General features: G+C 49.8%; 2 protein-coding genes across 3 annotated transcripts; one reads left to right on the plus strand and one right to left on the minus strand.

Moving 5' to 3' along the window:
* Positions 1-2,214: 2,214 nt before the first annotated feature.
* SHISA4 (shisa family member 4) lies at positions 2,215-21,920 on the minus strand. 2 transcript variants are annotated; one of them, XM_074977239.1, is made up of 6 exons: positions 21,729-21,867; positions 15,520-15,925; positions 12,715-12,886; positions 11,376-11,509; positions 6,721-6,900; positions 2,215-3,709 (listed from the first exon to the last, which is right to left on the minus strand). In XM_074977239.1, the coding sequence occupies exons 2-6, from the start codon at positions 15,596-15,598 to the stop codon at positions 3,663-3,665; spliced, it is 612 nt and encodes a 203-aa protein (XP_074833340.1). In that variant the 5' UTR covers positions 15,599-15,925; positions 21,729-21,867; the 3' UTR covers positions 2,215-3,662. The 2 variants fall into 2 exon arrangements, with proteins under 2 accessions (XP_074833340.1, XP_074833341.1); XM_074977240.1 differs by lacking the exon at positions 15,520-15,925 and having other exon boundaries at positions 2,219-3,709; positions 21,729-21,920.
* A 7,056-nt stretch (positions 21,921-28,976) lies between these two features.
* On the plus strand, positions 28,977-53,959 carry KLHL12 (kelch like family member 12). The gene is made up of 11 exons (XM_074977449.1): positions 28,977-29,386; positions 30,316-30,469; positions 31,129-31,346; positions 34,827-34,976; positions 35,551-35,665; positions 41,143-41,249; positions 46,820-47,015; positions 47,756-47,914; positions 48,917-49,015; positions 51,643-51,829; positions 52,421-53,959. Exons 1-11 carry the CDS (start codon positions 29,204-29,206, stop codon positions 52,545-52,547), a joined length of 1,695 nt encoding a protein of 564 aa, XP_074833550.1. The 5' UTR covers positions 28,977-29,203; the 3' UTR covers positions 52,548-53,959.
* Positions 53,960-54,471: the final 512 nt, after the last annotated feature.

Raw genomic sequence — 54,471 nt, forward strand, 5'->3', positions numbered from 1 at the left:
TAATGCTTATTAGCAAGAGTAGCTCCAAAACTGAGTCAGCGACCTGGGCTTGTGTTTTGATTCTAGAGCTGCCATATGTGGTGCCAGAGTAGCAGCAGCCCTGCACAAAGGGAGAGACTCCTGTCCCCTACCAGTAGCTGCTCTGGGCTGGCAGCCAGGAAGCTGAGAGTTGGGATGTCCCTTTCTGCTGGGTGCTGCTATTCCTGTCACCATCACAACCCATTTTAGGGACTAAGTGCTCCTCTTGGTGCTCTAGGAGCAGGTAGCTCCCCCTGCTACGGCAGCATGCACAGAATAGTGTGTAATGAAGCAGCAACGGGCTCAGCTCTGCCAGGTCAGTCACTCAGCCACACACCTGTGACACAGCTAGTGCTGGGTATGGCTGTGCTGCAGTGCTGAACGGGCTGGAGTCACGGGAATGGACTGTAGCCTGGATCCACAAAGGTATCTCATCTCCTGCAACTGTCATCAGTGGAGGTTAGGAGCCTAATTACCTGTGAGATGTCAAGGTGGATGGCCATCTGGTTAAGGTATGGGACCGAACTCAGCTGCATTTGCCTGGGGCATTTCTTGCCGCTGTAGCCAGCACTTGGCAACTCCCAATCCTCTGATACAGAGATGATTTTATCAGAGGCATCCCTTCTACTAAGTACCTAGTGGCAGCCCTAGTCTAACTCTGACCATGTGGGGAGCTGCTGGGGAACACAGACCCTCCTCCAATCTCAGGGCAGTAAGACTCAGGCTCTCCTTCCCCCAGGCTTGTGTCTACCTGGCAGCTGTGCCCTTTTCAGCCCCTCCAGAGGCCCCAGGCAGCTGGGAGGAAGGAGGCTCCCTTGCTAGTTCTGCTATGAGCAGGGCTGCTGTCGCTTGCAGAAACCAGAAACAGCAACCAGTGAAGGCATGGCTGGGCCCAGGCAGCTGAGCTAGGCCTGTGCAGTGCAGTGGTGATGAAGGAGCTGGGCCTCCTGTGTGGTAGCAGGGCTGCCTGTAGCTGCACCACACAGCCCCTGGCTGGGCCTGTTGCCCTCTGCTCTTGCAACACAGGGTGCTGGTAACTTGGGCAGGGCAGTGATGGGCAAACTCTGTGAGCAGCCCTGTGTGTGTGGCCTGCCCGTGCTGGAAGGGGAACCAGCTGCTGCCTCTGAGGGGGCCAGGTGCTGAGCGTGCCTGTGGCTGTGTTGGCAGCTGGGGAATCAGCTGAACTCTAATCCCTGCATTTGCAGTGTTGGAGCTGTGGGAGTGAAACCCCTGTGGAGGGTGGCCAGGGAGTGCACAGAGCTCATGTGCTGGGGGCAGCACAGCTCTGCATGACAGCAGCCATGGACCAGTCCCCTCCCCTGTCCACAGGGCAGCCTGCCCCAAGAGTGCTTACTGACCATTCCCCTCTGCTACAGCAAGCGCTTGTCAGGGGAGCCGATTGTGTCTTGATCCTGGGGTGTGAGCAAGACTCCCTCGCTCTGCCTCCTCCTGGGCTCCAACCCTCACCCCATGTTCAGCTGCTGGGAGCAAAGAACCCCAAGCACCACTGGCCCTCTCAGGACACAGCCTCACTAGCGGGAGCCATCCTCCCCTCTTCCTAGCCTTTGGTACAGGAGCAGGGAGACTAAAGTGTGCCTCGGCTGCCCTCTAGTGGACGTATAGGGCAGCAAGCAGTGCAGGGAGTACCAAACCCTGGGACGCAGAGGCTGCTTCGCTATCCTGTGCTGTCCTGGGTGCAAGGGAAAGCCAAGGCCCAGTCTTGCCTGGGAGACTGAAAGTCTGGGCTGCCCACACAGTGGGCAGGGCAGGGTTGTCACATACATAAAGGGGCTTCTTGTGAAGTCATGGGCAGGCCCTGGGCATGCTAGAGCTCTGGCTGCCTGTGGTCACCAGGCGGGTTCCCTGGAAGCTGTTGCCTGGACCCTGCTTTCATGGAAGACACTGCAGGCTCCCCAGATGGATGAGGCAAGCACAGACCTTCCTGACACAATCCCTGTAACAAGCCAGTGCCTGGTGTTACTCTTCCCCCTGCTCTCTCCTTCCCCTTTGCCTGCTGGAATCGTGGCACTAGGGAATCTGCTGTGAAGCCCTGAGCATCCCAGCAGCCACCCCTGCTAAAACAGTGACCTACGTCCTAGATTCCAAGGCCAGAAGGGACCTCTGTAATCCCTCAGTCTGACTTCCACACAGCATAGCCCGGCAAACTTGAGAGACTCCAGGAGCTCGAGTTACTCAGTTTAACAAGGAAGGGCTTTATAGGGCAACTCACATACAGGGATGAAAGTAAGTTGAAAACGTCACACACGGGGCTGCCCCAGGTACGGGGGCCTGACTGGGGTGGGGCCTCAGGCACAAGGCATGGGGGTGGGACCAGCTTCCCCCAGCCAGCCCTTCAATACTGCATGAAACATGCCACACACCACGCCCACGCCCCCTCCCCCGGGCTCCAGCCACTGCCGCAGTAGCACTCTAACGTCAGCTGAGCCTAGTGGGCAGCCTGGTGCTAGGGAGAGCCCCTTGGCCAATGAACAGAGGGTGCGTTAGTATGGGAGCTGCAGCTCCCCTAGCAGAGCACTGATCCATCTTGGCTTGGGGGGCTGAGCTGCATGATGCTGTCCAGAGGCCAGATGAAAACAGGAGCCTCCTGCCCCTTCAAGGACCACAAGAGGAGCCTCGTAGGCCTGGCAAGTGACCCTGGACACCCAAGTGCATCTGCTGTTAGCGAGCAGTCCTGGGCAGGCTGCCATGGCAGCTCCTGATGTGGGGCTTCTCCTTGGGGAGAGGGCCACTCAGAGCAACGAGCTGCGCCAGGCCCCACTGAGCATAGGACAGCCAGTGCTGGCAAGTGGTGCCTGTGCTGCTCTATGCCTCAGACCTGACGTGCTGCAGCGGGACTGGGCCCTCAGGCAAGGCTTGGGGACATGACACGGAGGCACAGGAGCCCCCAGAGCTTGCCTCCATGGCAATGGTTCACAGGCTCGCCTGCCCCTTGGGAAGGGCTGGCCTCTGCCGGGAGCACAAGGGGCAACAGAGCACAGCTACCCTCACAACTGGCCTATTGAGCTCCCAGTAACAGAGCGCTGAGCTCAGGGTAGGCAGCTGCAGCGGAGGGAACTGGCCTGACAAAGGAGCCAGTGTCTGGCTGCACAAGAGCCCACATTGTCTGTTTTGGTCCCTCAGAGCTCAGCCTCCCTCACTAAGGCCAGACAGAGCTGTGACCCCCTTGGAAAAGACACAGAGGCTGCAGGGGGGTGGGCACTTGACATATCCTGGAGACCACAGGGGGATACAATTGGCATGCACTGGGAACTATGAGGGTCCCCATTCAGCATGCCCTGGGGACTGGTGTGGACCACTTGTCATGCCATGGTGACTATAGATATACTGCATTCAGCATGCCCAAGAGAGACCTGTTTGTCGTGCCCAGGGGACTGCAGGAGGGAGGACTCCTCCATCTGGCATGGCCTGGGCAGACACTCGTCAGGCTAACTGGCGTGCTCCCTCCATGCAGCAGGCAGGAGAAGGCAGGGGCCTGCTGCACTGCTCTGCAGAGGAAGGAGGCAGCAGTGGCTAGTCCGGCCAGGCCTGGGGTGGCTGAGCTTCACTGGAATCCCAATGCAGCAGGAGGTCAGAAGCTCACAGTCCAGGCCCAAGGTGCCGACTCCAGTCTGTCGAAGGGCTCCTCAGGCTCCAGGGTAGGTGGGCTGTGGTGGGAGATAGGGTGGGGGTACTGTGGAGGACAGAGATGGAGACAGTCATTCAGCAGAACAAAATGCAGCGAGTGCTGGGGGTGAGCAGGCTCCCATGTGCCCTGGGCTATGGCAAGTGGCTGAGACTGAGCACACCTAGGTGACAGACTCAGAGACCTATCTGCTGTTATGGCCAGCGAAGGGCTGGATCTGGCACTCTGTGGCTTAAGCCAGGGGACCAACAGAATTGCCAGGCCCTGGGCAAGGTGGGGGGACCTGCTCCAGGCTCTGGAAGGGGCAGGGTCTTGAGCAGAATGGGTGGGGCTGGGGGGCCACCAGCCCTTAGTGCCCCGGACCACATCACCCAGGGCTCCGGCAGTGATTTAAAGGACCTGGCGCTCTGGCTACTGCTACTGCCACAACAGCCCTGCTGGTGGTGTCCAGGAACCCTGGGCTCTTTTGAATCACCTGACCCCAGGGCAACTGCCCTCTTTCCCCCTGTCGGCAGCCTGGGCTTAGGGCAGGGCTTCCAGCCCTGCTGCCCTTGGTACACAAGGCCATTAATTCTGGATCTGCTGCAGAGCTTCATTAGTGATTGGCATCCCATGCTCACTGAATACGGATTCTCTGTGCTACAACCAGCCCCACAGCACTGAGCAAGGAACCTGCCTCCTAAGGAGTTCAGGGTCAGGGGACTATTCTCCTGCACCAAACCCAGAATCCCACCTCTTCCCAGCTGCAGGACTGTTTTACAAGCTTCACACCCTCATGTCTGTGTCAGCCTAGACTGTACTGAGGATAGAAGTGCCCACGTCAGCAGTTAACTAGCCAGGGAAGACAGGCCAGGGCCTTGCCTTCGCTAGGGACTGACCTGGTACCACAGTACCCACAGACAAGCCTCCTGGAGCTGCTGCTGCCTCACAAGGGCAAGCAGAGGCGCTCTGAAGATCAGGACTCCAGCACAGCCCTGGGCAAGTGCAGCTCACAGACTGAGGGGCGAATTCAGGCCCCAGGGAGCCAGAGTGGGGACGAGTTTGCACATGACAGCACCGCCAGAAGCCCCCGTGCTCTAGAGCTTTGGGGAATGGCACACAGGCCCCTTCCCTGACTTCGTCCTGGGAACAATGGAGACCCCCTCGCCGCTCTGATGTGATAGCCCGGCCTCCACGTTCACCCTGACCGGAAGCTCGGCTGTAAAAGACGTGAAGTTTCAAACTGTCCCAAGAACCAGGAACACACACGCTCCTGTGAAACGGTGCAGAGGTGGGACCGAAGACCGAATTAAAAGGACTCCCAATGGAAAAGGCCGGCATTCAGAACAAGCCTGGGAAACGAGATGTGAGGGTGCATCAGAAACCAGCCCAATTCATAAACAAAGCACTGAGGGGCTGGACTTGTCCATCACCTCCCTTTTGGGGAAGCTGCCTCCTGCAAGACTGGGGGACTGAAAAACAAGAGATGGGAAAGAGTGAACTCTGCCACCTTGGCTGCCACCCCCACAGTCTCCAGGGCCATGGCACAGCCGGGGTGGGCGTGAGTGGGCCACAGTCCATGCACCCTGTCTCAGCTCTGCTTCATCCAACTTGCCCTACTCTGCTCAGCAGGTTTGGAGCTCTTGCCAGGGAGCAGGGCTGAGGCGCAGGTGCTTACCCAGCTCCACCTGCCCAGAGCTCTGATAAGCCCCTGACCCCACTCCCTGGCAGGAGCACCAGGAGGGCACAGCAGGATAAGGGTCCCGCTCCAGGGACCAGCCTCTATGCAGCAGCCCAGGCGGGCACAGTGGGATAAGCATCCAGACCCTGCACTCCCCAGCAGCAGCACCGGGCTGGTGCAGCAGGGCAGGCTTCCGGCCCCTGCTCTACAGACCCAGTCTCCTGACAGGAGCGCCTGGCCAAGCTAGGTAAGCCCCATACCCCATCCCACTCTACAGGTAAGTTCCTCAGTGTCCACTGACTAGCATGTCCAGTCACGTTGGAGTGAGGCAGCCCAATCTCTTCTGCCCCCTCCCCCACCTCCTATCACTGCCCATCCACTTGACGCTGGGGCCCATCCAGTTGTCCCCTCTGGCTACGCCTCTGCTCCAGGGACTCCAGACCCAGAGAGATGTTCTGACCAGACTGGGCCAGAGAGGGGAGCCCAGATGGCCCCAGTACTGGCTCAGGCTCAAGGGGGTGTAATTGCAGTACAGACAGTTGGGCTCAGGCAGGAACTGGGGTCCTGGGACTTTGCCATGTGGGAGGGTCCCAGAGCTCAGGCTGAGTATACACCACAATTAAACAGCCCTTTAGCCCAAGCCCAAGCCCTGTGAGCCGGGTCAGCTGGCACAGGCCAGCCATGGATGTGTTAATGTGGATGTAGGCAGAGGGGCTGATCAGACCATGCACTGGGCCTGCGTTTGCATCACTGTTGTTGCAAGTGAGAGTCAACCCCAGAGACAGAAGCTGCATTTCTTCTCTTGGCTGTTCTATTGTTTTCCTGCGTCTCTGTGTTTGCTGGGGGGATGACAGGAAGAACGGAATGGGGTGTGCTCTGGAGAGGGAGCAGGAAGAGGTGGGACAGGTGTGGGAGCTTAAGGGAAGGGATGGAATGAGAGTGAGAGCAGGGGTGGAGCACCCCCAGGGAAATGTGAAAACCAATGCCTGCATGTGAGACAAGGGCTTTTCCCATTAAATACTCCACCTAAGGGACCGTTGCCAGGCAAGATTACTTCACTTTTCAGAGACTAGAGCTGGCCTCCCTCCTGCTCTCTACGAAAGGGTTACAAAATGTGTAGGTGGATTCGCTGTGGGCCAGAGCAGGCTGAGGATGGTGACAGGGTCGTGGCAACACCTTTGACACTTTGGGCTCCTGTATTCCATCTCAGGGACTACAGCCCTGCCCTCCCCACCCAGAGAGCCCCCATGGCTCCTGGAACCAGCTGGGGGCTGAGAGTACTGGATCTCAGGGCAGAGGCTAGCAGTTGTCTCAAGCGATCGGTGTGGGGGAGAGCCCAGGCAAACACCACTCGGTAAAGAAGAGCTTTGAGCAGTTTTGTGGATCCTGCTGCTCTTACCTGTGGGGTTGTAAAGTGGGGGGCCTGCTGGGTACATCGGATACTGTGCAGCTGGGGCAGTGGACGGATACATGGCCATGGGGGTGAAGCCTGGCTGCGGGGCTGCAGGTCCTGCTTTGGGATCCACAGTGTAGGTGCATGGCGGCTGAGCTGGGTAGCTGGGCAATGGGATCTCCTGGCCTGTGTGACAAAGACAAGGTTTTCTCCTCAAGCCCGCAAGTGTGCAGCCAGCGCTGCTCTCCGGCTGCGCAGTAGGGGCACTCTGCAGCGAACACCCACCCTCCTCCCTGGGGATGCCTCCTGCAGGCTTTCCCCAAGCCAATCCCAAAGCACCCCATGCTCTGCGGCAAACATCCCAGAGGCCCCATTGCAAGAGACTGCCCCCAAACAGCTCCCTGAAATAACCAAGCTCCTCCGGACCATTCTATGCCTGCAGCTACTGAGCACACTACAATGGCAGAGCGTGCTGGGGCTGGGAATTGTCACTGGCCCCACCCAGGCCCCAGAGCCCCTGTTCCCTCCATTAGACTCCAGCTTCACCAGCAGAATGGCCAGTGAAGTGTTCCAGGGAGCTGCAGAGGCCAAGCCTCCAGTGCAGGAGGAGACTGCTCCAAACCTCCCATGGGACTCTCCCAGGAGCAACGGAGCCCTCTTCATGACATCTCAAGCTCTGCTGGGCTGGACACCCACCAAATGAGCGAAGCCATCTACTGAGAGCCACAGAACCAGCTGCTGGTGCTACATGGATCATCTACACCCCCAAAGCTCCACCACTGTACAGGGACTACAATGCAGGGCATAGTGCTGGGCTGGCAGCCCTGGAGAGAGTGTCACAAAACAAGTACAGGCACAGGACCGCCGGTGCCCCTAGCCCTGATGAATGTCCCCAAGCATAAGGAAGGGACGCTCATTGTCTAGAGCCCATATTCAGCCCTTGGTCTCTGCTGAGATGTAGTCAAATATGGAATAGGGCTGAGAACAGCTGCAGATCTGATGATATTCTCACCCAGCAAGGCCTCAGCCAGGCCTAGAGCTGTTTCCATTGCTCTACATGGACTCAAAGGGCTCAATTCAGAGAGAGAGCCCTACAGTCTGATTTCATAGAATAGCAAACCAGATGGCAGCTCATGCCAAGGCCCTTAGCACTGACGAACGACCCAGCTGGGAACCAGCCTGGCTCCACATCTGTCAGGATTTATAAACTAGGAATCAGGCGTCTGAAAATGAATTTGGGGCTTGAAAAGTGCTGCCTGCATTAATCTTGTTTATAATACCGGTGTCCCATTGTTTAAGGTTAAGATTCTGCAATGGGTATTGTCAGAAAAAGTCAGGGACAGGTCGCAGGCAGTGAAAATTCACGGAAGACGTGATCTGTTCCCAACTTTTATTAGAAGTCCCCTTGGCAGGAGACACATGGTGCTCTTGGATTCTGCAGCTGCTCCTGCGGGAGGGGCTGACCACGGCTGCTCCATCCCCAAGGAGGCTGACCCGACTTCAGCCACCACTCCGGCAAGCTGGGGACTGCTGAGCCAGCAACCTGTTATGTTCTTGCAGCCCCAGAACAAGCCACTGGCCAGCACTTCCTGCAATCCTGGGACTGACTGTGGTCATATTTCACCAGCAGCTGCTCCAAGCCCGCGCTGGTCAGCTGTTCCAGCAGCTGTTGTGGCAGCCCTGGGGCTGTCCACCAGTCAGTGGTTTGGCAGCCTACACAGCCACTGTCCTGGTGGCCCAGGACTGGCTGTGGTGGTCACTGCTTTGGCTGCCCCAAGGCTGACTGCCAGTCAGCTGTTCCAGTGCCGTGCCCCACCACCACTGTTCCGGAGGCCACTACACCACTCTGCCCCAGAAGTCACAGAATAGGTGACCTCTGTGACAAAATCATCTACGTATCCATCTACAAGCTAAGACTTCTGTGCTTGCTCTGAACCTGGAAAGGCACCAGAGAGGAGAGAAGCATTACCCAGGGTGTAGTGCCAGTTTACCACAGGCAGACTCATCGTCTGCCCAGCAAAAGAACGCTCATAGATGCAGATGAATCATTGTGGAGCATCAGAAGATAACAAACTTTGTTGATTCCTCCCTCCATACCAGTACAGAGGTGCCACGCACGAGGACTCATCCCATTAGCTTGAGCTCTCCAGGAAAGGATAAAAATCCCTGGCAGGAAGAAACTGGATCTCTTTGCCGCTTGGTGTTTGGGAGGGCAAGATTTCTAAGCACAAGCAAGGGATCCTCAGCTGCTTAGCTCGGGTTAGGACATACAGAGTTTGCATATTACAGAAGCCCTGTTACCATTGAGACCCTAAGAGTGTAACTCATTTGTGTATGTGAATGGTTACCTTGTAAATAACTCATCTCTTTCTTAATTATTAACTCTTTAGTGAATGTATTTAAGGGCTGGCAACACGTGTTGTCTTTGGTGTGAGATCTAAGGGGCAAGTGACCTGCAGTAAGTCCTCTGGGACTGGGCATAACCTGATTATTGTGATTTTGGGTGTAAGGGACCCTCAGCTGCAACAGTGAGCTTCTCTGGGGGCACGATCTTAGATCACAGGGATAAGAAAGGACCACAAGGGGACTGTCTGGGGCTCCCTGGTGAGGGTTTTGTGGTATCTGAGGAGTTCACACTTGATTGGTTAGTGAAACACAAATACTGAACTCACAACCAATTTGTGGAGTGGCCAGTTTCCTGGAAGTCTGCCCTAAGATTGGAACTCATGGTCTTGAACCACTGTGGACAGCCTGACAGGGACCAGGAGCAGGAGGTGGGGAAGAGACAGGATGGGTTAGGGCTGGGTTGGAAAAGACAGGGCGGAAGGGGGGGAAAAGGGAGTGGGGTGGGAAAGGTAGAAGTATCTGTGACTAGAGAAAACTTCCTGCAGATCCTGGTACAGAACCTGAGTCTCACCTCTCCTCCATTGTCAGCAAATAACTGTGAAACCCATTAGCACAGCCGTGGGCAATAATTTTTGATGGAGCCATGCCAAGATTTTGGTAAGTGGTCAAGGGCCACACTTTCCACAGAGGGACTGCAGGGTCTGGGAAGGAGGTCGGGTGCAGCAGGCAGGTCGGGGTAGGGAGCTGGGGTACAGGAGAGGGTGTGGGGTCTGAGATGGAGTTTGGAGGAAGGAAAGAAGTTGTGACCTGGGGCAAGGTCCAGGAGGGGGAATGGGTACAGGAGATTGTTCTGGCCTGGGGGAAGGATGCAGGAGTGGATGCAGGGTCTGAGAGGGAGTTACTACCTTGGGCCAGGAGTTGCGGGAGGAGGATGCAGAGGGTTTAGGTGGTGATCTGGGGCAGGGCATTGGGGTGCAGAAGAGGATTCTGGCCTGGGGGAGGGGTGCAGGAGCAGGGTCTGAGAGGGAGTTGTGACCTTGGACTGGGTGGGGGGCGGGAGCATGAGGTGCCAGAGGCAGGCTGTGGTTGGGAGGTGCTTATATATGGAGCTCCTGGCCAGCAGCACTCTCCCACAGGGCTCCCTGCCTGCCAGCAGCCCCAGCCATTCCATGTGCCTCTTTGCACTGTGGAGCGGGGAGGGCTTCCTGCACTGCTCCCACCCCCAGCAAAATCTCTCAGATCCTATTGGCTGAAAACCAGAAACTGATTTTGCTGGGGGTGGGGGCAGCACACAAAGCTCTGCCTGCTCTGCAGCCGTAGGGGTGGACCGCAGGCCTATTAAAAGAACTGGCAGGCTGGATCTGGCCTATGGGCCATATCTTGCCCACCACTGCACTAGCAAGTGTTCAGTGCTGCTCCTCATGGAGCATGAATGCGGAACCTATGGCCCCCGGCTTCCCCTGATCCAGCCCACAAGGCTCGGGGCTCCCCCACAGCAGGGAGTGGTCACTAACCCCCTGCATTACCAGCTCTGCCTGGTGTGGGGAGGAAGCAACTCTGTGTTCCGCCATTCCTCCTTCCCAGCTGGTATAAGGGCAGCAGAGGAAAGGTAGCATAGCGGTCTGCAGGCTTTTCTCATGCTGCTTTCATCGGCTGAGAATTGTAGCCAATGGGTGCAGTGGGCGGCAGTGTCTGCCAGTGGAGGGCTGTGGGGAGTCTTCTATGCCCCTCCCCATTCCTGCTGGTCACTGCGCCACAATCCCCTGTCCCCTCCCAGGCCCTGCACAAATGATAACGATTTCGGCAGTGGATTCAAAGGTTCTAGCCCTGTGGTGCCCATATGTGGCACGTAAGGTCCTTTCTAATTTTTTTCAGTTTGTTATTTTGAAAATCTAGAAAATTACACACAAGAAAACGACAGTGAAAGAACTACGGTAGAGTATAACGTCAAAACCACAGGTGTTAGGTAATGCCAGCCATGAGACTGCCTAGGCAAGCTTAATTCAGCCCCTTTCTGCAAACGCACGGGGATGCATGAGCATGTCCTCTTTTTCCCATGAGTCCCATGCTGTATTCAGTGCACAGGAGGGACAGAGCTCAATTAATGAGCAGTTTGTTAGTATTTTCCTCCCTCCTGGACACACACCTACAGGCACCCTAGTCACATCCCTCTCCTCTCTCCCCAGCCTACCGGCAAAGAGAACTAAACCAATCAACGTTTACCAAGTACTTCAGGAGCCCTGCTCCCTTCCCACCGGGCCCACCCCGCACTGCCCGGGCCGTGGCAGCAAGGGGAACTGTACTGCAGCCCCTACCTTGGAAGGGTGTCCGTGTGTGCTGCCGTCTCTGGTACAGGTAGCAGCAGGAGCACATGAAACAGCAAATGATGGTGGCAACGATGGCCAGAAAGAGGACCACAGCTGAGGCGATGCCAGCGATGGTCTTCGGGCTGTGGGACACAAGCAGAGAGGATTACAGGGCAGTCTCAGTACTGGCCTGAGCACCCAACACAGCCCTTCCCTGGAGCAAGTGGATCCTTCACCCCCGGCTACGTGCTGCACACAGAAACGCATGCAGTTCACAGGCAGCCCGTAATCCCTGCACATTGCATGGCTCCATCTCCTGCACGGGAGACCCAGAGGGACCACCCCCCCCCGCCCACCCTCTAGGCTGAGGAGATGAAAGGGTTAACTGGCGGGCTTGGGCTTTGGGCCTGGTTGAGGCTGGGACCCTTCCTCCACCCAGGGCACGCCCTACCTGACCCCATGGGCAGCTGCCTGTGCCATCGTCACCGGAGCCCTGAATCACAGAACAGCCAAAACCCTTCCAAGAGACTGCAGCGGAGAAGAGGAAGGCAGACGGTGCTGGGCTCCACCAAGGGCTCTGCCCCACACCTCAGCCACAGCTCCCTTCCGCTGCCGAGCTGAGACACCCGCTGCCCCTGGAGCTGGGACCTACATGGGAACAGGCATGCACCATCTGTGCCTGGCCATGCACCACTGCCCCTCACACATACATAGCCATGCACTGCAGGTGGCCCCAGTGCAGAGTCTTCACCCAGTGCTGCTTTCCCCTTCAAGGCCACATGTTGCTGCTACTCACCAAGATGCCTCCCCACCCCACGGCTTAGGGCTGCAGACACATGTAGCCTTCCTCCCCGCCAACAGCAGCCACGCCCCCAGAGCCAACAAGCAGCAGGGATTCATTAGTGCTGGGGACAAAACTACCACAGCAGCCCCAGCCAGCCCATGCAGCTCCCTCTCAGAATGACACATCCAATGCTGCCTGCACCAAGGGGAGCTGCTCGTACACACAACACCCGGCCGGGCACCTGCTCCCGCCTGGAGGGAATGAAGAGGAGGAGACGCTGCTGCTATTAGCTATTTTTAACCTGTGGGTGTGAGGCGTCCAGGCCCTGGGCTGCGAGCCAGCAGCCAATGACAGGGAGAGAGGAGAGATGTCAGAAGTCTTGATGGATGAGTTCTAGAGGGGGCAGGCAAGTGTTTTCAACTCCTAGAAGTGGAGGCAGGAGTACGAGCCTCCAGTTGCCTGCCCATAACCCTCCTGACACACCCGCTCTGTGCCAGGACTCAGCCGTTCCCAGGGGAAGCTGGGTCCCAGGCCAACTCTGGCCAAGCTCCTGGCCTCTCCCACCTGAATGCAAGGCAGTGCTTCTGCTGCCGCTCCGTGATAAGCTTCAGGGGGTCGATGCAGCAATAACGCTGGTAACAATCGCCGCAGCAAAAGGTAAAGAAATTGCAGTCAAAGCCAGGGTGCCAGGAGCCATTCTTGTCCAGGTACCAAAGGCAGTCTTCATCTGCCAAACCTGTGGAGAAAAGCAGCAGGCTGTCAGACCTCCCTAGGCCCTTCCAGCCCCCTCATTCTCCAACCCACTAGCCCAGGAATTAGAATGCAGGCAGGATCAAGCGCACTCTACAGCAAGTTCAGCACTCCTGCCCCTTCCCAGTTCAGTGCTGGCTGCAAAGAACAGGGGTCCAGAACTACACAGGCTCTTGCTGCTGCAGAATGCCCTAGCCTCTGCACGGGTTCCTCAGAGAGATACCCACTAGGGAAGCATTTGCCAGTGCTTTCCAAGGACAAGTCCCTCAAGCTGAGCCTGTGCATGCAGAGTCACTCCCTGTCCAGGGTGGCAGAAGCAGGACATTCACAACTAACGGCTGCTGGGGTACGGCTCAGACTCCCAGAAGGGGATGAAGGCTAGAACCTCTGGAACAGTCCCATGCTGCCCTTGCATTAGGCTGGAGGAGTTCTTGAGGTGAAGCACCTGGCAAACATGGCCATTGAGACTCACATGGCACCAAGTACCTTGTGCATACAATAGGGGTTGGAACAGGGACTCCAGGCAAGCTCACTGCTTCCCTCCCATCCCAGAGAAGAGCACAAGGTAAAACTGCACCAGCTCAGCAGACAGGAAAGAAGAGCAGAGGCCGGGTTGGTTCCACCTCCCAGAGACCAGGGCCATGTGTACGCGCTCATTGGCCAGGTGGACTGTGCCCTTCACTGGCACAGATCCATCAGACGGAAAGTGCGCCTGGCAAAAAGCCGCTCCAGCTCCCCAACACCTGATTTTGCAGCGTGGTGCTAAACAGTGCAGAAGGGTGGGAGGTTCATTGCAAACCAAACGGACATTTTTGGATCTTCTCACTGAGAGGAGAACACCTAAACGCTGCGTGGGTCCAGTGAAGCATTTTGAATGCCTGTTCCTGCACCATGTCCAAACGCAACGAGTCAAAAGGGTTGTTCGACTCAACATCCTGTCTAGAAAACATTGAACATTCAGACTTTTCCCTCTTTCTTTACTCAGCTGAACCCATTAACTGAATTCAGCCCACATTTGCACAGTTTTTATTGTCCCAAGTTGCATTTTTCAGTTAATTTTTGATTCAGGCAAAAAACGCCACCCACTTCCAACATGCACCATCCGAGGCTCTCTGCTGCCCCACCCCAACACAGCTGCCTTTTTTTGACGTCAGGCTGCTCGCCTACACACACCTCCCTGTACGCAAGCGGTGCCTCTCTCAAGCATCCCCTCGGGGAGGTATCTAGGAGGGGGCTGTAGGATGCCACTATGTTCCCATAACACCATACAGAAGTGGTGTCGTTTTGAGAAATACGCAAGGGGGTAAAACCCTCACCCCTAGTGCATGTTACTTACAGACTAAGGAGAGCTGGGAACTACTGGCACACAGTCCTTGCTCCTAGAGCTGGGGGCCCTGCTTTTATAGGAATGAGGGCTCCAGGGTTTCCCTGGCACAGGACTTGCTCTGAAGGAAAGGACTGGAGGGCTTCACTGCATATATAAATTAGGAGCAGTCCTGAAGCATCTTAAAGACGAACAAATTTTCGTGGGTAAGACCCACTTCCTCAAGTACATTGGTCTCAAAGGTGCTATGGGACTGCTTGTTATTTGTGAAGCTACAGACTAAGAGGGCTACCCCTTGGAGACTGTTATCCTTATAGTGTGCCTAATGGGCAGCAGAACTGCGCTGACTATAGCCTGATTGAGGGGCTTACCCTAACCCCAGCTTCCCTGCCCATGCAGGGGGTAGTGCTGCCAAATCAAAGATATGGGGGGCTGGGATTTATAGCTCTGGGTGCTGCACATGCCAGGTGTGGAGCAGGGCTGGGACTAGCCAGCACCAAGCCTAGGAGGGTGCGGGACCCAGGATAATCCTCCCTTTACCCCAGACCCTGCTCCCTCTTCCTGCCCCTGCTCCACGCCCATTCCAGCCCTTTCCGAAGTCCTGCCCTGCCCTGCCCTGCCCCACCCCGTTCCTTCCCCCCTCCACCCTGAACGATGCGGCTCAGGGGATTACTGGGAGGCCTGGTTCTGGCAGTCAGGACTCACCCACCCCCGGCTCATTGCAGTGGCAGGAAGTGGAGTGACCCAGCCTTCAGCCCACTGCACTCGCCTGATCCCAGCTCCCAGCCATGTCACTCAGGGGAGCAGAGCAGGCTGGGTGCTCTGCTTCCCACCTCTGCAGTGAAGCTGAGTAACACAGCTGGGAGATGCAGAGCAGGATCGGGCCAGGTCACTCTGATCCCCATAGCTCCTGCTGCTGTTGGTGAGAGCTGAGTGAGCCTGAACCCTGCTGGCAGCACCAGGCCCCTCCGGTAATGCCCCAGGCCACCTGGGCCCCACACAAGTGCCCAAAGCACAGGGCCTGGGGCAGCCGCCCTGTACCAGCCTATGGACAGGATGACTCTGGCTCTGACTGCACTCCGAGCGCCTGAATGAGTTACTGTGTGAGCCCTTCTCTGGCCAGAAGCAGCAAGATCCTCACTGCAGCTCCCATAAAAACCTTGGCCATGCTGCCAGCCAGAGGGGTTTTATCTCAACCCTGCAGACTAGTAATCTCCCAAATGCAAGTCTGGCTGCAGGGGAGACAACCGCAGGAAGCCAGAGGCGAAGCATCCCAGCATCGATGCTGTTTTCACCTTGAACCCAGCTGGCCTGTTGGCAGTGGAACACTTGGGCCCTTGGCCTTCCCAGAGCATCATGCTGAGGCAGCAGCATCTCCAGTGTCACCAACAGAGCCAGCACCAGCTCCTCTTTCAGGAATTTCTCCACTGCCGCTGACCTGCTCTACTTCTGGCCCGCAGCTGCGTAGCTGACCAGGGCTGGCTCAAGCCATGTGGGAGGTTGTAAATAGTTCCCCGTGGAAAGTAGAGCCAGGAAGTTTGCTGCTCTGCCAGACAGGAGTTGAGTTTGCGAAGGCTGTATATAGCACGAGGCTGTGTCCCAGCACAGTACTGCTGTGCTGCAGGAAGCCACATGGACTATCTCCAGCCCTGATGTCTCTATGGCCTGCCACAGCTCATGAGCCTTGCTGGGAACAAGAATCTGTCAAGAGAAAGGGAGCCGTGATGGAGCTTGAAAGTCTGCTAAGGAGCTAGCAGCAGTGGCAGATTACTACACGGGCCAGTAGGAACCCTGCCCAGGGATCCCAGCCTATTGGGTAGCCCCAGCAGGATCTCCAAAACACTGCCCACCACACTCTCCCTGCCCCTCCACCCTGTTCCTTCTCTCTCCACCCCTCAACTCCTGGAGCCTCACTTCCCTGCTTCTCTTTCCTCTGAGGCCCCAAGTCCTGGCCAGGCCAGATGCCAAAGCCGAGCCACAGTAGAGCGAGTACATTCCTCCTGTGTGGGGCTGGCTGAGGCACTCAACCAGATCACTTCCCAGGCCCTTCCCCTCCCCTCTATGTATGGCCCAAGCCTCAACCTCTCACCCCAGCCATGTAATCGTGACATGAACCTCTCCCTCATTCTGTGGGGTCCGAGCAACTCTTCCCTGCCCCCCCGTCCTCAGTTCCTCCCCCAACCTAGGGCTGGCCCTAGGGAAAACAGTGCTACTTGCTCTGGCGGGCTGGGTGCCCCCCCACTGGCCTTGGTCTCTGTGGCCTCCCCATCTTCCCTTTGCCCCTAAGCCATGCACCACCCTCCCGCATCCACATATGGAAACTGCCTTGGATGCATGGAGTAGCTGGCACTGCCCTACCTCAAACGCTGCTCCCCTCATACACTCCACATTCAGGGTGGAGAATTTGAGGCCCGTGGAGGAGTGGCTGAGAGGGAAGCACGATCCTCATTACTTGTGACAGATGGCAGTAAGAGACAAGGTCACTCACAGAAAACATGGGAAGGTCTAACCCAAAGCCTACATCAGGGTCGGTAACCCCCCCCCACACCAGCACACATGCCAAGAGTGGCACACAAGCCAATTTTCATCAGCACGCCAGGTGGGAGCTCAGCCTTGCCCCTCCTCCCCTCATGAGGTCAGGAGCTTGCTCAAAGCCAGGCCACCTTGGATTAACAAAAGACCAACTAATGCTCCCAACTACCACTTCAACGGTAAAGTTCTGCATCTTCATTTATTTATTAATGAAGCTGTTGTAAGTAGGACTATTAGTGACTTTAAAAAGTACCACTTGCACTCGGACCGCACACAGAGGTCAAAAGCTCAAATTTTGGCATGCTGCCTCAAAGTTTGCTGACTGCTGGTCTACATCATAGAATCATAGAAGATTAGAGTAGAAAGAGATCTCAGGAGGTCATCTAATCCAACCTTCTGCTCAGAATAGGGTCAACCCCAGCTGTGTCAAGCCTGACTGAAAAACCTCTAAGGATGGGGATTCCACCACCTCCCTAGGTAACCCCTTGTAGCGCTTCACCACTCTCCTGGTGAAGTAGTTTTTCCTAATATCCAACCTAGACCCCTCCCACAGCAACTTGAGACCATTTCTCCTTGTTTTGCCATCTGTCACCACTGAGAACAACCTCTCTCCATCCTCTTTGGAACCCCACTTCAGGGAGCTGAAAATCCCCTTCTCACTCTTCTGTAGACCAAATAAGACCAAACCCCCCAGCCTCTCCTCATAAATCAAAATGGGTAAACAAATTCCCTGTTAGTACCAATCATAATTAGGGTCAGTGACACTGCACCTTAAATGAGGCCCATGTTATTCAAAACAATTCTGATTAATGTCTGGATACCAGCAGTAACTCTCAACACAGTAATATTTGATACATGGGTCTCGGTCCACTCTGCAGATTCTTGTGGATGCTGTCTTCCAGATAAACAACTGGATCTATGTCAACTATTGGTATATCACAGAGCATTGCAACCAGCAGCGAGGGTAACATCACATGAATGGACAGTACTGCATAGGAATTTATTACAAGACATTCATCTTTAGAGATCTCATTTGAAAAGTCACTACTCCAAATTTCTGTTTTACTTCTCATCTATGTAATCCTGCGGGACACACCATAACAATGCCTAGCCCAGGATTTCCAAACGCTCGGTCTACTACTACTACTACAGATGGTAACTATAAATGCTCTAATAGGAGTGTCAAGTATTGGAGGGGTAGCTGTGTTAGTCTGGATCTGTAACAGCAACGAAGGGTCCTGTGGCACCTTATAGATTAACAGAAAAGTTTTGAGCATGAGCTTTTGTGAGCACAGACTCACTTCATCAGATGCTGGTCTTGTAGATTTCCAAGACCAGCATCTGATGAAGTGAGTCTGTGGTCACGAAAGCTCATGCTCAAAACTTTTCTGTTAGTCTATAAGGTGCCACAGGACCCTTTGTTGCTCTAATAGAAGTGTATTGCTCTCTGCAGTACAAAGGGGGCCAAATCACAATACCATATTAACACAGTACATAAATTCTTATACAGTTGGGTCATACCCAGTTGTGTCATATATACACACACTCCATGCATATGTGCCCATAAACACTACAAATATATATACCATGTCAATATTATTCATAAATATTAATTATATGGAAGAGCCTCTAGGGCTCAACCATAAAACTACACTCCTCAGTCATGGTCTCAGAGGCTAACATTCCCGGGCCCACCATAAGGCAAATAAAATCTGTCCATCACTCCTACAAGGGAATGTGCAGACTAAGGGACAGAAAGGACATGAATGCATGGCTGGCAAAGTAAGGTGGCCACATAACCCTGTTTACCCCACTGGGTCACCTACAGTCCATGTATTATGCTTTCCCAGGATGAGGAATAAATATCCTCCTCAGAAAAAACAAAAAGTGAGGGAATGTAGTTAGATGATGGCATGAAACATAGGCCCATCTACCACAGGCCTACTATGAGGCCTAGGGCACAATGGTCAAAACTGTGAGTAAGAGACAGGCATTCATCAGAAATTCTTATTATTAGTCCACAGGTACATGACTCTACAATTTGTACTATTGAATTTCATCCCATTTCTATTGCTCCAGGCCTCCAAGTCAGCCATTTCTTCCTATGCATATTCCAATCCATCTCTGTATGATGATGCTTCCCAGATCTGTGTCATGAGCAAATTTCATTAGCACATCTACTTTTGATGCCAAAGTCATTAAATTAAACATCCCTGAGGATGTCTGCTAGTAATTATGCCCTAGTGTGATATTTCCTCACTTTACTCAGTGTGAATACATGCTTCTGTCCTGGATCATAGAAGCTGTTTGCACACATCAGCATGTCCTGGGAGAGCTGCCTGTGAGCCTGGTGCCCAATCCATTGGGCAGGGCTGGGGGTACAGTCGTACAGAAGGAGCTACCCAGCTGGACGCTGGCTCCTGTGAGTGACAGCCCAATGCACTGCTGCTTTCACCACTGCAGTTCCCAATCCAGTTCCTAGACATGGCTCTGATGGTCTCACTCGTCTCTGCAAATCCCCAGATAGCTGCTTCTATCTATGGATATAAATTGTATATTCATCTGTGCAAGACTCGACGTACACTGTACTTTTATCATCATTACTGACAACTGAGAAAAATTATTTCATTTTGGAGGGTCACCTAGATTATCCTCTCTCTGCCCCAGCCGCACTGCATAGCAACCCCACTTCTTTGTTCTTCTTGGCCTCTGAGGATAGAACAAGAAGCAATGGCCTTAAACTGCAGCAAGGGAGGTTTAGGTTGGACATTAAGAAAAAAGTTCCTAACTGTCAGGGTGGTCAAACACTGGAATAAATTGCCCAGGGAGGTTGTGGAATCTCTGTCTCTGGAGATATTTAAGAACAGGTTAGATAAATATCTATCAGGGATGGTCTAGACAGTACTTGGTCCTGCTATGAGATCAGGGGGCTGGACTCAATAACCTCTCAAGGTCCCTTCCAGTCCTAGTATTTTATGATTTCCTTGTTCTGTTGTATTTACATAGCTGAAGAGCCTTTTCCTATGTTTTCCTTCTGACTCAGCCTGACTTCCAGCAACTGCTGTACGCCTAAAACTCTGACATTCAACAGTGCTTTCTTTGCTTATCAATCCCCCCTTCCACTGTTTGTAAGACAGGCACTTACTCCTGATATCCTTTTTGAAATGTTTATTTGTTCCTTACACCGGGAGTTATTCACTACAAACCTTATGCCCTTGCTTGTAATACAAATTCCTGATTTTTCTACCTCTGACAAAGAAATTCCAAGTCACCTCCCCTATGAAGTTCCTGAGCTCTTGAATACAAAAAGGAAGCTGTAAGTGGAAACTTGGACAGATGACTAAGGAGGAGTATAAATATATGACTTGAGAATGCAGGGGAGTAATCAGGAAGGCAAAGGCACAATTATAAATGCAGCTAGCAAGGAAGGTGAAGGGTGACAAGACAGGTTTCTTCAGGCACGTTAACAGTAAGAGGGTGGTCAGAGAGGGAGTGGGGCCATTACTGGATGAAGGAGGTAGCCCTGTGACAGATGATGTGGGAAAAGCTGAAGTGCTCAAACCTTTTTTTTGCCTCTGTCTTCACAGACAAGATCAGGTCCCAGCCTACTGCACGAGGCAATGCAGCATGGGAAAGAGGTGGGAAGCCCTCGGTGGGGAAAGAACAGGTTAGAAAAGTTAGACGCACACAAATCCATGGGTTCGGATTTAATGCATCCAAGGGTATGCGGGAGCTGGCAAATGTCATTGCAGAGCTTTTGGACATTAAAACTCAGAGAGATTGGGAGAGGTCCTGAATGATTGGAAAAAGGCAAATATATCAGCCATCTTTACAAAAGGAAAGGACAATCCAAGGGACTATAGACTGGTCAGATAGAAGCTGCTCTAGCCCAAAGGAGCTACTGGTGGTGGCAACAGGGTCCCCGGGCTGTTCTAAATCACCCAGGGAGAGCAGGATGGCTGGGGGATTCATGGAGGGAGTTACCTGGGGGCAGTCAGCAGGGGCAGGGGAGACACTCAGTTCTGAACTTTGCTGGAGCAGATGCCAGACCAGGAATATTCCTGATGCCCAGGCACCATGGGCCCTTACAACTCACTGGCCATTGGGGAGGGGGGGGCACAGCTATAGGTCATTCCCTATCCCAGGGGAATCTATCACTGCTCCTGTAATAAACAGGACAGTCTGTTTCCTGCACTGTGCCTCAGTGGGCAGCACGACTGAGCTGGGTCCACATCACCCAGACTGGGGTGACTGGTATCTACAGGGTCACTGAATCCACAGGAGTCAGATGAACACAGCCTCACAGGGATGTTAGAGGCAGCACCTCCCTTTCTCACATCCAGTCCCACTCACCCCATTACCTCAGCACCAAACCCCTCCTCCCCCATTTTCTCAGCACTGATACCACACCCCCTGCACCCAGCTCCTCCTTCCCCCATTACCTCAGCACCCCACAAATCCTCCTGCCACCCTGAAGCTAGCACAGCTAGCCCCCAGCTCTCTGTTTTACATTCTCCCCTGTATCCAGCTCCATGCTCTTCCTCCCAACCCTGCCCCACACTCAACCCCTGCCCGGCTCTTCCCCTCACACGCCCCACACCCAACCCCTGTCCCGCTCTTCCCCCCAGGTGCCCCACACCCAACCCCTGCCCCGCTCTTCCCCCCAACATGCCCCACACCCAACCCCTGCCCCGCTCTTCCCATCATGTACCCCACACCCAACCCCTGCCCCGCTCTCACTCACAACCCTGCCCCACACCTAACTCCTGCCCCACTCTTCCCCCATGTGCCCCACACCCAATCCCTGAACTGCTCTTCCCCCCACCCCCCTCTCCAGCTCCCCACCCTACTGCCATGTAGTATTCCTCCTGCCCAGCCCCACACCCAGCCCCACGCTCCCCGCGCCACGGACCAGGTCTGAATGCGCCCCCCCGCGCCCGGCCCCGGCCCCGGCCCCGGCCCCAGCCCTTACCCAGCGAGACGCTGAGGCTGAAGAGCACCAAGCCCAGCAGGGGCCAGGCGCGTCGGGGGGCCCCGTCCCCCATCCTCTGCCCGCTCCCTGCTGCGAGCCCCGGAGGCCGCTGGTGCAGCGGGCAGCGCTGGTGGCGCAGGGAAGCCGAGCCGCGGCGGCAGCTCCGGCCCCACCACCGCTCCCTCCTCCCGGGCCGCGCTTAACCCACCCTCTGCCGCAGGGCTGCGGAGCGGGGCCAGCGCGGGCGGGGCCGGTTGGGAGTCAGACCGCGAGCCCAGAGAGCTGCGGGGGAGGAGGGCGTGGGTGCACACTCCCAGCGTGTACGTGTGTCTGTGTCTGTCCGGTGTGTCGCCCCCGACCGCGTGCCTGCATGACCCATATGTGTGTGTCTGCTCTGCTTGCACTGTGTGTGTGGGTGTGCGCGCGCGCGCCCCCAGGTTGCATGCACCCCCGGTGTGCGTGCGTGTGTATACCGGTATATGTGTGCGCTATCAGCGTGTGAGTGTGTCTGTGTACCCCCTGCCCAATGTATGTGTGTGCGCGCCCTCTGTGTACGTGTGTCCGTTTGGGGTATGCACTTTCGGGGGGGGGGGGCGCGCGCGCGTTCCTGCATACCCAGTGGGGTTCAGTCACCCCTCCCGTCCAGACGAGGGCACCCCCGGCAGCACAGTGCCCCCCTATGGGAGAGACGTGGGATACCGCTGATTCATTAACACCATTTCTTTTGATTACACTGAGAGACTCCAACCCGAGTGCTGGCAAGGCAGGGCCGGCTTTAGTCTGCCAAAGAAAAATAAGGTGAACCAAGCCCTGGGAGAGGAGATACCCTAAGCCTGATCATCTCTGTGGCATGACTGGTGCCTTCCGGCATGATAATTTCCTCAACATTGGGGTCTGGTGCTGCACCTCAGCTGGTGCTGGATCTGGTTTCTCATTGGGGACAGTGAATGTGTCCTTCCTGGCCCCTTGAGGAGGAAGGAGGATCTGGGCTGTAACAGGACTGGGTGGTACCTTCTTGGTATGGTCCCCGTTGACATTGTTGACATTCTTGCTGTGGTGGAACCACAGCGAGTGGAAATATTCTGGTCTCCATAGGTGGCTGTCAAGGTTGTTGAGCGCCTGCATGGAGCAGAGAAGGAATACAGCAGTCCCTCCATTTACACAAGGGTTGTGGTCCCACGCACCCTCGCATAACATGAATTTAAGTCAGGGGGCTGCTTTTTCCCCCCGCGGAAGACATGTTCTGCAGCTGGGGAAGCAGCAGGAGCACCTGGAGCTCCTTTTGAAAGGTACGTTAGGGGGGAAGTTGGGGAGGGCCATGCGGGCCGGAGATAAGCCCAAGTTGCATGGGGTGAGCTGTAGCCATGCGCTGGGGGGTTTGAACTGGTGTGTGCTTGGATTGTATCTTAGCCATTATGATATTCAAGAGGGCTGGAATATGCAGGAGTCAGATCTAACGCTCTAATGCTGGGGTGCATAAAGTGGGGGGAAGGCCCCCTTGGGGATGCATGAGCTTTCTAAAAGGGGGCACAGCGATTACATTAGACAGGTTGGGGAGGCTCTGCTAATTGCTTGCCTGAAAAGTGGGGCCCGACATAAAAAGTTTCCTCAGCCCTGCTCAGTTGGTTCCCTTGCGGCCTTAAAGTCTACTAAGCCATGAAAAAATTAGTAGGACGTAGGGAGTAGCCTCTGAGACTTTACTGTGCAAACAGCTTGATCCCCAGACTCAACTGTCATTAAGTTGGGAGATCTGGGGAAGTCACTCAAACATCCAAAGGAGGTGGCCAAGGTCAGGATGCCAGCCTTGCAAGGGCAGGGTGGTGTGGCAGTGCAGGGCCGGAACAAGGGTGAGAAGAGTGAAATACTCACCTTGGGCACAGAACTGAGGGGGAACAAACTCAGCATGAAGCCACGTCCCTTGCTAGCTTTGGGGGACACCCCTTTGGCAGTTAAACACAGTTAAAATGGGCTTCGGTACTTTTGTTTAAGTGGTGGCTGCCTTTGGCACAGCAGGGAGCCTGGGAAGGGAAAGTCAGCAGGGCAGGGAGCAGCCCACGCACTGCATGCAGGAGAAGGAGAGCTGGCGGTAGAGGTGGGCAGCTGAGCCTGCCCTAGGGAAGAGGAGGAGGAGGCCAGGCAGCTGCCGGCTGGCAGAGGGAGGGCAAGAGGTTGCTGCCTCCCAGTCACGCAAAAGTTTCTGTCCAATGCAAAGGGCTGCTCAAACCTCCCATTGTGCTCAAACCAGCACAAACAGTGCTGGACTGTGCAGCTTGCCACAGTTGTGTCGAGCCCCAGGGTGTGCACACGGCACAGCAACTCCCTTCTGCCTTGGGGCACTGCAATGTGTCTACTCTCACCCAGGGCTTTCAGCTTCTCCCAGCTGCAGTCAGTCACTTCCCTTTGAGCAGCCCTTAAAATAAACACCCAGGTGGCAGTGGGGAGCAGCAAGAGTGGCAGTTGTGTAGGCAGGTAAATCCTGGGGATGGGGGGGGTGTTTTGGGTGTGATGGGAGTTAAGTCTGGGGTTGGGGGGATGGTTTGGAGTTGTTGGGGGTTAAGCCTGGGGGTGGGAGGGCAGCTTGCAGGGTGGGGGTAAAGCTTGGGGAAAAGAAGGCAGATTTGGGGGCGGAAGCAGGTAGAGCCTGGAGATGGGAGTGACTTAACTTTCTAAATGGTACAAATTGTTGTGTGTGGACTGTTCTTAAAATAGTGGGTGACAAAAAATATGTTTTGAGTTATTTATTAAGGACTGTCTTGTAGTCACACGCATTGCGGCTCTTGAAGAATTGAGTTTGTAAATGAATTTGAAAAAATGGCTCTTCTCGCTATTTTGGTTGAAGACCCCTGATCAAGCCCCTCCTGTACTGTACAATCATGAACTCACTATCTTGCTTGATTTGCCTCCTTATTTTTAAAGTGATGTGTGATGCCTCAGTTGCTCACTTCACCAAAGCTAACACCATCTATTGACACCTATATTGGAGATCTCTGCAGACTTCCAAAGCCTGATTACCCCATAGGACCCTGCAGGGAAGCTTGCATTTCCACTTCCTGCACTGCACCAGTGTGGTGGAAGGGAGGGCTTCAGGCTTCCTGCCTATCAGTCTGGCACTTTTCATCAGCATTAAATTGCCCTTAAAACTTGTCTGGAATAAAGCAATGAAATAAGAATTTCTATTTAAAATCGGCAACAGGTCTTTTTGGCTTCAAGCTGTCGGAAGCATTTTTCTCTCCAGCTCTTTATCTATCAATATAGCAGTACCCATGGGAGAGGGATTTCTCTCCACCCTGCGTACTGACCTGACAGATCAGATTCTGTTTCATGTCTCCCCACTCTCTCTCCCGAAAGACAGAGTATAAGTCAAGTGTACATGCGCCTGTAGGCTGAGAACTGAACTAACAGGCGAGTTCATAGGTGAAGCTGGTCGGAAGAGATTTAAATAAAACAGTTTTTCATTTGAATTTGTTGATTCAGTGAAATCTGAGCCACCTGGAATTTCATTTCAGTGAACTTCCTCTGGGAACAAGCCAGTGTTTGAAACCAGCCCCATCTACATTTTCAGGGCAACCAGCCAGGTGTCCCCGCTGGTGACCACAGGGCTTACAGTGTTCATGGTTCTGGGTAGCCCTACTATTCCTGTCTCTGTGACTGGACAGACGCTAGGCAGAGTTAGTGAGCAGATCGGACAGATGCTAGACAGGCTGCTCACCTTCCCAGTCTAAACGCCAGCCAAAGCCAGCAGGACATACAGCTCTGTTTTCACCCTGAGTGAGCAGGCCCTAATCTGTGCAGTAATTCTCTTTGAAATATGGTATCACATTTATCATCCATACCACATCAAACATTACAATACCACAATAATCGTATCTTCTTCAAAAATAAAACGTGGTACAAACAAGTGAATGAGTTGTATTTATATTCACCAGTCTCTAGGGTTTTGAAACCACTCAGTGTATTTTTCCTTATAAATTGCTTAGCTCTTTACCATGCTTTTCTGTTCTAGGAAAAATAGAACAGGCAGTAGATACAGAATATACAATCCAGATCACACATATATAATTTAAGGAATAAATTATATTACTTAAGTGCATTTCTAAATTGTCATCCACCTGCGCAATAGTGCAGATCGATCAATATTAAATGGTGCTGCCATGTTCAATACTTTAATTTAGTCTAGCTGAACATAATGGGGCCTACATCTGGACTCCTCCTGGTCTACCTCTATCCCTGGTTAGCAAGGGTGGAATGTTGGCTCCACTAACATCGATGGGCATTTTGCCACTGATTTCAATGGGGGTCAGGATTTCACTCCATCAGAGCACTGTTTAACGATTTTAGAGGCAATCTTAGGACTCCAGGGCTATGGCCACACAGTAAAGTTATTTTGAGATAACAGACTCTATTTCTAAATAATTTTTGTGAGCATCTACACTACGCAACTGCTATTTCAAAATAAATTTGAAAAAAAAATTAAAAATAGTGGGTGCACTCTTTTCAGTTTTGTAAACTTCCTTGCAGGAGGAATAATGCCTATTTCAAAATAGCTATTTTAAAATAGGTGCTGTTAAGACACGTTCGCCATGAGAGAAAATGAAAAGATGTCAAAAGTTATGTTTGAGTTAAACTGGAGATATGAAAGTCTAAATGAGATATCTTCAGATTTCGATTTTCTTTCAGGTGATTCTTTTGTTAAAATGGATACAGCTAATCTTCAAAAAGGAGCAGTAGATTTAAGTTTATAAATATGACAGCAATTTGAATGCCTAAAAAATTTAATCAGAGATTCAGAGTTTTAAACAGCAGGCGTTAGCGCTGTTGCCAAATGTTTCATCTGCAACTAGTATGGATCTTCTACAGTTAATTCATGGATATAAATTAGCCAAATCTTACTCTAATTTGGAAATCGCCCTGCGAATATTTCTCTGCTTACCAGTGACTGTGGCTTCTTCCAAAAGAAGTTTTAATAAACTATAATTAAGAACAACCTTCAAGCATCAGGAGAGATTATCAAATATGTCCATCTTATCAATAGAACACCTGGTAGCAAATAATATTAATTTCAACGTAATTATTGATGAATTTGCCTCATTAAAAGCATGCAAAAATACAATTATAAACAAGTACCTAATAGTACCTGGCTTGGTGATATTTTATAGTTATATTTAATATATAGATTATATGTATAGATTATACGTATTAAGGTATATATGTATTGATTGTACAAATATCATAACTATAATACATTGTATATAATAAAATAATAATAATGTATTTTTCCTTTTTCTACAAAATAACTACTGTGTATATATGAGGGGGCACAATTTTATATTCTTGCCTAAGGTGCAAAATTAGCTAGTTAGGCATTTGTGGCGGTGACATCACAAAGGTCTGTTGCAGGACCCTCAGCCTATTGGGGGACAATGTTGGGGAGATGGTGACCTCACAGACAGAGACCCTGACCTCAGCCAGGCAGGACAGAGCGGTATGGCAGGGGCATCCTCAGAGACTCCTGTGACTTCGCAGCAGCAAGGCTCCTTCTCAAGGTCTCTCCTAGGGGACTGAAAGAAAATGAGAATTAATGTACGTGAGCATGAGCAGGAACCTTGTCAGAGTTTTCTCCTTCCCTATTACTGGTTTTGTAGTCCCTGTTTAGAAGGTAAGAGCCTCAGAGAAGTTTGGAGCGTATTCAGTCTGATCCACCAGCTGTCAGCTGAATTCTAAGCATAGAAATCACTTTGTGAAGGTGATTTGATTTCCTACCGAGGATTTTGTCCCATAGAATCACTCAGGGCATTGGGGTTTTGCCTTTTAGGTTTCCCCTTTCCTCCTCCTTTCTCTTCTTCTCTTGCTTCTTTCTCCCCTTTTCCATTCCTTCCTGCCTCCACCAAAGAGAGGTTTGTGCACGTCAGGGGTGTGTGCTGTTATTGTGAGAGGCCCTCACAAAGTGGTGGGGATGGAAAATGGCTCAGAGACTGAGCCCCTCTAAGTGGTGACCTGGGCCATCCTTTTGGACTTCTGTGACCCCTCTGCCTCCCAGCTGTCAGTCTCAATGCTGATTGGCTGAGCAGTTGTCTATTGGCCAGGAGGATGTTTGGGTCCTTGTGTTTTCTTTAAGACCAAGCAAATAAGTCATAACTGATTGATTGTGCTGCTTCTCTGCAGTTATTGCCTCTGCACAGTTCCTAATTGTGTCTAGTGTGCTGGTTCTTCTTGGATATTTGCTGTATAATGACCATGAGCAATTGTTGGTCTATAGTTCATTTGAAAGCACTTTATTCTCACCAGTCAGTGAGTCCCTATGGGCAGGACGTCAGCCTTGCAGGGCAGGGTGGAGGGTGGGTATGGCAGTATTATCACAAAGGCCTGTTGCAGGCTCTTGGCCTATTGGAGAAGGGTGTTGGGGAGATGGTGACCTCACAGAAAGACCCTGACATCAGCTTGGTAGGACAGGAGTGTAAGGCAGGGGCAGCCTCAGAGACACCCCTGCTTATGGCTTTGAAGGAGCTGTCCCAATGAGGAGACATTAGAATTGCTTGGGGACTGATGCCTTCTGGTGCCGGCCTGGACATGGTGAGATTTCTCAGCCTCCTGCTTCTCAGAGTTTCAATGCTGATTGGCTGAGCAAGGAGCTATTGACAAGTTTTCACAATTTCCCAGCTGTGACCCATGGCCATCCCTTCCTTTGCTGGGTCTGCACAAGGGCTTGTCTAACCTCAGTCATGCCAGTCTGGGGAACCTGCTGGCAGAGCCCCCAGACATGGACCGGCTCCAGTATCTCTTCAAGGTGACCTTTTGTGCTGGGACAGCACTGGAAAGCGGACATTGGAAGTCCATTTTCCAGTCTGTCCTCCCAGCCCGCTCCCCAGAAGGCCGCACTTAGTCATGGCAGAGCAAGGTCAGACCCTTCCTCCTGTGTGCGCAGGGGAAGGTGGGAGCAGCTCTCCCCCCTCCGCGGCTGCAGAGGAGTAAAAGGATTGGCGGGACTCGCAGAGCACAGGGCTAGAGGGTAACAAGGCAGCGCACTGGGCGGGGAACCACTAGCCCCCTACACCTCCCGGGGCCGTTCCGCCCTCCACGTGATCAGCACAGGCCCGGCGGCTCAGCTCGGGATCGGGACCGTGCTGCTTTCCTGCGCTTCGGCCAAGGTGGAGCGCGCCCGGTGGGGGGGGGGGTGTCTGTTGCCAGGCACCAGGAGCGGGATCCGTCGCTGGGTAACCAAGGGCGAGATCGTCGCGTCGTGACATCAACAGCGTGCGCCCGGCCTCGCGCGGCGGAGCCGAGAGCGGGCGGTTGGCGCGGCGGAGGCGGTCGGGCCTCACCGCCCCTTCCCCCCCCCCCCGGTGTTCCGCGTGGCGGGCTCGGCGCGCGGGGCTCCCGTCAGCCGAGACGCCGGGCCCGGGGCCGCAGGGACTCTCCTGGTGCCCCCGCCTCAGCGGCTGGACGAGCGGCGCCCGGGCCGCGGGGCCGCGGCCGCCATGGCCCCCAAGGACATCATGACCAACTCGCACGCCAAGTCCATCCTGAACGCCATGAACGCGCTGCGGAGGAGCGGCACGCTCTGCGACGTGACGCTGCGCGTGGAGCAGAAAGACTTCGCCGCGCACCGCATTGTGCTGGCGGCCTGCAGCGACTACTTCTGCGCCATGTTCACCAGCGAGGTAGGCCCCCGGCAGCCGCTTGTGTGCCCAGCGCGGAGGGGCAGCCTTGGGGTTGCTCATGGGTGAGAGGAATCTCCTCCCTCTCCTGGCAGCTCCTCAGCTCGGTAGCTCTGGTGTGCTTAGCCCCCCCCCCCCGATCCTGAGTGCCACCAGAGGCTGCTCCGGCCCCTGATCGCTTACAGCCTGCTGTAGCCAAGACTGAGAAATGGGTGGGAGGGAGCGACGTCAAGGTCATCCAGCAGATCGTGCAGAAGCAGAATATGGTGCTGAGCATCAGGTCTAGTGCCCTATCCAGAGACCGGTCCCTTGGTCCTAATGCTGCTGTAACGCGTTAGTCTGTTTGCACATTTTTTCTAGGGATGTAAAATCCTATTTAATTGATTGACTGGTTGGTCAAATGCTAAGTTTAACCCCCTTAACAGATTAAACAGGTCCATAGTGTCAACTGGTCTGGAGTGGTCCCTGTCTGCAATGGCCCCAGGTGCAACGCCAGCCTATGCTAGTTAGTGGATCCACTGTTGCTGTTGGATGCTGAGCAACTCCCCATTATCCATTTTTTTTTTTTAACCTGCAGTGTTTAAACTCTGGAAATTCCAGAGTCTGCATGTATAGCAGGTGGTGTTTGTGAGTCTGCCTTTCATCTTCGGTTAAATGCCGCCCGTTAAACTTCTGTTGCGTTAAATCTCATCTCTCTTCTTCAGAACTGTAATTTCCCTGAGGTATTCCCTACCTACGTCTGTATGTGTGTGTGTCTCTCCGTGTGTTTCTGAGTCTGAAAGATTTGCCAAGGAAGTTCCTTTATTTCTTCCCTTTCTGTATGCACTGAAAAGGCAGAATACTCTGAAGAGACAACTTTTGAGAGCCATCCCTGGGTTTTTGGTCTGGTCTCTGGAAGATTAACCATTCTCCTCCTTGCTTTTAATTCACAGCTTTCAGAGAAAGATAAGCCATATGTGGATATACAGGGTTTGACCGCCTCTACTATGGAAATCCTGCTGGATTTTGTGTATACAGAAACTGTTCACGTGACAGTGGAAAATGTCCAGGAATTGCTCCCAGCAGCATGTTTGCTTCAGTTGAAAGGTAATTGCAAACCAATTAGCCATGTAGATTGCATGGTTGATAGTGTTCAGAACTCTGGAATGTCTGAACTGGAAGTAAAGGAAAGATTGGAGAGGGAAGAATAAGTTGCTGGACTGTTTCCAGACCCAAGTCTTTTTGGCTTGAAACCACATAGTAGCTGTTTGTTATATCTACTGCCACACTCTGTTCTCATTGTTAGAAAGTGTGACGCTTGTGAAGATGTGGTGATAAATAATTGTCCCAGGGCATCTACTAACACTCAGGTCATACAGATCCTTAATACATTTATTTTTAATCTATTTGCCCCAGACCCCTAAATGGGCTCATCATGGACTGAACTTGCGGTTTAGTAGCTCAATGCTCAAACCACTGATCTATCCCTTCCTCCATGAACTGTGTAGGCTGTCTTTTCAGTTTTCTATATCCACCAAGTTATTTTTAACATATAAATAGACACTAGCCTTAAAACGCTCTATTTTTTCCTAGCTCCAGAAAAAATGTTTGCCTATGTGCAACTTCGTGTATGCATCCCTTTTAAGCAAGGCTTTGAGGGATTGCAAATTCTTTGTACACAAGAGCTTGGTTTTCTAGAGTACTTTCCAAAGCAGGGGTTGAGGAGCAGAGGTGCATGAGCTCACTTGCTGATCTAATGTCCATAGGTGTGAAGCAGGCTTGTTGTGAGTTCTTGGAAAGCCAGCTGGATCCATCAAACTGTTTGGGCATCCGAGATTTTGCTGAGACACACAACTGCATTGATCTAATGCAGGCAGCAGAGGTCTTCAGCCAGAAGCACTTCCCAGAGGTGGTTCAGCATGAAGAGTTCATCCTCTTAAGTCAGGAGGAGGTGGAAAAGCTCATCAAATGTGATGAAATTCAGGTAAGGGTAGCGGGAGCTTTTGTACAAATCAGTGAGAGCAAAATACCACTTAAAGCAAAGCACAGCATATGAGTAGGCCCCTTCCCTTTCAACCCATGTTGGGCAGCCACTCTAAGAACATTCTAAGCGATCTCAAGGAGTCTCTGAATGCTATAACACCTGCTTCTTACTGAAGCATGTGCACATTCTGAAACTGATGGGTAGAGTGTAATCTCTCCTGTACTGCAAAGTAGCTGTCCTTGAAACGTGGAGAATGAAACACTGGTTCTGTTTTTGTTTGTAGTACTACAATCCAAGAAAAAGGCTAACATATTACCACCATGGGTGTGATATTGTTCTATGCCAAACAGAAATATCAAACTGTGGCCTGGTCTTGACTGTTGGTGATCATCTGTGTTAACAGCTGTAGTGAAAACAGAAATAGTTACAATGGGATATATTTATTAGGCACCAGGTTATGCTCAGGCCAGTGTTGAATGTTGATAGATAAATGATTATGGATTTAGCTTTCATCTTCAGTGTGTTGTGTACAGGCAGGGAATATCTCCCTGTCCCTATCTCAGCTTTGCTAGCGTCATGGGCATGAAACCCATATCCAGGGATGAAGCTGTATGCCAGTGAGGCAGGTATCTATGGAGCTGATTTACATTAATTTTAGAGCAAATTAAAAACACCCTGTCATTTGTATCACTGTTCTGTAGGAATCACAAATAAATAAGTGATTTAAGTTAATTGAAAGCTTCTTAATCCTGGTGCATTTTGTGAGGTTTGCTTGGCCAGCCCAGTGTTGGGCATTGCCCTCTGTGAATGGGAAGGCTGAGTTCTCACAGGCTTTAATGGCAGAAGGAACTATTGTGATCATCCAGTCTGACTTCTAGTGCATCACAGGCTACAGATACTCATCATTGCACACCTGTAATAGGGCTATAACTTCTAGGTGGGGCATCAAAATCATCAAATCTTGGTTTGAAAACTTCAAGTTTCAGAAAATCCATCCTTTCCTCTAGCTTAAATTGTCAAATGATGTATGTCCCACGCTATAGAGGAAGATGAAAAAACACGCGTGCGTGCACACACACACACACCCAAAGAAAAGGTACTGCTAATTTGGTCTGACCAAGAATTCCTTCTTGACCCCAAATGTGGCAATCAGATAGACCCCTGAGCATGTTAGTGAGATCCAACAACTGGTGCCTGGGAAAAACACTTGTAATATCTTAGCTTTTTCTGTGTAGTGTCCCTATCTGGCCACTTGAGGCACTTGTTAATAACAGTTGCAGATGGTCTGTGTCAGCGGTGTCTAATATGATGAGGCGAAATGGAGCACCCTCTGCCTGCTCTGCTCATGCGCTGCGTCAGAAATAAGGAGCTAGTGATGGGGGCGTTTTGCCGGTAGAACCGCTTCTATATAGCTTGTTTTCTGCTGTGAATATGCAAATTAGCCACATGATCCCTCATTTGTCATGCTGCCAGCAGCCCTACTGGATCTAGATGCAGCCCTATAGTGTGAATGAGACACATGCAAATCCACAAGCAGCGTACCAGTCCAGGACACCTGTTTTTAATTTGCTTTCTTCACAGTAGAAAGGGACACAATGGAATTTGAAAGGCCCTAAAATTTTATGTTGCTTTAAAAAGTCCTTCAGTAATTTTAAAAATCGATAAACATGATGAGCTTTTCAAAATTAGACTGCATCTATCATAACATTTGTCTTTTGGGCAGCAGACCTCTATTCAGTGTTTTTCTGGGGTGGTTGGGATTGTGCTTTTTTTTGTTTTGTTTTCTTACACATACATACAAGTTGATATCTGGATTGATCAGCCATCTAATTGCTGCATTGTCGAACATAGCTTGAGGGTCACCTTCCAGTCTTTTAATTTTTCACTTATACATCGTCACAGCTATCCTGACCGTTCCATGAATATCCTGTCAAGCATAGTCCAGGATTTGTGTCCCAGTTTGCAAACAGATGGGTATAAATTTGGGCATCAGAATGCCTGAATTGGGATTGTTGATGCTCATGTGCTGGTTCAGCTGTCCTGCTGTTTTCTTGTTTGCCTTTGTTCTGTTTCAAGAGGGGTATGAACTGCAAGTATTTCTGGCAGCAGGAGGTGCATTGGAAAGAGCACGAAACAGCAACCCATATGAGAGTGGCAGTTTTACTCAACTCGGAAGCTGGGATTGATTTTCCTCAGGAGGTCACTGTAAGTGACAGTATCTTTGGTTTTCACTGAATTAAGGCTCCTGTAACTTTCAGATCTGCCTCAGCCATTATTTCAGTGAACACTCAAATATTCCACTTGGAGGAGGTTCTGATTGAAGTATTGGTATTGAAGCACCTGGGGTTTACAGCTGTCTCTAAAGCAGGTTTTGAGCAGCAGATTTTTTATGTTATAAGGGACTTTGCTGTTCAGGTATTAACAGAGAAGAGCATGACCAAGGACGTTTTCAGACTGTCAGTGCTTCGATATGTTTAGATTTTATGCTGGTTTTGGTCGTTCCCAGTGAGTACAATACTGAAAAGAAAATTAACTTCAGATACAGTTTTAAAGGAAGAGTACCACTTGTCCAGATGCTTTGTTTTTAAAGAGTTTTTCTATATAGAACTGCCAACTTATCCTTGGGTCTATGCTCTCTGAGATCTTCTGATAAGAGTTTTGCCTCATTTCCAAAGCTTACCTCATCCTCCAAGGGTTTGCTGACATGGTTACTTGGTTTGGCTGAGGTGTCATCTTGTGGCTGAGGCCCATAAAGTTTTACCAGACTGCTACATCCGCCTATCACCCGGCCAGCCCTTGCTGCTGAAGCAAGAGCCACTTGAAGCGGAGAATCAAAAGCATAGGCAATGAAGCTTGCTATCCTAGATGTCTGGAATGAAATTTCTAGTTATGCTGGCAGTATAACCCCAGTGGTAAGATGAAAGCTGTATTACTTACAATTCTTCTCACTGGTTACGCTTTTTAGTATGTTGGAAAAACTGGAAATCACAATGTGCTCAGGGCTGTCTGCAACAGCTTTAACTTTGCATGAATCAGTACGTATTTTTGAGGCAGGGAGTGAGTATTTGAAAGTTGATTTGCTTCAAGTGGGGAGAAATAGATTGAGAAAGCCAGAGCCTGCAATGTTAGGAGGTTCGTGTTTGGGCATTTGGACATGGGCTGCAGATAGGGTTAATGGGGGTGTGATGAGTAAATACTAAAGACTATAGAAGGTTCCAGAAAGCTATTGGAAAAGGGAGAGGTATAAAAGGAACAAATTGGGTGGCATTTTTAAACTGGGGAAAAACAATTTGGTAATAATTTGTAAATATAATTCTTAGAAACATTCATAATACACTGTTACTTAAGAAGTCTGTCTTTTTGCTGACTGAAAAGCAGAGTCAACAAGCTGGAAAATTTTATTGCTTATCCAAAATCCAGTTGTTGGAACAAACCTCTCTGAAGTCTGAGCAACCTTTTTCTCTCCCCCCCCACCCCCAGGTGGATTCTGAAGAACCTGTTTTTGAAGCAGTTATAAACTGGGTGAAACACGCGAAAAAGGAACGTGAAGGCTCCTTGCCAGAGTTGCTGCAGTACGTGCGCATGCCGCTTCTTACTCCCCGCTACATCACAGATGTCATAGACACTGAGGTATGAACAGCACAGTGATCCTCTAATATAGAAAGGCTAAGAGTTGGTATTGTTGTTCCTTTGCATTCCATAGTTCAGTCCCCTCGTATCTCTATAGAACACACTGGGGACTCTTTGCCCACTTTTCCGTTCAGTCATGGCCTATAATCCATAGTGTTACCCATATCCAGCTGGAGATACCTACCTGCATTTCCCTAACCAAAGCAGGGCAGAGTTTCCTGCTGCAAATCTACTTTGGAATGGTTTCAAAGATATAACGAAATTAATCTGAAGCTAATGCCATTTCCCAAGACAGACATAGTTGAGCTGGTTTAAATACTACTTCAATTGGTTTATCTTAGTTGGGTAATTTACTCCCTGTTTTTTGTTCTACAGTTAGGCAATGTTGCAGTATCTTGCATTGTGTAGGCTTTTGGCCTTTTCTTTTGTAACTCTTGCAGCTTTTCTCTGTTGCCAACAGATTATTATGCAAGTCAGTTTTAATCACTTAAATCCAGTGGAATTGGTTCTAATATAATTCTTTCTAGGGAATTTAAAACAAATCAAACATACAACATGTGCATTTCCCCCCCAGCCTTTTATACGGTGCAGTTTGCAGTGCAGAGATCTCGTAGACGAAGCTAAGAAATTCCACTTGAGGCCTGAGCTCCGGAGTCAGATGCAGGGACCCAGGACCAGAGCACGTCTAGGTGAGCAACAAAGGAAAGGACACAGGAGGTTCTCTGGGTCATTGCCAGGTATTTCGCTTAGATGCTTGTCTAGTGCCTTCTGACTGATGATCTCATTGCTTCTCAGATACAGAGAGCTAACTCTCTCAACCTTTTGGGAAGCAAGTGATATCGCCATTGTTCAGAGAGACACTGAGACACAGACAGAAATGATTTGATTCAGAACAAACAGTAGATGTGTGGCAGAGCTGGGAATAGAGAACAGATTGCCTTAACTCCATCCTATGTCTCAGTGGCAAGACCACCTTTCCTTTTAGAGTTGCCCATATTTCTAGGCATGTATTGCAGGATGTGCTTTCTCTGGAACAATATGGTGAGACAGTTTCTTTCTACACTTTTGTTAGGATCATTAGAAGTACCAGGGAGGTAGGAAGTGAAGAGATGCTGCAGTATTAAAGGGCAAAAATAAGCCCTTTGCCTCCCTGATACACAATTCAGAAAGCTCCTTTTTTGCCTGAAGGCATCATATGTCTTTTTGACAGGACTGCAGAGCTGAGTTCAGGTGAATGCTGTGTGATTTAGACATCAGTTACTCTTGTCTTGCAGAAGCAGCATGACAGAACTTTTGCATAAGCAAAATGCTTTGCATCTCTGGACAGCTCTCATCAAGGAACTATTATCTAATCCAACCTCCTGTGTAACACAGGTCATAGAATATTACCTAGTTAATTCTGTGTTCAGCCCACTAACTTCCCTGCTGTGGTGTGTCTAGTATTTCAGATTCATAATCATTGGCTACATCTACACTACAGCAGTCTGTTGACAGAAGTTACTGTTGAAGGAGATCTTCCAGCAAAACTTCTGTGGACAGATCACATCCATGCACAAAAGCGGACTGAAAGAGCAATCTGCCCTGTCAACAGAGAGCAGCCAGACTGTCCGGCCGTGCTCTCGACAGAATGGCCAACCAGAAGCACAGCAAACAGGGGTACTTGGTGAACCAGAAGCCCTGCCTGTTGACAGAGGACACCCACCCTTCCACCCCACCCCCGCAAGCATCTACATGGCTTTTTTGTCAATAGAAACTGCCAACAAAAGTGTTATTCCTCATCCCGGAGAGGCAGAACACTGTCAGCAAAAGTGTCGAGTTTTGTTTACAGGCTATTGACAAAATACATTTTGCATGTAATGCTCCGTGAGTTTTGTTGACGAAACCCTGTAGTGTAGACGTGGTCCTTGAGTCTCTAGGATCTTCTGATCTTTGTCTAATCTTGACTTCAGGTCCTGGATAATATTCCACATCCCTAGGTAAATTGTTCCACTGGTTAATTATCTGCACAGACATTCTTGATTGCTTATGTTGGTGCTGTGTCTGCTGACCAGGCGTGCTTGTATCAGTGCAAAGTATCCTGTACCACAAGAAGCTATGCCATGTGCTGCAGTCCAGTCCAGTGTCTTTTTTGAGAAATTTTTGCAGTGTGTTGTGGGATAGAAACTAGGGATGTAAAATCCCGTTTAGTTAGTTAACAGGTTAACCATTTAACTGGTTAAAAGTGAGGTGTGTCAGGCTGAAGGGGCTTCCCCAGTCTGGCTTTTTCTCCCACATCCCCCTCAATCTGTGGTGCACTAGGGACTAGGGCTGCTCTGGCTGGGCTGGTGTGTGTCTCCTTCCTCCTCCCTCCCCACAACACGCCAGGTACTTGGGCCGCTCTGGCCCAGTTGGAGCACCCTGTCCCTGGCAGGGCGGCCACTCTGGCCTGCCTTTTCTCCCTCAGCCACTGTAGATGGGAACTGCTCCAGAATGGCTCCAGTCCCTACTGGTTAACTGTAACCAGTAAGGCTTGCCAGTTAACCATTAACATCCATAATAGAAATGACTCAGCCAGGGACTTCTGAGACTTAAGTTCCCAGCATGCAACCTTCTCTGACCCATAGTGTAATCTGTGTGCATAATTTTCAACCATATTTAAAATGTAAACTTATCCAGTACTTTTTGAGGTCTGCTCTCTGTGGTAGAAACATGGTGCCCACGGAGCTCTGTGCTTTCTCATGAATACTGCAAATACAGGATACGTGATTTCCCTGTATTTGCAGACCTATGAGAAGTATCAGAACAACTGAAGATATAGCTAAAGGCCACAACAAAAAGAATTTGTGGGTGTTGGTGGCATTCACTGAGCAGCGAAAGAGGGTGGAGTGCTGCTTCTGGGCCTGAAAAACAAGCAATGACTGATGGTACAGTGTGGTTGAGGAGGATGGAGAGGGAAACATCCAACAATAGCAGAGGGTAATGATCCCATAGCTGGGACTCTCCTTCCAGATGATGATACATTGTGGTTTCTTCTCACACTGAGACTGACTTGGAAGAGGAAGGGACTCCAGTTGTTAGGAAGAGACAGGTGGTAGATTTGATCTGTTGAGGGGGTATGATCATTAGAAATGTAGAAAGCTGGGTTTGAGAGAAACCATGTTGTGGCTTCTCTTCCTGATGCAAAGATTGTGGGTCTCTTGAGACATCTAGATAGCCTTATGTGTAGTGGTAGGGAGGAGCCGATAATTATGGTCCTTATTGTCCTTGAGTGCACCTTAGCATCGAAGTCCTCCAGGGGCCTTAGTGGTGATTTAGCAGGCGTACTGCTTTTGATGTACGTAAAAAGGGGAAAAAAATTGCTATTACTTTTTGAAGTTTTGTCTAGCTGCTCATTCTTTTCAGGCCTTTCTAATTATATTTTTACACTTCATTTGCCAGAGTTTATACACCTTTCTATACAATAGTGCGCGATTACGTAATGGAATTGCTTTTCATCAAATATTACCCACATCTCTGTTTTACTAGGACACAGAGAATTTCTATTTATAGACCCTTTGCAAGGGGTGTCTGTCTGCTCTATGTGCTTCTCCTCACCTGTTGTCTTTCCCCCAGTTCTCAATTTAAAAACTTTTCTACAATCTTTTTAATTTTAACTGCCAGCAGACTGGTTCTGTTTTTTGGTTTAGGTGGAGCCCACTGTTGCTGTATAAGCTTCCTCTGTCTCAAAAGTTTCCAGTTCCTAATAGATATAAACTCTCCTTCCTACATCATTATCTTATCCACATGTTGAGACCTTGCAGCTCTGCCTATCGACCTGGCCCTTCACATAGAACTAGAAGCATTTCAGAGAACACTACCATGGAGATTCTGGATTTCAATCTCTTATTTAGCAGCCAACATTTGGCCACCAGGACCTATCTCCTGTTGTTCCCTACGTCCTTGGCCAGCTGCTGTTCCCTAGCACTACACATACATCTAGCTGTCTTGAGAGAGGCCCAACCTTTGCACCAGGTAGACAAGTCACCATATGGTTCTCCCAGTTACTGCCACCTAGCTATATCTGTATTTCTAATGATGGAATCCCCCATTACTAACATCTGTCTTTTCCTAATAACTGGAGTTCCCTCCCCCAGAGAGGCATCCTCAGCGCAAGAAGATACCACAGCATCATCTAGAAGGAGGGTCCCAAATACAGCATTTCCCTCTGCTCCAGTTGGACGTTCTCCTTCCCTGAGACTTTCCTCCTCCTCAATAGCACAGAAGTTTTCTGACAGGAGGTGGGACCATTCTATTATGTCCTGGAAAGTCTCACTTTTGTACCTTTCTGTCTCCCTTAGCTACTCCAATTCAACCACCCTGGTCTCCAAAGTGTGTACACCCTCTGAGAGCCAGGAGGTCTTTGCCCCGAATGTGCATACATACCACCTATCTATAGGCAGGTAATCATACGTGCTACATTTGGTGCAATAAACTGGATAGCCCCCACTCTGTTGCTGTACTGCCTGCTTTTTCTCTTTTTTTTTTAAACTGCTAGAGCTAATTCCTTTCTTGTGCGTTGTGTGTTTTTAAAATCAGGTGGTTTTGGTTAAAGAATATTAAGTCCCTTTCACTCACCCGCTAACCTCCCTCACAAAACTTTCCTGTTTGCTAGCTTTTCAGGTCTTTAGGTGTGGGCTTTTCAAAGCCCTGGACTTTCCTGACTAGCCCTGCCCCTTCATTAAGACTTGATGGGTGTTAACGGGACGAGGTATCAAAGCTTTATTGAGAAGCTCTAGGCTTTCCTAAGAGGCTTCTAACCTCAGCACATGGTCTTCCAAACAAGCTCAACACACGGTATCTTTCAGGCAAGCAACAAGCACTCCACAAAGACAGACACACACAAGACAACAATCCCATTACAGTATCCCAAAGTGCCTGGAACACTTGTCTCCTGTATGTTGACAGTGTAGCCTTAGAAACATGGTGAAGTGAGGGAACATTCTACTGCCCACCCTGTTTCCTATCTATGGCAGTACTATTAATGGGATGCAGATGCCCAGAGAGGCACATAAATACATAAATAGCGTAATTAGCTTTTTTGATGGCTCTCTCAGAAGAATGACATTAACTTATTGAACTACCATCTAATCCAAGAATTGGGCTCTCCACATCTCGCCTGAGTCACAAGTAGAGTCGGGGGACTGGCGAGCAAGGGACCCATACTGGGGCAGGGATCAAGTGCCACCCTGTGGGAAAGAAGAATGGCAAAGCTCCCAGCTCAGCACCACTCAGAGACAGATAACCCCAACATCCCAGTGGCTAGGAACTGTCTTCCACCTGTCAGCTTTGCTCCCTGGTCTAGAAGTGAAAAGGAGCCAGAGCCACGACTGCCATGGGAGAAACAGGAGGGGAAGTGCACTCAGCTAGGTGGTAATGGTGCTGCTGGCTGCTTCCAGTCCATACGTAGTACTTTAGTGTTCTATACCATTAACACTGTTCATACCAGATTCGATTAGCAAAGCCAGCCTCTTGGTCACATCTTACTATTAGCAAATAGGGATGTACAATCCTGTTTAATCAGTTAAAGGAGGCTGGGGAGGCTGCAATGCCTTCACCTGCAGTGTGCTGGGGACCGGGGCCGCTCCCACTCAGCTGGAGAGTCCCTGCCTACAGTACTGCTGCAGGTGCGGGGGCTCCAGTATTTCCAGAGCAGCCCGTGTATGTAGTGCTCCTGGCCAGGCCGCTGCAGACGGGGATCGTACTGGCTAGGGTGAAGCTCATCCTTGCCCCTGGCAGCCCGGGGGCTGCTCTAGCCTGTACTGGATAACTGGGATTGGTAAGTCTCATCCATTTAAGGTGAGGCTTACTGCTTAACCAGTTAAATTTTAATATTGCTATTAGTAAAGTCTTGGTGATTGTGGCTTAGGCCTCAGAACAGGATTTTGATACATGTGCTTATGTTTCAAACCCTCTTACTACAGCGTACTTCACTTAAAGGTGTGGGGAAGGTTGAATATTTGTCTGCATGGCACAGCGAGAGACATAAAAGAGCAGTGACAGCAAAATTAATGAGGCAGCTGTGCTCCATATCCCTGATACAGACTGTCCCTCCAGGATGAATTCAAATGTTTCATTGGAGGATTTTTTTCTAGGTGACCCTTTGGAAAAGAGGAATGAACTGACTTGTCTTTATTTTTTTTTCCCACAGGAGCTAATGAGGTTCTGCTAGTGATTGGAGGCTTTGGCAGTCAGCAGTCACCTATTGATGTGGTGGAGAAATATGACCCAAAGACTCAGGAGTGGAGTTTCTTGCCGGTAAGAAATCATCTGCTTTGCCACTTTTTTCACCACCAGTGGGTCCTACAAATATAATGGATCAAAATACTGATAGGTCTGAACATTCAGTTAAGGTACCAATTGCTTAGTGTTCCCCATATGTACTGCCTGTTCTCTTCCGCTTAAAATTGGAGATTTATGTTCAGAGGAACTACTGAGGTATAGATGTTGCCAGAAGAGTTGTTGATTCAGCATCCTTCCTCCCCTTCACTGAGGTGTGCACCAGTGCCCCAACTCAGTTCAAAGGGCTCTTTATTGCTGATGGGACTGTGTTTTAGGTGAGATATTAAATTTAGATTCCAAATTCTTATGGCCGTTAAAAATTCCCCTGAAGCTTTTTGCAAGAGTTTATGTGAGTTTGTTTTCTGGTCAGATTCCAGCATGGATAATTGGAATTTACCTCTGTAAATGATCACAGTACATAGATTCTGTATTCCACATTTTTTCTCTTAAGCTATTGTGTAGCATTATGACAGGTTGAACTTCTTTAGTCTGGCACCCACAGGCCTTGACTGGAGCTGAACAAGAGATTTTGCTGAACCACAGGAGGTGAATGTTGTCTCGCAGTAGTGCCAACACTTCCACCGCTTACTGGACTCTTGGAAGACATTGAGGGGTAAATTAAAGCTAAATAACAGTACAGAACACTGAGATACAGGACTGGTGGCTATAAACAAACATTATGGGGCCACAGGAAACTTGAACACACCCACAATAAGTGGACATTCAGCTAACAAATCATGCCTGATGCCAGATGTTGCTGGACTAGAGAAGTTCAAGCTGTATTACCTGTGGAATAGCTGACTTGTTGTAGCCAAAGTGGGCTGTATTTCAGTGGGGGAATGTTAGCATATAAACAGCCCATAAAAATGGGTGAAGTCTGTAGAACACAGTAAGATCTGTGGAGGAAAGATGCCTCTTAATTGGTGGTGGTTAGTCTTAATATTGATAACTTAGATATTTCAGGGTTTATGGAAAGATTGATTAAATATTTGCTCAAGAAATACACATTGAGAAAAATGGCTTACTTATGACTGATGGATTCCAAAGCCAGAAGGAACCCTTGCATAACACAGGCTGTAGATCTTCCCCAAAATTATTCGTAGAGCAGATATCAGTGATAGAGAATCCTCCATAAAACACAGCCGGTTTTTCCAATGGTTAATTATTCTCACTGTTAAACATTTACACCTTATTTTCAGTCTAAATCTTTCCACCTTCAACTTTCTTCCATTGGATTGCATTTTGTTTTCTCTGCTTGATTGAAGAGCCCATTATTAAATATATTACCCATATCAGTACTTACAAACTAGAATCAAGTCACCCCTTAATCTCTTTAAGCTAAATAGAGGTCTTTGAGTGTCTCATTTTAAGGCGTGTTTTCTAATCTTTGATCATTCTTGTGGCTCTTTTTTCTAAACCCTCTTTAATGTATCCATGTCTTTGAACTGCACACAGTACTCTAGCAGCAGTCACACCAGTGTCAAATATAGAGGTAAAATAACCTCTCCTACTCAAGATTCCCTGTTTCTGTATCCAAAGATGACATTAGCTCTTTTGGCCACAGCATCACTCTGGGAGCATGTGTTCAACTGATTTATCCTCCACCACCCCTAATTTTTTTTTTTTTCAGTCACTGCTTCCCGATACGGAATAATCAGTCATGTAAATATGGCCTGTTTTCTTGGCTCCTAGATGGGTAGATTTACATTTAGCCACATTAAAAGTGCATATTGTATTAGTGAAGACTTTGTTTTTTCAAGTGCTTGCTCACATCCATTCCATTCTAGATGTCTGCATACAGTAGACTCCCCCTATGTACACATAGGTTGCACTCTTGAATAACCACGCAGTTTCCCAGCTCCTGCGAGTGACAGGGTGGCAGAGCCAGGGGTCGGACTGGTGGCATGGCATGGCTGCTCCCTAACTTCCCCTAGCTCGGGGGGCGGGCAGACTGGTGTGGTGGCACAGCTGCTTCTCAGCTTTCGGGGTCGGTCTGGAACGGCAGTGCAGCTGCTCCCTGGCTTTCCCTAGCTGGGGCAGCCGGGGGTTAGAGTCATCGGGTGGAGTGCTGCACAGCCTGGCTGACTCTCAGCTGCTTTTCTGCCAGGGATTCCCTCCAGCCACGGCGGCTCCTTGGGGCTGGAGCTGAGGCGGAGTGCTGCACTCTGGCCAGCTCTCAGCCCCCGTTGCTGCTGGGGGTTTTCCCCAGCCAAGTGGCTCCCCGGGGTGGAGCTGGTGGCGGAGCTGTGCTCCGGCTAGCCCCCCAGATCCCATTGCTGCTGGAACCCCAGGAGCATGTATTTGTATATACGTGAGTGTCATGCATCTAGGTTTTCCCTTTAACATTCACTTGCTGATTTTTAACTCATGTTAGACTAAGTAACACACAAGTCATAGTCACATAAAATCAGGGTTTAATTGTACCACATGCTCTGTAGCTGGAGATTTTTTCCCTTAATGGTATCCATTGGGACAGCTCTTGTGCCCATATAAGTGGCACTGTTGGCCCTGCATCCTCTGTTTCTTTTTCCTGATAGCAATGATTGCTGGAATCGCTCTTTCTTGCTGTGGCATGGTTACATCCTCCTGGTTTTAGACCTTGTCTTCATACATAGTGTATATAGTTTTTCCAAGTTGTAACAGTATATGTAGTTCCTATTGAAGGATGTTTTGGCTATGTCTACACTAGCACTCCTCTTTCAAAAGAGGCATGCAAATAAGGGAAATTGAAAATGTTAATAAAGATTTACATATCTGGTACCTCATTTGAATATTCTTTGGAGAGAGCTTCTTTCAAAAGGCAAAAAAGCAGTGTAGATGCTGCTCTTTCTAAAGTAAACTCCATCTTCGAAAGAACCCTCCTTCCTTAATAAAAAAAAAAAGGGGGGGGGTTCTTTTGCAGCTGGGGATTACTTTTGAAAGAGCTGCGCCTACACTGCTTTTCTTTTGAAATAAGCTGTTTTGAGAGAATATGCAAATGAGGTGCCAGCTATGTAAGTTTGCACCTCATTTGCATGCCTCTTTCGAAAGAGGAATGCTACTGTAGATGTAGCCTTTGCTGCCGAGCCTGGCATGCCCCAGCTCCCAGTCTTCAAGCCTTTTGCCTCTTGTGGCAAACCTGTGCTTGTGAGTGACCTGCAGTCGAGCTTAAAATGCTTAGGGGAAACTCCATGTAAAGGACAAGTGCTAAATCTCTTGAGGTTTCAGACTAAAGTCTGTCCTAGAACCTTCCCTTAGAGCTCAGTCATTCTGATTCAGTACCAAGTAATTGGGCATTGGTACGAAGCACTCCTCTAGCACCTTGTTCTGTTGCAAGTAAAATCTCATTTAACTGAGTAACTAGCTAAATATTAGGTTTAACCAGTTACCTGAATAAAGAGGGGATGGGGCAGGTGGGGAGGACCCCTGCTTCTTCCTTGCTAGTGTTGAGGAAGAATCACAAAAGGCAGCATATTGAGAGAGGGTGCCTGTCAGTGCTCAAGCGAGACAGTTGGGACGAGGGAGTGAGACCTGTGCTGGGCTGCTCTTCTACACGTGGATGCGCATTTGCACTGTTGACTCTGCCAAGACTGAGTCTGATGCAGGACCCTCCTCTGACACCAGGGAGTCACCACAGTACCAGTGGACTGATGGTGCCATCAACCTGGAGGCTTTTTCAGGAGGAACCTTCTCTCTCTTCATCCCCCTACAGCTCTGACATCTGAAAAGAGGAGGGAACAGGGTGCATCAGGCACCTTTCTGGCACCATCTAGGGGCAAACCCCATGCGCTCTGGTACACCACTGGCCCCCAGAATACTAGAATCATGCAGAAGTGGGGACCACTCCACCATTGTGGCAAGAGGAATCCTCTCTGGAGTCTGATGGGGAAACGTGTGTACCACCAAAGTCCATTATTGATACTCAGCCTACATCCCACTGATGTAGGCTTGCTTCCCTGATGGGCATCTGGCCCTACTGGAACCACCGAGTTTACCCCCTCCCTCCACCCCTGTATTTAAGATTCCCCCAGTATAGAGGTTTTCCCCTTCTTCTACTCTGTGGCCTACAGAATACGGGCTACTTCTCCTTTCAACTCATCACTGGACCCCAAATCCTATAAAAGTTATGGATGGGTCACAAGCAGGAAACAAATATTCACAGCTCTATCCATGACTTTTACTAATACCCCTGACTAAAACTTGGGTGAGAAGTGAGTCGTCCTGAGAGCACAGTGGGTGCTGGGGTGGGTAAGCAGCCCAGAGCACATTGTTGCTGCAGAGATGTTGTAGAGAGGTTGAGGTACACCCTGATATCAGTGTCTCCTCTCCTGCATCTCTGCACAGCAAGCAGGAGGCTCCCAGAAGCTGGCCAGAGGTTCCCAGGCAGAGAGCAGAAGCCGTTGTGACAATGAAGGGGAAGGGCACCTGAAGTAAGTGGCACTTGATAGACATCTGGTACATAGCTTACAGGGAACATGTCGGCAAGCTTTGCTGGGGAGCAGTGGGACTCCCTGAATAAATTCAAAGACACTCTGCCTCAAGAGCTGAGACAGGATTATCTCTGAACATTACTGACTTGGTGGTCTGAGCCATGGTCTCAGCAGTTGCCATGAGGCACTCTTTCTGGCTCCAGTAATTCAGCCTTCGCCGTGAAGTCCAGGACTTCTATTTGAAAGTATTTCCCTTTTCTAAGAGCAGATGGACATAAGATATCATAGACTGAAAGACTCAAGGGCCACACTCCAATCCTTAGGCCTGTATCCCAAAAACACTTCATGTCCCAGCAACCGCCTCAGTTCTCAGAACCAGTCTTTCTGTGAACTGAGCACCTGAATGGCCCCCCAGGAGAGACTCTAATGCTGCCCTGCTGGTTAGCACGGTGCTCACAGGCAGCAGAATGTGTTTCTACTGGTGGTGCACATCCACACACCCCTTTTTTTAAAGCACTTGGTGATTTGCTGATAACAAGTAGATGTGGTTTTGATTAATGGGAGATAGTGGAGAAGGGAACACAAGAAGAACTCACAGGATAGAGAATGAGGAACACTACTCCCACTCCTGCCAAGTGAGAGAGCTGGGAGAAGGGAGCAAGGAACTGCATTTCCTTTCCAGTATCAATAGCCCTAGAAGAGCCTGAGTGCGGTGAGTTCCCAAATGCCAGTCTGCTCTGTTGGTTAAACCTTCTCCCCCAGATACTTTCTACATGCCTGCCAAACCTTCCAGCCTTCATTCTTGACAGTTAGTACATCTCAGGCACGTTGAAGATTTTGGGGATACAGAAAGTAAACTGAAATTTAATTGCAAAATAAATAGTGCAAAGGATAGTGGACTGGGAAGTGGGAGCACTGAGGAGGAGACCATAGAGAAAGGGAGCCATTCCCACAGAGCCAAGATTCATATATATATAATTCTCACCTGGTATGGCACATTGAATTGAGGACTTTGGCTATGTTAGTAGTTCCCTTTCAGTGCAACAGCAAAAAGGATGGAATAATCTAGAAACACTCTGATAGTTCTCAATGTATTGGTGTCATTTCCTGTCTTTGACACTTGTTCAAATGTGTTAGAGCATCACCCGTAAGAGGCGCTATGTTGCCACGGTGTCCCTGCATGATCGGATTTATGTGATTGGGGGATACGACGGCCGCTCCCGTCTCAGCTCTGTGGAGTGCTTGGATTATACGTCGGATGAGGATGGCATCTGGTACTCAGTGGCTCCAATGAATGTTCGTCGAGGCCTGGCAGGGGCAACTACCCTAGGAGGTATACACTGATCAGCACATGTCACAGAGGCCGGATGGGTGCATTGGCAGCATGAAATGCAGTGTGTTAGCACCTTTAGCATGGTTGATAAGGGGAGAGGAGTAAATTATGGGAGATTGTATCTCTCAGCATTTGGAGTCTTAGAAAGAAAATTACTTGTCCATTAACTCCAAGAGCAGCTCTTCCTCTTCTTCATCCTAAGAGTGTGTGTTTAGAGTTTTAGAGAGTGGGAATCTTCCATTCTATACGCTGAAGTTCAGAATTCATCTCCCAGGTGTGTGTTAGAAACATACTGTCCTTCTCCCACCCTCCTCCCTGCAAGCTGAAAGTCTCTGGTGGGACCTCTGCTAACAGATCGTTCCCATTCCACCTCTCGGCTGAGAGCAATTTCAGGGGCCTATATTGATATTTGCTGCAGTTTCACATGCTTTTAAACATTCTGTTAAATGTAATTTTCAATAAATAATATGAATATAACCAATAGAGCTGTATGAGGAAATATGACTGAGGAAGGCTTTTCGGGATGGGACTTATGCAGCAGGTTTCAAGCATAGTGTTTTTCATCTTTTAAATGTTCATTCTAAGGCAGTGCGGATGTAACATCAATGAATAGTTGTGTCCAAGTGACCCTAGGCCTCTCTTATGGAGATATGCATGAAATAAGGGTGGGACATGTTGAAGAAGGAAGGGCATATGTGTCTGGTCATCTTTCTCAATCCTCTCCCCGTATTATATTGCAGACATGATCTATGTTTCTGGTGGTTTTGATGGAAGCCGGCGTCACACCAGTATGGAGAGATATGATCCAAATATTGACCAGTGGAGTATGCTGGGAGATATGCAAACAGCTCGAGAAGGAGCAGGACTGGTTGTAGCCAATGGTGTTATCTACTGCCTTGGTAGGTGCCCTGAGGATCCATGGACATTCTGCAAGTATTAGTGTCTCACCCAGAATTCAGGACAGATGCTACCTGTAAGGGCTTCTGGGGTGTGCAGAGTGCAGCCTACTTCACTCTCCTAAGATATTGGGCAGCTCACTTAGCAGACAGGCTTTTCTCAGAATCACTGTTAAGCTGACATTTGGATGGCTTGTACTGGAGCCATGAGAGAAGTGTTGGGCCACGTCCAGCTGAGATGTGAGGAAGTTGGGGGCTGTGTGCTGGTTGGAATGTGTAGGCTGTGGGATAACAAGTAGCTTTTTCTGTGAGCCCATTGGAACATGAAAAGGCTGGAGAGGCCTGTCCTGAGCAGCTTGTGTTTCAGCTCCTCTCTGTGGAGGCTGAAAGGCCCCAACTGCCCTCACTGAATGTTGAGTCACAGATGGAGAATGTCTTAAACAAGCTCATTCTTTGGATGCTTCTCCAGTGCCGTTAGTCAAGGCAGTGCCATGCCTTGTTTTCTGACCACTCTCATCAGCGGCCCTGTTGTAGGGGAATTATCTCTCTCACTGTTTTCACTTACTGCTCCATCTTAGGTTCCCCACCTTCCCTTGCTCTCTGAGCTACCAACCCAGAGGGCAGGGAGGACAAGTGTTCTTCCCCTGCTGATGTAGTGAGATGTGACCACTCTGTACAATTTCCTGAAAAAGTTGCAATGGGCCTTCTGTGCTTTCCATCTCAGATCATCCCCAAAGCTGCAATGACCTTGTGTGCCTTCCATCTCAGATTATCCCCAGCCCCTGTTGTCTGTGGCCTCCATCACTTCAACCTCTGCCTGCTGCTGGCTAGACAGTGTTCACTTTTGTTCAGCCATGCCAGGCACTCTGAGTAGTGTTACGTATGCTACCAAAGAGTCACTAAGCCAGAACTATCTGAGATGGAGCAGACACAGGCATTGCAATGTTCTCTTTGCAGAGCCAGTGATCAAGGGTGAACCAAGCATTAGTTCTCATGTTGTTTCAGGTGGCTATGATGGGCTGAACATCTTGAACTCTGTAGAGAGGTATGACCCTCACACTGGACACTGGACAAATGTCACCCCAATGGCCACCAAGCGCTCAGGTGAGAATTCTGATATGCAGGATGCACTGCTCGATTGAATAGAGCGTTGCTTTCTGGTGTGCCTTCATACTGTGGGGGCCATCAATATCTCCATTGGCATGGGGGCTTTAGCACTGTTATAGATGTACAGCCATCCTAGCAACAGTCCTTATGCAGCCCTGGGTGACTGTTCCAGGTGAGCCATTGCCTTAACTCCACAAACAGGTGTTTTTGCTTTCCTCAGTGTAGCCATGGTGCCAGAGGGACAGTGTTCCCAAGTGATGGGTCAGGATGTGCCCTGGTCACTAATGCTCCTCTGTCTCTATCATTCATAGAGTACCTAATGACAGAATGCCTCCCATGAATAAAAATATCAGCTGGGCACACTTTCTTCCTTTCTGGTCTCCAAAACAAAGCCATAGGGGTAATGTATCCACCAAGGTGATAGTGTTGGAGAACCTGAGTGAAAGATGAGGTTGCATTCAGCTTTGAATGCAGTGAGATAAGTGGTCATTCTGATTTCATATTGCAATAAGTTTCCATGATTTTTCTCCATCTGCATGACAGACCTCTCTTCCATAGTCATTTCACTAGTGTAACCACTGGAGGGTATTCTGGGCCAGTTTCATGCAGAGAATCAGGACTGTGACCTTGCAGTCTGTATACAGTGTGGAACCAGTCCAGTAAGCAGTGTTTCCTAGAGGCTTGTGGCATTGAGCAGCTTGGCTGCAAGTTTAATTTAATCCCTAACTACAGTAATTATATGATAGCGCACAAAAGGATTCAGGATCTGTCCATTCAATGAATTAAGGCAGTGTTCAGCAATCTTTGTCACCTCATGGCACACTTCAGCACTTATTATAATTATATAATTTCACAGCAGACCCAATATATATAACCCCACTGCCAGCCCTCTGCTGTTACCCAATCCCCCTCCCCTTCTCCAGAATCAGGCACCCACAGCTCCCCACTGTAACCTAATCCTCCACCCCTTCCCCAGACCCAGGCCCCTCTTTCGCCCCTTCTCCAACTCAATGCTGACGACTCACCTGAGCCACGATGCATTTTTCCCACTGTGCAGTGGGGAGCGTGCACAGAGCAGCTGATGGCACTCCCTGCACATGGATCTGAGGAGGAGTAGCTTTTAGTGGCTCAAAGAGCCACAGGTTGGCCACCCCGATTTACTCAATTTTAAATTTTTTTCCTCGAAATTTGATTACACACTAAGTACCGCTTCGCAGCATATCAATGTGCTGCAGCAGACTGGTTGCGGAGCACTGAATTAAGGTAATGTGTTAAAATATTTGGATGTGATTTTGAGAGAATCAGTGCATTGAATGGATGATTTATTAGAGAGAACGTTCTGGTTGTTTTGAGGCTCCTTATGGAGAGAATTTCTATTTAATTGTCTATATGCATAAGCTCGGAGCAGGACTGTTTATGGAATGTTAATTTGAGATCTCCTTGCTTTGTAGGGCTTATTTTGTTAATGAACTGCTTATCGGTACATCAGCTCTTAATTTTTGACTTCACAAGCTTGTGTCAATAGGAGGTATTTTGTGAGAGTTCTCTAGCCTGTTATACAAGAGGTCAGACTTGATGATCATAAGGGTCCCTTCTGGCTGAGGAATCTATTAATCTGTCCAGGGCTAAGCTGTTAACCTACAGTCTTAGTAGGATTTAGAAGCCTGCATAAAGCTATTAAGAACATCCTACAGGCACAGTGTGGTAGGTGTGTCACAGTTGCACCAGATCTGAAAGACTGTGTGGTCTAGAAAAATCAGGCTGGGAAAGAGGTTTAGGGTGAGGGTTATTTTCTGTTGACATTACCAGTAAAGCCACATCCCTGGGAAAGGGTAACTTTGGCCTTGTACCTTGGGTATGGCCATTTTGGAGCAAGGCAAGGTAGGAATTGCACCTGTTCACACTGACCTTTTAATTCCATTGTGCTTCAGTGCCAACCACATCACTGAGATGGGTAACAGCAGGCTTCATGTCTTTAGAGCCAGATGTTTCCTGGCTGTGTGTAGAAGGTCCCAGAAAGATAGGGGTGAAGTAATTCTATCTCCAGCTTGGTGCAGAGCAGCTGCATTCTCCTTGCTGTAACCAATGAACTGAGCAGCAGCTGGAGAAGCAGGGGCTAGGCCTCCATCTGCATAGTTATAGAGCCACTCATTTTTTACAGCCACCAAACTACTCCTCTGTACTGATCCCCCAACATGACTTCATGCATCTTTCTGCATCCTGGAACCAGGAGGTACATGTTTAGAACTATTGCTTCAGCTCTGTCTGCAGCCTGAGCCCATTGCTCTACCTCTGTCCCTCTCATATATGGACCAAACTGTCCCTAAAAGCAGAAAATTCCAGTTGTTTTTCAGTTGGTTGGTTGACTTAAAATCACAAAGGTTGGCACTCTTTCACCGACGCGTCTCCTGTAGGGTGAGAATGATTAGCACTGAAGTGTTCCCTAACAGGTCATTTTGCAGAAGATTGACACAAGTGAGAAATATCTTTTCGTTCTCTAAGTGCAACAGCATCCCTGTCATAGTGCTATAATTATGGGGGTAGTGCTCCCCCAATCCTAGCTGCAGTGATAATCATGTGCTGGTGGCTGCAACTCATGTAATGCCCCTTCCCTCTATCTCCAGGAGCAGGAGTAGCATTGTTGAACGATCACATTTACGTTGTTGGTGGGTTTGATGGGACAGCACATCTCTCTTCCGTGGAAGCATATAATGTTCGCACTGATTCCTGGACTACTGTGACAAGTATGACAACGCCTCGTTGTTATGTGGGTGCCACTGTGCTGAGGGGAAGGCTGTATGCAATAGCTGGGTAAGAAGGGGGATCTCTGTTCGTCTGTGGAGGGGAAAGACTTTGAGGGCTTGTCTACACTGAGAACTCACTTAGTGGCAGGAAAAGGGTCCCTGCAACATGCTGCCAAACAAGACTCATCCCTTAATGCAGACGGAGGTAGCTGTGTTTAAAACACATTAGCAAGTAGTGTCCAGCCCTGGCTGTGGGAAGGAGGGGGTGGCTTGTTCTCGTTAAGCAAACTAATAGCCAGCATACAAGTGAATTTACTATAGTGGCTGCAGACCATCCATTAGTTTCAAAATGGGGGCTCTCCATGCATTTCCCTTTTGGTGCACCTAAAGAATGTCAGGCCATGGTATCCCCATAATGAATTAAACAAACAGCTCCATGTGTCAGGATGCTGGTGAGCTGGGAGGTGTGGAGACACATGCTAAAGCTGCTGTGCTAATGTTATTTCGGCCCTCCTTCCCTGTATGCGCAGCTTTAGCAGCATTTTGGGTCTTTTACAAAGTAACTCAGGCTTCTTCCAAATGCACTGTAGTCCTCTTTCCTCTTACCCCGCCCCCACCTTGAAATCATTGCTTACCCATAGCCCTGTGTCCCTTGCAGGTATGATGGCAACTCACTGCTGAGCAGCATTGAGTGCTATGATCCCATCATTGACAGCTGGGAAGTGGTGACCTCGCTGGGGACACAGCGTTGTGATGCTGGTGTTTGTGTCCTTCGGGAGAAGTGACCATGGAGAGGCCTGGGTGATAAACTCCTTGTGAAGGACAGGCTGAAGGAGGAGAGTCTCACGTGGTTTGCAGGGACTATTCCTGATAGCTGGGGATGCAGGAACCGCAGACGCGAGTGCAGCATTCTTTCTGTGCTGCATTGAAATACGTTGTCTGCACAAACACATCACCTCAGCTGCCACTCCAAATCAAGAGTTCTGCGCAAAGCTGCAAAAAGGTACTTGAGTGGATCAGGAGAAGTTGTGTCCTCTGCCAACCTACCATCCCAACACAGCAGATATGTCTAGAGCTGTGGCTCTGGCTGCTTAGCCAGCCTAATGGTTGCTTAAGAAAGTATGTATCTGCAACTGATCTGACCATCACCTCTGCACCTGCAACCCTTGCAGGGCCATTGGCAGCTCTGAGCTGCCTGTGTGTTCGAGTGGAATCAGAATTGTTCTTGGTGTGCATGCAAACAAAATGCTTAAAACCAAGTGTTGCATGTACCAGATGTACTTCAGTGCAGATGATTGACAGTGTGCTCTACACTGTAACTGTAGCTGCACCTGCAGGTTACACAAGGACCTGTGTACAATGAATGGAAAGTGCACATTAATGCTTTCAATTAATGAAACCTAGATTCAGCGGAGGAGAGGAAGGTTCAGGCACTCCAGCCAATGGTGGAGGAAGGAGAAGCAGAGTCTGACGGGTGTTAGCAACACTGCAGTATCCATGTCTGCCAACTGGAAACAGACAGACGTGAGGAGAGTATTGTACCTAGCACGGCGGCATTTTCTTCAAGAAGCTTGATGGACTTGTCTTGGGAGTGGGAGCTTTTTTGGCAGCAGAAACACCACTCTCCTGCTCACCACAACCTTCTGTTTGTCATCTTGCAGTTGAGCTGACAGGTCCCTTGGTGAAATGAGATGCAGAGGAGAGACCAGCAGGTCTAAGGATCAATTTAGAATATGTACATACTGCTGAATGAGAATCATTCCTTTCCTTGAGAGCATAAGGCAGCTGGAACTGGAAATTCAAACCCCCTGTCATGCCTTTTTCCTCAGCTATCTACTTCCTTGGCTCCTAACATTTCATCTTCTCACACCTGTTATCCTGTGTGCAAACCTCATCCATTGGCTTGCTAAACTGCCCTCCCCTTCAGCCCATGTTACACCTCTGGTACTCTCTGCTCTCAAGGATCAGAAGCTTCAGTCAGAAGCATCTTGCAGGTTTGGGGTGATGCTGCTCTTTTGTGTTCTGTTGATTTTGTGCTTCAGGACTGGGGACAGGGTAGAATGAGTTAAAGATGCACTTTCAGCCAATACTCTGAATCCCTCTGTTCATTCCTTTCACACTTTTTGTTTCATTTTTTGTGTATTTTTTCAGTTAAAGTATCAAAAATAAAATTTGGCCTCTGTTCTCTGCCCTCTAATCGTGCATTTAAGCTCTATGTTGGGGATGCATGTGTATAGTTGCCTTAAAAGACCCTTGTTAGATCAGTTTGGACATCCCTGTTCAAATTCTCTTCAGCTGTGACTTTGACCTGCAATTTATAGGCCTGGGTGCGTGTCCTTTCCATTGTGGTCAGTGTAACAATGGTCTTTTAGGGATAGGAAGTCTGGCTACTGCTGCTAAATTGAGTTCAGGCCAAGGTGGAAAGATTCAAGAATGAGTCGAACTTTTAGCTGGCTCATGGAACACCAGGGTTATGCTAGATTGCTAAATGTGCTCCTTTTGAGCTGCTGGGGTGAGGCATAGCTTATTGTGTGCTGCATTTCCTGAGGGGGCCTGGAAAGAGCAGTTCGTGTTCACTGTCTTGATGACTGTATAATTGCAGTCCCAGGTGCTCCACCTTTAATGGATTAACTGGGATTTTACATCCCTCCTTGGTGCACATAAAGTTTATTCTGCTCATGGGTGGAAAAAAAATTAGAGGTAACCCTG

The sequence above is a fragment of the Carettochelys insculpta genome, chromosome 26 (genome assembly GCF_033958435.1).
Source record: "Carettochelys insculpta isolate YL-2023 chromosome 26, ASM3395843v1, whole genome shotgun sequence".
NCBI classification, from domain to species: domain Eukaryota; kingdom Metazoa; phylum Chordata; order Testudines; family Carettochelyidae; genus Carettochelys; species Carettochelys insculpta.

Coding starts and splice junctions, on each gene's coding strand:
- SHISA4 (XM_074977239.1), bottom strand. CDS start 15,598: ATGCTGCTGCCTCAGCATGATGCTCTGGGAAGGCCAAGGGCCCAAGTG. Junction 12,887..15,519: donor ACAGGCCAGCTGGGTTCAAG/GTGAAAACAGCA, acceptor TTTTCTCCACAG/GTTTGGCAGATGAAGACTGC. Junction 3,710..6,720: donor CCCACTTTACAACCCCACAG/GTAAGAGCAGCA, acceptor TGTCCTCCACAG/TACCCCCACCCTATCTCCCA.
- KLHL12 (XM_074977449.1), top strand. CDS start 29,204: ATGGCCCCCAAGGACATCATGACCAACTCGCACGCCAAGTCCATCCTG. Junction 29,387..30,315: donor GCGCCATGTTCACCAGCGAG/GTAGGCCCCCGG, acceptor TTTAATTCACAG/CTTTCAGAGAAAGATAAGCC. Junction 47,915..48,916: donor TGGTGTTATCTACTGCCTTG/GTAGGTGCCCTG, acceptor ATGTTGTTTCAG/GTGGCTATGATGGGCTGAAC.